At 40.7% G+C, this 72,089-nt stretch overlaps 1 protein-coding gene across 1 annotated transcript; it reads right to left on the bottom strand.

Annotated features, from left to right (window-relative positions):
• Nucleotides 1–47,449: 47,449 nt before the first annotated feature.
• On the bottom strand, nt 47,450–61,915 carry rnd3a (Rho family GTPase 3a). Its single transcript, XM_033616101.2, has 5 exons — nt 61,605–61,915; nt 61,208–61,295; nt 51,734–51,843; nt 50,363–50,497; nt 47,450–50,156 (listed from the first exon to the last, which is right to left on the bottom strand). The coding sequence occupies exons 1-5, from the start codon at nt 61,752–61,754 to the stop codon at nt 49,908–49,910; spliced, it is 732 nt and encodes a 243-aa protein (XP_033471992.1). The 5' UTR covers nt 61,755–61,915; the 3' UTR covers nt 47,450–49,907.
• Nucleotides 61,916–72,089: the final 10,174 nt, after the last annotated feature.

Here is a 72,089-nt window from a genome sequence, read left to right as displayed (position 1 = left end):
GAGTAGTGACAGTCATAATGAACTATCCATATTTAATATGTCAGCAGCTTGTGTGTCAGTCTAGGGCTAAACTGCTGTGACTGTGAGTACGGAGCCTTGATACAGTAGCTGTTCAGCAGTGCTGCACTGACACCCTGAGGCCTCTGTGTCACTCGTCCTGTACAAGACGATGAAGTCATTCATACAGTGGCAGCTATTTCTTGTATGACGTCACTGGTCAAAAAGGATTTTACATTAACCTAACATTTAAAATCTTAAAAATGCAGATGCAAGTTGGAATAATTTAACCAATGTCAATTCACATGTGGCATAAAAAAGATTATATTGTATTCTTGTGGTGCAATAAAGCAGAGCATGCAACAATTTCCCTCTGAACTGATGAAACAAATTCATTTAAAAGCAATGAGCGGCCTTATCAACATTTTACAGAGTCTGCAGAACATTGGCTCAGTGAGATATCATTTTCAGCTTCCTGGGGGAATATGCCACCGTTCATTTAATCTGTGGCTCCCTGCAACACTTCCCTCAAAGAGGCAGAAAACAAAGGAAGCCGAGAGAAAGGAAAACACAACTCATGTTTCATTAAATCAGTAGGAAACCAGAAAGCAATCAATGCAGAACACGACTTCGCCATTTTCCTATTCACTGACTCAGAAATTGAGGGATAGGGATCTTGTAATTTGAAAGTGTCAGATGAATTCTGTTTGAGTGACAGCTGCTGTAGCATGTACATGTATGTGAACCCATACATGCATGTAAAAGTGCACTTGCATCAATATTGTGTCATTACCAATCTCTCTACATTCAAAATGTGTAAACACACTGTGTTATTGATTAAAAGCCACATCGGTGTAAAGAGGCTGTTCTTCTAAGCACCATAATCTATATTTTTTCAACTGGAACTTGACAGAATTAGAAGATAATGAGACATAAGAGATTCTCCCAAAGGTGGCAAAGAGGGAGCTTCAGTATAACATAATAAGAAGAAAAGAACCTGTTCTGCTGTTTTTGCAAATAAGAGACATCAATATTTCATTTCAAACAGCTACTGAATACTTAATATTGAAATTTAAACACCACTGGATTCATAGCGTTGTAATATTTTACTCTAAAAACCATGTATCTGAAGATACCTCTTTGAAATTAAATATGAAATTTATTTATGTGCAATTTCAGAGGCTAAATTTGAAAAAGAATTCAGGTTTCATAACTGAAAAAAATAGATTCAGGTTGCTCAAATTCAGGTCTAAGAATTCAAGTTGAAAAAAATCAAATGTATGTATAGCATATATAGCATTCCTGATATTTCAAAGACATATCTGCTTTGCAGTGTCCACTGACTGTCACAGGATGTGACAGCAGGCTGTAGAGACCACTGTGCTCTGCAGTGACACTTTGTCCACTCGCATCAACAGCATTGTTCCTCACAGCAGCATGTCACTATATTGCCTTTAACCACCTGCTCAGGGGGGAAATAAAGCAGCTATGGCAACACCTGCCCACATCTGACGCCTCCGCAGCCACCCAGTCACTGTTTTTATGGGTCACGAGATGATGGCTGGTCATTTTTGTGATGGCCGGGTACAAAATGCTGGCAGGCTGCTGAGGTGGAGCAGGGGTTTGTTCTAGTAATGCTGCATGTGCAGTTGCAATTAGGAAATGTTTTGAATGCCCATAGCAAGGGAATATTACACAGTAAAGATGCTCTCTTTGAAAAAAGTGTCACTTTTTTGTAGCTATAAAATCCTTGACAAAAGTTACATGTGAAGATCGATGCCACTCTCATGTTTATAAGCTAAATATGAAGCTAGAGTTAGGACAAGATTAGCTTAGTTTAGCATAAAGACTGGAAGCAGGGGGAAACGGCAAGCCTCTGAAGCTTCCTAGTTTACATGTTATATCTCCATACAAAGACTGAAATGTAAAAAGTTGTGGTTTTGTAAGACTTATGTGCACGAACATTCTGCCATAGCTTTAAGTTATTAAGGCTACTCTAATTAAAATTGCTATATCAGCAAAGAGTCAGATGACTATGTGACAGACTGATGGGGTCGCTCATAGTGACAGACTGGATGTCTACTTGTCAGGTGGTTTCATTTCAAAACTGCTGAAAACCAGTGCTTGGGCAGTGACTTCCGCGTCAGACACCAACGAAAAAGCCATCCTTCCACTGCGGCATGATACACAACCTGGCAGTGTCAATGTGTAACGGCTCCAAACAGCATCAGGGGAACGTGTCCGGACAACAACGTAGGTTAAGGGAGTGAGAAGTCTGAGTAGGGTGGTGGATGGGTCCAATAACCACTGACTTTCATGCAGGACAGGAGGCCAGTAGTTGCTTCACGTTTGAATGTAAAACCAAACCCTGTTATATTTTTTCTAAACCTAACCATGTGCTTGGGTTGTCCCAATGTAGTACGTTTACAACGACAACAGGAGGGAGATTGTGTTGGCCAGAGACACAACTCCAAATGAATGCTAATATTGCTCCATGTCTGCTGAATGTGTTAAAAGGCAACTGTTGGCTAAAAGTTTGCCAAATCAACTTTGTAAAATGATTATATGTCAATGTTGCAGCTAACACCTCTTCCTAACATACAGCGAGCCAGTGAAATTTGGCAGTGGGAGCGCGAAAAAGTGTCCGGATAAACTACTAGCGAGAGTAACATATGGAAATAAGCAACGGCTTGCTGTTGCTCTGAAAATAGGTTGGAGGTGCATGAGGCTTCACCAAAATAGATCCGGGGCAAGCAGTTTTCCAAACTAGCGACACGTTGCTTAGCCTGTTTGCTGATGCATGGAGCAGGTTAGGACTTGAACAATCTGGTGGTCACTCACTCACTCGTTCCCTCATTCACCCTCATTCACATCGCGTCCAGTCAGGAAGAGATGTAAGGTTATGTACTGCATTATGGTGTTCCTGTTGTCTTGCCATGAAACTTTTCGACTCTTTGTTGGCTGATAAGCCTCTTGTTTACGTGTGAGGACTGCAGTGTCTGATGGTGATTAAATTACAGCACTTATCTTTTTCATCATCACAGTTAGGGTCCATATTTATCAGAAGATTAAATAAATTTAAATGTGAACTGATCTAGCTGCAGAGATATCAGTTTGCTGTGTTGTCAGACACACACAGAGAATCAGACGCTGGGAGATAAAAGGCGTAAAATGAACTGATTTACTTTGTAATAAACTGTGACATATTGAGAGTGAATCTATCAGGTCAGATTGTATCTGCAGCAACTGTTCAAATCTTTTAAGTTTAATATTTAAACAATTACAGAACAGAACAAAGAACAAACGTGTGTGCATATGTACATCCACAGCTGTCAACTTGGATACCCTGAAACAGAATTTTGTCTGAAGCTCTGTAATTATTTTTAGCCAGACATTGTGCAGTAATGGCATTACATGGTTTCTTTTTAATTGCAGTTTTGTCTATCATTTGGGAATTAAAGCATCAAATAAACTAACTGTTCAGTCATGTGCCCTGAATTTAATTCAACATTGAATAGAAACTATATCTCCCACCCTGTCTTATAAGTTATTAACGAAAATAAAATGCTGCCAATGTTCAGAGGGGGCGTTTCAGTATTCATATGCACACAGAGGAGATTATGTTTTTTTGGAGCACGCTTTTGTTGCTGGAACTAGGACTTGGACCGACACACTCATCACTCTAAATGTTTCAGAAGTTTTGTGTTTACGAACAAAGTTACAAAATCAGACTCCACTGTTAAATCAGCAGTTTTCAGTCGGCTGTAAAATGTCAGAAGACAAATCTAAGCTCTAATAATATCCAAACTATGAAGACTTTTTCATTGCTTTTGTAACATTATTTGGAAATCAAGGACAGTAATGTAGAATAAAGGCAAGAAACAATATACAGAAGTCTCAGAATCATAAAACTCTCAGGCAAACGCTGCCAGAGTAAATCTGATTTAAACTTTTCCATTTGCAGATGTGAGTGTAAACACAGAGTAAGAGCTTTACAGGCAGGTAAAAAGACAGAAACAGGGAAAAGTCTATGGTTACATGCACCAAATAAAAAACATATTCCATATTTGAGAGCTACGTTTCATTGTTGTGTTGATGGCAGAAGGCAGTGGTCGCACAGCTCTCTTCAAAGGCACACTTCGATTAATGTACTTTATTTGCTCGTCAACCTTCAAACCACTTCAGCTTCTGGTTTCTCCCTCAGTTAATATCATGACGACAGGAAAGTGAGCGACTGGGAATTCCACAATTCAGATTCTGCAGTTTCACTCGAGAAAGAAATTCATGAAAATCTCATTTCCAAATCTAATTTGCTTTTATAATGCTCAACTGCCCAGTGATGAGAACAGATTAAATGGACCCAAACCACATGTGCAGCAGTAAAGTACCAGGAGATTAAATTTCCTCTTCAAGTTGCACAGCAGTAAATGACTTTTAAAGCTAGAATGCTTCGTAAATTTAAATTGCCAAAAACACTTCACAACTCATTTTAAAGTTGAAGTATAATTAAAATTCCCTTTTGCCAAGAAACCACTCCTTTTTCCTCTGTATTTTTGACTTGTGCAATTATTTGGCTGATTTTTTTAGTACCAAGAAGAAGAAATTAAGATTAATTCAGGATTGCTTCCCACTTTATCAGTGCTCCAAGGGGCGAACATTTTTAGCTCCAGCTGAACATGTCAGAACTTATATTTGATTGTTGCAGTACATCCACTGACTGCCACTAAATTTTTTCTTAAGTTGTTGTCGTAATTTATTTTGTTTGCGTGTGTTTTGCTGCATGTGTTCTCTGTGCGTGTTCTCTGTGTTTTTCTGTATGCAGATAGGTGTGTGCCATAGCCCGGCGAGGATTGGTGAATTTGATCGGTGCTCATTCCTGATTGGCTGCCGCCAAGGGGGGTCAGGTTTTTAAAGAACAAAGATGGCAGTTGCTGCGAGCTAGCAGGCAGACCTCACCTTCCTCCTCTCCCAACCGGCCACACATATTGTTGTTGCAGTAAATCATTATTGTTAAAGACTGTTAAATCGTAGGAGTGGACCGCCAGTTGTGTTACCAACCCTTTTTCTCCTGTTTATTTAGTTAGGGAGGTAAGCTTTTTGTCATTTGTTTTTTTATTGTTTGGTTAGGTTATTTACTTACTCCCTGGGCAGGATTGTTTTTGTTTGTTATTTTGGCCTTAGTCCACCCTGAAGTTACTATTTCAGTTAATTCTGTTATTTAAATATTGTAAATAAATTCGTACTATTGATCGTTCCATACGTCTTTTTCATTGTGACTACTTGGGACTTGGGGAAGATGGGGGCCTTTCATGTTGTGTCCCAGACACCCCTAGACTGGGCATAACATGAATTGGGGGCTCGTCCGTCTTCTTTTCGCGCTTCGTTTCAGGGTGAGTTTGGTGAGTATTTTTTTTCCTCTGGTTGGCGGTTGTTTTTTGGTGTGGGGGGAATTATGGAGTTTTCTCTGGATGAATTTGCGATCAGCCCTTCTTTGGCAAAACTTGATAAGTGCAAAAAAGCAGATTTGTTAATTGTGGCTAACTTTTATAATGTGCATGTGTCGTACAGTGCCCGGAAAGCAGAGCTCAAACAGATTTTGTGTGATGGGTTGGTGGAGCAGAGTGTGCTACCCAAACTAGCTGCTGAGGCGGCTAAGCCTGTGGGTGACGCGGCGGCTGACGCACAGGTGGCGGGTGTGAAAGCAGCGGAGGCTGCTGGCGTGCGCGCTACTGGTGTGGAGCCTGAGCCGGTCATTGATCCTTCTCTGGGAAATATGACCACAGAGGATCTCCGCTTAGCCCTGCAAATAAAGGAGGTGGAGACCAAAAATAAACAGCTTGAAGTGCAAGCAATGCATCTCCGTATCAGGGCTCTTGAGCTGGAAAGAGGAGCCCCTGTTGTCTCCACCCCAGTGTCTCCTAACCAAAGTTTTGTTTCTGCTCCTGCTTTTGACATTAGTAAGCACATTGCATTAGTCCCTCCATTTCGTGAGTCCGAGGTGGACTCATATTTCAGCGCCTTTGAGCGAATAGCTGCTGCACTTAAGTGGCCCAAGGAGTTCTGGTCACTTTTGCTACAGTGTAAGCTTGCGGGGAAGGCCCAAGAAGTCTGTGCCAGTCTGTCAATTGAGGACAGTCTAGATTATGACATATTGAAAAAGACTGTGTTGCAGGCTTATGAGCTTGTTCCCGAAGCGTACAGACAAAAATTTAGAAACCGTGATAAAACTGCCAACCAGACGTACGTTGAGTTTGCGCGTGACAAGAGTGTTTTGTTTGATAAATGGTGCCAGGCATGTCATGTAAAAACTTTAGCGGAAATGCGAGAGTTAATTCTGCTCGAGGAATTTAAAAAGTGTTTGCCGGAGCGAATTGTTGTTTATTTAAACGAGCAGAAAGTGTCCTCGGTGTCTAACGCAGCCGTGCTGGCTGATGAGTTCATTCTGACTCATAGAAGTGTTTTTTCTGTACCGACACCTCATGCTTCAAATGTAATGCCTGAGTGCTGTAGGTCACCAAAACTGATGCGTAAAAACACATCACCAGCTGCGGGTGAAAGCCGCGAGTGTTTTTATTGCCATGAGCCAGGCCATTTGATCGCTGCCTGTCCGGTTCTCAAAAAAAAGAACACAAAACCGGTAAGACTCCTGCAGGTGTGGGTTTCATAAACACCGTGTCCCCGCCTGACAAACACATGGAGCCTTTACCTGAACCGGAGGTAAACGCGGAGATTGACCCTCGTTTTAAACCTTTCGTGTCTCATGGGTTTGTTTCCTTAACCGGTATGGAAGCGGATAAAGTGCCGGTTACTATTCTGCGAGATACAGCCGCGTATCATTCTTTCATGCTGGCTAATGTGTTGCCACTCTCAGACGTAACTTCGTGTTTTTCTGATTTGGTGGTGTGGGGAATTAAAATGAGTGAACTTAACGCCCCACTCCACAAGATCCATTTGCATTCACCGCTTGTGTCGGGACAGGTGAAAGTTGCCGTGCTCCCACGGTTTCTGATTAGTGGCATTTCGTTTATTTTGGGAAATGACTTGGCCGGAGGAAATGTGTTTCCTCTGCCCGAGGTCGTTAATGATCCCATTGCTGCTGTGTCTGCCTGCTGCTCCCCTTCTGTCTCCTCTGATTTGTCTATGCCAAATGTGTTTCCTGTGTGCGCAATTACGCGCGCACAGGCTCGTAAACTGGGCGAAGCTGTGGATTTGTCTGAGTCGTTTATGGCTACATTAGATGAGGGAGAGCCCTCATATTCAGTGCACCCCACCACTGAGAGTGAAAATGTGATAAAATGTGTCAATGAGTCTGATCTTTTCCCTGCTGATGCTGACCTGAGCTTGAATGTTACACGGGAAATGTTGATTGATGCTCAGAGAAATGACCCATCTCTAACTTTGTGTCTGTCCTCTGTTGTAGCCGCTGAGGAGGACAGAAGACCTGTCGTGTTTTTTCTAGACAATGGTGTTTTGATGAGACGGTGGAGTCCCGACTCCAGTGAGCTAAATGTTGTGAACCAGGTGGTTGTGCCAAGAGACTATAGACCGCAAGTTCTCAGTCTAGCACATGACTCTAGCTTAGCTGGCCACCTTGGTGTTAAAAAAACGTATTATCGTGTGTTGCTCAACTTCTTTTGGCCAGGGTTAAAAACGGCTGTGGCAAAATACTGCCGCACCTGTCACACCTGTCAAGTTGTGGGAAAGCCCAACAAGCCTGTTCCGCCGGCGCCCCTGCATCCGATCCCGGTGCTTGGGGAGCCCTTTGAACAAGTGCTCATTGATTGTGTGGGCCCCCTGCCAAAAACAAAATCTGGCCACCAGTATATTTTGACAGTGATGTGTGCTGCGACGCGGTACCCTGAGGCCATCCCGCTACGCACTCTCAAAGCAAAACCGGTTGTAAAAGCTCTCACTAAGTTTTTTACAACTTTTGGTTTGCCCAAAACTGTTCAGAGTGACCAGGGCATAAATTTCATGTCTAAACTGTTTGCACAGGTAATGAAAGTGTTAAAAGTCGAGCATGTAAAATCAAGTCCTTACCATCCAGAGTCCCAAGGTGCACTTGAGAGGTTCCACCAAACCTTAAAATCCATGTTGCGAAAGTTCTGTCTTGAGTCTAACAGAGAGTGGGATGAGGGCCTCCCTCTTCTGTTATTTGCGGTGCGTGAAACTCCTCAAGAATCGTTAGGTTTCAGTCCCTGTGATTTGGTCTTCGGCCACACTTTGCGCGGTCCTCTTCGTCTTCTCAAAGAAAAATGGTTGTCAGAGTCGCCAAAAATTGAACATAATGTGCTGGATTATGTTAGTTGTTTTCGTGAGCGTCTCCACCATGCCTGTCAATTGGCCCGTGAAAATCTGGCACAAAGCCAAACTAAAATGAAGCGTCGTTATGACAAAAAGTCTGTCCTTAGAGTGTTCCAACCTGGTGAAAAGGTTCTGGTGCTGCTTCCCTTACCTGGATCCAGCTTGCAGTCACAGTTTTTAGGTCCATATACGGTGGAGAGAAAACTCAGTGACACAGATTATGTTGTTCAAACTCCAGATCGGAAAAGAAAATCCAGAGTTTGTCATATTAACATGTTGAAACGTTATTTTTCCAGAGAGAGTGATCCCCAGCTGCCTCCTGTTGCGCCCGTGATGTCCGTGTCTGCTACACCTCCTCAGTACCATCTCTGTGACGACGGGTTGGCAGAGAAAAGCGGTTTGATGCCGCCTGCTCATCTGAGAAATTCAGAGGTACTGGTTTTTTGGTTCATCTGTCTGATTCGGCTCGCGCAGATATTATTTCTCTGATAAATGATAACTTGTTGCTGTTTTCCGACCATCCCTGTCAAACCTCTGTCTTGTTCCACGACATCGATGTGGAGGGCCACAAACCCATTAAGCAGCACGCATACCGTGTAAATCCGACTAAACGGGCCATGATGCAGCTGGAGGTGAGTTATCTTGTTGAGCATGGATTGGCTGTCCCCAGTACCAGTGCGTGGAGCTCTCCGTGTGTTTTGGTCCCAAAACCCGACAATACTCCTCGTTTTTGTAATGATTATAGAAAAGTAAATTCGGTTACCAAACCTGATTCCTTTCCGCTCCCTAGCATGGAGGACTGCATTGATCGAGTGGGCTCCGCTAAATTTGTGACAAAGCTGGACTTGTTAAAAGGTTACTGGCAAGTTCCTTTAACGCCACGAGCCTCTGACATCTCCGCTTTCGTCACACCCGACACTTTCCTCCAGTACACTGTTATGCCATTCGGGCTGCGAAACGCTCCCACCACATTCCAACGTCTCATGCATCGTGTGTTATCTGGTGTTGAAAACTGTGAAGCCTATTTAGATGACGTGGTTGCTTATTCCTCCACCTGGTCAGACCATCTCCACACACTGTCCCTCATTTTCAGCCGTCTCCGCGAGGCCTCTCTCACCCTTAACCTCGCCAAATGTGAGTTTGGCAAGGCTACGGTAACCTATTTAGGTAAACAGGTAGGACAAGGGCATGTGCGCCTGTTAGCCGAGAAAGTGCAGGCGATTATTGATTTTCCAGTCCCACAGTCCAAGAAAGCTTTGCGACGTTTTCTTGGAATGTGTGGTTACTATCGTGGTTTCTGTCAAAACTTTTTTAGATGTGGTGGCTCCTCTCACGGGTCTCGTTAGTCCGCTAAAAAGCTTTGTTTGGTCCCCCGCTTGCCAGGCCGCCTTTGAGTCCGCCAAAGCGCTATTGTGTAGTGCGCCTGTTCTCGCTGCGCCCAGCTTTACGCGCCCCTTTAAGTTGGAGGTAGATGCCAGTGCGTGTGGCGCAGGTGCAGTGCTTCTGCAGGAAGACGATCAGGCTATTGACCACCCTGTCTGTTATTTTTCAAAAAAATTCAACAGGCAGCAGTTAAGCTACAGCACAATCGAAAAGGAAGCTCTCGCCCTCTTGCTTGCCTTACAGTATTTTGAAGTGTATCTCGGTTCAAGTTCACAGCCCATCCAGGTTTTCACTGACCATAATCCACTGGTGTTTCTTGCCCACATGCGCAACTCTAACCAGCGGCTTATGCGTTGGTCTCTTCTGCTGCAGGACTTCGACATCCAGATTTGTCATAAAAAGGGCACAGAAAATGTGACTGCTGATGCTCTCTCCAGAGATTAGTGATTCATATGGAATTAAACATCATAGAGGGATGTTTAAATTCTTGGGTATGGGGGTGTTACGACTGTTGTCGTAATTTATTTTGTTTGTGTGTGTTTTGCTGCATGTGTTCTCTGTGCGTGTTCTCTGTGTTTTTCTGTATGCAAATAGGTGTGTGCCATAGCCCGGCGAGGATTGGTGAATTTGATCGGTGCTCATTCCTGATTGGCTGCCACCAAGGGGGGTCAGGTTTTTAAAGGACAAAGATATACAAATATTGTAAATAAATTCGCACTATTGATCGTTCCATACGTCTTTTTCATTGTGGCTACTTGGGACTTGGGGAAGATGGGGGCCTTTCATGTTGTGTCCCAGACACCCCTAGACTGGGCATAACATTGTGCCCAAAATTGTTTCCTGTTTGCTATAATTCACTATAGTTACTGTCCGCCATTTTATTTGAGTGTGACAATTCTGAGTTTGTAAGTTTAAGGTGCTCACTGCAGAGTAAACTTCTGATTGTCTGTTATATAGGGAGCACTAGCACTGCATGACTGATCGAGGGAGTAGTTACAGAAACAGCCTAAATATTGCTTCACTTCCAGCGGCCACACAGGCACAGTTAACTGGCTAAGGACCAATGTTGTTACTACCCCTCGACTCCGTACATTATTCTGAGTCATAAACGTACAAAGTGCTGAGGTTTCTGGACTTGCCAACCGGACACGCAAAACACAGCTAACGGTATCGAGACCCGTGTAATGCGGTAAGAACACAAGAATGAGTGTGCAGTAGCTTGGCAACGGCACTGTGTGAAAGCAAATTGGAGACAAAGGTTTTTTTATTTTCCTATACTAAACTTTATCATGCCTGTGTCTGTCCTGTGGTGGATTATGTTGCTGGGGTATGGGTCTATAAAGAACAGAAGAGATGTGAGCAAGTCGATCAAAGAGCTATTAGGTATTTTTTAGGAGTTAATAAGTATGCACCTATTCTAGCAATCACTGGAGATATGGGTTGGGAACCTTGCGAAGTTCGATGGGTGGTGTGTATGTGTAGATTATGGAATAGATTTCTCGGTATGAGTGACAGTAGACTGTAAGAAAATGTTATTGTGGGACATGCAGATGGGTGGACCTTGGGCTGAACATATGCACACATTATTTCAGAAGACAGGTTTTGAGGAATCTTATATTCATAGGGAGAAGGTAGAGACTGAAATGATTAAAGAGCTTGTTTTCCAGCAGCTAAAACAGAAGTGGGCTGTTGAGGTTTGGAACAAACCAAAACTTAGAATTTTCTGTTGGATTAAAAATGAGTTTGGTGTAGAGAATTATGTTAAATATAATTTGTCTAAGAGGAGAAGATCATTGTGTGCCCAGTTCAGGTCACGTATTCTTCCTCTGCATATTGAAACAGGACGTTGGGTTGGAACAAATGAGGATGACAGATTTTGTTTTTTATGTGATCTCAATGAAACTGAAAATGAAGTTCATTTTGTTTTGTATTGTCCATATTATCATGATTTAAGAGTGCAGTTATTTAACAAACAAAAAGTAAAGTGGAATTTTGTTATGTGTACTGGAAGTCACATATGAAATGTTTTTCTATGTTTCATTGGTGTCATGTAATCCCATGTGGGATGGGCCACTTGTGGCATGACACGTAAATAAATAAAAATCAATCAATCAATCAATCAATCAATCAATCAGTTAACAACCACTGAATACTACAAATTGAATTTCCTGGTTTGCAGTTTCAAAAGCTGAATTTTAATATATTTTTTCAATGTTCTCGAATTTAAAGCCAAAAATTCAAGTTTCAGAATTTTGAAAAAAATAGATTCAGGTTACTCAAAGGTTGCTCAGATTTGACTGGTCAAATTCAGATCCAATAAAAATCAGACTAAATATCTTAGATGGAAAAACAATATTCTTAAATTCAGCTTTCGAAAATTTGATATTTTAATAAGCAGAACAAATAAATTCAGATACAAAGTTTTTTCAAAGTAAAATAAAAATCAATGGTATGAATTCAGCACTGTTTAAATTTTAAGTTTTCAGTAGTTGTTAAATTTAATTACTTATGTCTCTTATTTGCTGCCATATACTTTGCAGGTGTTGAAGTAACACAAACAGAAAAACTTTAGCAAACTAAGCTAAGTACTACTTAGCTACTTTGCCCAAAAATTTAAAGCTAGTTCCACTTTATCGGTGGATGCTTTCACTTTCCAAGAATAATACAAACTTAGCAACACGTTAGGTCTTCCCAGTGTTTAAGGGGAGAAGCGTCATGCTTGTCTGTTAATTGTCAAAGTCATTGGAAATGCTGACTCATAGGCTTGAGGCTTAGACACTGGTCCCACTCATGTCCAAAAACAATTTTAGTCTCTTTTAAAAACTGGAAAAATATGCACAATAGGACAGTACTTTGCCTTTTAAAAACATATGGGATAATTCAAATATTAGTTCAACTTTACACATACTGTCACAAGGTGAAGCCAAGAACAGTGTATAGAGTGTGTAGCCTCCAATGTTCAGTTGCTTTCCTGTTGCTTCTGGTTAACAAGCAGCATCTGGTTGTTTTTCTGTTGTCTAGACATCTGCAGATCACACTGACCTTCAGCCGCCTCCCTGAGAGCAGCCTTGTAACACCATACTTTGTCTTTTCTGTGTGGATCTACTCTCCTGTTTGTCTGTGGCTCCTTTTTCCTTTAGGACCCGCCGAGCCAATAATGAGTTTGATATTAAAAGCCTGGGCGCTTTTTTATGTGCAAAAAAACATTCACGAGCCTGGAGACAGCAGCCTGCTGCCTCTGCAGAGCTGCAGGAGAACGAGCGCAAGCAGCAGCAGAAAATAATCTCAGTGAGTTTGTTTGACAAAGTTAAAATGTCATAACATTTTAGGAGAAAGCTCTTTAAAGGTCTTGTATGATTAGGTGCCAGCTGATGGGTACATTTCTGTATGCTTTTCCTTTTGCATTTATTTTGAATTCTATCCTACATATATATAATCATGAAGAACTCCAGATGCCAAAACACTAGAGGTGAAAAGCACCAAAACATGTAAATCTGTAAGATGCTTTACTCCCACACAGCACCTGTTCTTTCTGTGACTCAGCCAATCTGCTGGCTCGGTAACATCTTCATGTGTGTCTCCGAGGAGTCACAAAGGTATGCCTGATGCATGCACACATGTTCAACACACAGACCAAGGCAAACCCTCTCTCTGACTTAATGTGATTGGTTTGTCTTGCAGAAGACAAGCCTTACTGACGACTCTTGAGAGATATGCGGCTTGCTTTGGTTAATCCTCTGCCTGGAGCAGAAAAACTTGCTATTTTACTGCTCGAAACTAAAAACAAAACAAAAGAAAAGTGCAAAAAGCCTGCAGCTTCAGTGTGTTTGCTTTTATCATGAAAAGCTGCTGCTGGATTTGTACTGATTGCAGAAACAGAAGAAGTAGCACATTTACTTATTATGGAAAACAACACTGACAAAGAGTAACTAACTTCTTAATTTTGTCCCTTGGTCACATTTAGTTAAAGTTTTTTTTGTGTGTTTGCCTGTCCCTCTTTTCACTGCCAGTCTCTGCCACCATGTGAGCAAAATAATCCCATCAATTCTGCTTCACTTTTCCATTGATGTCGGCATTGGACTTTTGTTTAACTTTCAACTTTCACATGCTCTGAAACTACAAGGGAATAAAAAGGTTTTTTACACTTATGAGTAAGTACCAAAATAAGTGTGTCATGGCTGCAGGCCATACCATTTTCTCCTTATTATTTACAAAAGGAATGGGTACTTTAATGGGACATGCCATCATGGTTTTTGTCTGCACGCCTTGAAATAATTAGATAAAAATCAATTCCAAAAACATATGACATTGCATCATCACAGAACAAAAGCTCCTTGGAGAGAGCAGAAGATAAGATTTAGCAAACCCTCCTCACTGGCCGAGTACATCAATAACAAAACATCACATCACTGTAAATGCTCCATCTGGTGCTAATGGATGGATTATGAGACGATGGCTCCCTGGGCACAGACCCATGTATCACTCTCAGTTATTTGGCCTTTTCCTAAGGTATTTTGCAGGCTAATCATCAGACTAAAGTTCTGCTGCTGGGGAATATCACCTCCTGAACTTGAGTATTTTGTTCATGCTGGAGATGAAGAGACACATCTCTTTGTAGACATAACACATAGATGATAAAGCTTGTAATATCCTACATATTAAATCCTACAAAAAGGCCCACACCAGCATGTGATAGACAATGAATATACTGTTCAAAATATTCAAGCAAAGACAACAGAATTAATTCATAATAAAATACAACAGAAACCAACAAAAAATAAATAAATAAATCCCTGTACGCTTCAGAAGATGTTAGACATTGATGGGTAGGCTATCGTGTGTTTGACAGATGCATAGACAGATGGCAGGACTCCAAGCTCACAACTGAGAAGAATTTTATTATATTGTACTTATTAATGTTTGCATGTGGTTTAAACTCTGCAATAGAATATATATGTATATATATTGGTAAGAGTTAATTGATTATGATCAAATATTGCAAAAATATAAGGCACCCCAATATGTGCCCAGTGGCACCTCCAGGGCCCATGTATCAGGGGGCATTTGCTGGTCCCCCACTGGCCCCTCTTGGTGTTGGAGGCCAATATTACTGTCTTCAAGAGAGTGTGGTAGTAGTATCTTAAGCATCAATTGGTACCAACCATGTCAACACAGCTTTTCAGGAAGGGGGCTGAATACTGCTCCAAATTTAGGCAAAACTTATGAGGGAACGAGCATGGCCATTTTCAAATTTGTCCCTTGACCTCTCACCTCAAGATATCTGAATGAAAATGGGTTCTATGGGTACCCACAAGTCTCCCTAAATTTGAGAAGGTTTGTTCCCATCGCTCCCTGATACAATTGCTGGCTCCCCCACTAAGAGACTCAACTCATACCCACAAGTCTCTCCTGAACTTGGGAAGACTTTATGTCCTAACATGTATGACTAACACATCAAAACAGGATTGTTGTGGAACTCAAAATGTTAAATGTAGGTGTACTGCTTACATCAGTTAATTAGTAATATTAACTGTAAAATGTGATTCCTTAACTCTCAATATTGATTTAGTTTTAAACGTGCCTATATGTTTTCAACAGCATAATCAAATTCCTGAAATTCAGTTATGACTTTTGGTTTTGGTGCCACCCCTATGAAAATTTTCCGGGGGCTGCCACTGATCACGACTGAGGTCAAAGAAAGAATAAAATGAGGGCGTTAAGGGTGAGTTGATTATACACACTTCCTTCTCAGGGCAAGCATGCTGATTTTAGGCGGCCTATCTTATGGTACAAAAAATTTGAGAAAAATGTCCACTTAGACACAGGAATATGTGCAGTATGTACTAGAGTGGAGGTGACGTTGTAAACTGGTTATTTGTGGAAAAGCTTCACAAGAGTCATCTGTCCTCACATGAAGAAAAACAGTTCACTATCTCACATAAACACACACACACAAACACACATACTCACAAACAGTGACATTTCAGGTCCTTCCAGTGACATTGTCTACAATAACCAAAGGGCAAAGTGTGTGCGTGTAACTGTGTGTCCGCGTGCGAGGAGACGAGGACGTCATGTTTACACAATCTGACAAGCAAATCTATGGCGGAGGAAAAATGCTCAGCCACTGGAGTAAAAGTCTGCAGCTTCAGAATTTGAAAAGATAAGTCTTCTATAAAACACATCACAGATATGACATATCTGGGTCCCCACCAGCGTGGAAAAATTGTCTCAGACTCACACAACTGAAGTCACAACAACTCGCTGTCATATTTCTGCTCCATGCCGCCGTCAGTGAGTCAGTTGTGTTCAGGATTTCAGGTTTAAATTAGTCAAGCTGCTCCTGCTGCATCGGATGGATTCACAAATACACATTATGGCTATTTCTAGACATATGCGGTTATGATGCAGAGCATACAGCACACTGCTTTGTATCCAGTTTAAAAACTTTTTTTTAATTTTAGCTTTGTTTAGAAATGTTTACATTTACAACCTCCCCGACTTCAAAAATGCAAAAAGCCAGATCTGTGCTCTGTGCAGTGCTGTGAAGAACACACGCGTTGTCACAGGATCCTGCACGATGTGGAGCAAATGTCCTCACAAGGATGGCATATTTGGGTTATTTGGGGTCTGGATTTGGGCTTAGAGTTGAAGCTCAGATCCAATCTATGATCCAAAGGCCATTTTTAACCCTGTTTTTATTCTGGCGACTGATTTTAAGTCCTTGGACAATAAGAGAAAAACAGAGCAGGTCAGTCATGTTATCATGTATGCATAATAATCAAGGATTTAGATCTCTTACCACCTGATTAAACATCACATAAAAGGAAAAAATAAAAATCTCAACAAACCTAAACATAATCTGGCTAATGAGGGAAATCTAAACAATGTGCCTGTATACCTATAAACCAGGATGTTTTGAATTTAAATCAGTAAGAGCAGGATAGAAATCAGGCAATTGCCAGGATTTTAGAAATAAAAGGTCATGAGTCCCCTTTCCCCCAGAAAATTAAGACACAACATCAAACATTTCTGCAATTATTTATAGTTTTTTTGTTCGGATGTTTTAGGTGTACTTTTCTTTCGATTTTTACTCATGGTCTTTCAAAGATAGCTTTTCATTAGTTAAAACACTTTGAAATAGTTTATTTAGCCTAAAAAGCATGACATTTTTCCCAAGCTTTTAGGTATAAAATATCACAAAATGTTTTCTGCCAAAAAAACAAAAAAACAACAAAAACAAACAACAAATTTTGAGGTATGGTATCATATGGTTTTCACAGAGGATTGATACAGCACAGTGAGGATTTTTATTTATTCATTGGTCTGAATTACAACATTATCTAAAGCCTGATATATTTTATTCCTGTTTTTATTTTATGCCATAGAGCTCCATTGTTGCCTGAAAACATATCAGTGATTACCATGACCGAACACAATATTTACACTGCATACTTTATTTTGACTCGTTTCCGCTCACACCTTTCTTGCTGCTAAATACTGAATAGAAGGCCAAATGTGTATTAATCCACTGTTGAAAGTAGTCCCAAACAAGTTTGCTGTAAAACTACAGGTCCCAGCTGTTTTAGTAAATGACTTAGCCTTTTGTAAAATGTGTGTGACCTGCTTTTAAAGGCTTACATCTTCAGTAGGAACCAATGGGCTTGGCGCTTAGTACTGCAGAAAGAGCACAACCCTATCATGAGAGAAGCATGCCAAAACTGGACCATTCTACAAAAATGGGATGATGTTCAGTGATGTTTTTTTTAACCTCTTATTCAAAAAAAAATTAATTCTCACTTTGAACAATATCTGTTACGACGGTCCAGAAGCACATTTAGATTAGTTCAGTTAAGCTCAGTTTGAGTAATAGATAAGGAATAGAAAATCACCTTGCCCCCACCCAGCTAGGTTTCTCTTTCTTCTCACTTTGATTTAGTTTATTATTTTCATGCCAAATATATTTGTATGTATATTTGTCTGTAACGCATGCTGTGTGTCTAAATAGTGATGCCGTAGTTTTGTCGGTGCTTGTGTAGTTGCAGCCTTCTCTGAGCTGCGTGCGAGCTCTTTGATGTGTGTATGCCTGCGTGAGTGTCTGGACACGTTGGAGTGAGTGAGAGAGTGGAGCCGTGTCTGCTGGTGAAAGCCGTTGTTGCCGTCCGTTGGTCGTTGAAGACGTGAAGAGGATTTTCGGAACTGTTCCTGCCTGGTGTGCAGATCAACGCCGGCTGAGAGTCGCTAGCTAGCTAGAGCTAAGCTAGCTAGCCTTCGTCGCACCACTTTACCGTGGACTACAAACTCTGTAGCTGGCTCCTTTGAGGGACAGTCACACACACCCCCCCATCTTCAGTTTCACCTGCTCCCCCTCTACACCTGGGACTTTCATCTTTCCTGGACATCATCGCTGCACGAGCTCCAACCCCTGGGCATCTGGTACCATAGCATAGGATTAGCATAGGGACTTAGCATAGTTAGCTTAGGCTATTTAGTATAGGGTTTAGTTAGGATAATATTGTGTATTGTATTTCATGTGCGTCTATTCATCTAGCTTCTAATTAAAGGTACAGTTTGTTATTTCTTTATCCCTGTGTCCCTCCCCCAGTTCTTTAGTAGAGTGTCCACCTTTCCAAATTACATATAATATTATACATAGAGGTATGCCGGTGGCTTTACATCGCCGTTTCTAATTGGTTTGTAGGTTTAGCAGTCATAATATTTAGTTTAGTGAGTCAAAGTAAGTGTACAGTCCTTTCAGTTTAATTTAATTTCGTTATTGTAGCATGAGCTGTAACAATATCTGTGCATGTTATACAGTATGGTGGTGATGGCAAATAAACTATAGTTAAGGTATGGTTTGGGCAACTGCGACAATTAAGGCTGGGGAAAACAATGGTTGTGGTCATTAAAAAGGCAAAGGTTAAACTGCGAGGTCCAGAATTCATATGGATGTGAGTTTTTATCTTTCATGAGAACAAATATATATTTGTTTTATAATAAATGAATAAATTCCATCACAACATAGTTTAATTGTGACTTCGATGTTTTTCAACCTGGACCCTATTTTCCCATATTTTCGTGTCTAAGTGGCCGATAGGAACAACAATTTCTGAATTTTTCTATAATGTTCTCAGATCCGTAGAATAATAATTTGAGCCTGTCAATGGCAAAACAAACACTTTCAGTTGACGTATACTGACAGTGCACTAATGTTCTGAGAAGTTGCATTGCAGCCTTTTTGCCCCTCTCACTCAATGCTCTATTTTTAAACCCACCATCAAACTGATTTTAAACACCCTCAAACTGTATTCCCTCCTGTCCTTTTGCTTATTCAACTCTGATATGCACACTTTTCCAACACGTCAGCAAGTTTGCTTGTCGTCGCTCTATCGAGAGTAACTTGAAAGGAGTGACTGACTGCGACTTTGCTCGCTAAGCCTCTGGATAGACTCCCACTGCCATCCTCTGGCTTTCACATCCACACAGAAAGAGGGAGAGCTTCTTCTCCCCCCTCGCCTTAACAGTGTGTAGGAAGAACACACAGGAGATAATAACTAATGTGTCAAACCTGGAGCGAGATCAAAGCAACCCAGCTGACAAAAAAAAACATCTTACCAACACAGCAGCAGTACGTAGGGGGGAGAATTTACATGTTATGCAATGCGATGCAAAGCAAAGTGGCTGTCGTATTAACACCGAAAAAACATCCCCTGAAGTTCTCAATGAAACGTTCCCTTTCACCTCACATTGAACCCGACAACCTTAAAATCCTTTCACAGCAGTCATTCTGCACTGTAGAGAAACAAAGACTGAATCTGTCTGCAACAATACTATGGGATATATTTCCACATGCCACTTGCAGCAGTGCAGGAGTTTGGTGTTAACTGACCATCTGTGTTGTACAGAAGGATCCCTAAAAGCAATTTAATGCTTTTCAGTTTGTTCTCTGCAACTTAAGACTAATTGTGTTTTCATCAGAGGCGAGGGAAGAGCAGGGACACACCTGCAGCGTTTTTTAATTAGTCATTTTTCTGAGGCACTATTAAAGAGACTAATCTATGGAGAGACACGTAAGTCTCTTGATGTTTACCTCCTCTCTCCCACATGGGTTTATATAGAAAATATGGGGACAATAAAGTGTGAAGATAGAGGGATGGAGGACTGACAGCGTGCCAGTTCTTTTTTTCTTTACTTTGGCACACATCACATCGGTCCCACTACATCACAGGAAAGTTTTTGTGTGACAGTTTCAAGCACACCCTTGAAAACTAAAGCAAAGTTGAGTATCTCATGTGCCTTAGCAACTTCCAGCTTTTTTATAAAGTCTCACAACCTTCCTTTTTTCCTATTTCAAATGCATAGACAACAATGTTTTCCTAAACTTCTATAATTTATTATTTATTCTTGTTACTATTCTGTCATGAATTCCTGACAGCGTAGTGACAGTTATCTTTATTTTAGTAGCAGATGTTTGTGTTACTAATGTATATTGTAACCAGTGATGAAATGGCTTTGTAATGCATTACAATAATGTTTAAAGAATTAATTAAATCACAGAAACTAATCTCAGTTACACCTAATTTATTCCAACAGTTTTGGGGTCAACTTTTTGCTTTTGGTCACAGTTGGTAAATTTTCAGTGGCAGACGGAAATTTTCTGAGTGCTACGTTTGCTCTGCAATCACAAGGGCAAAGCTAGCATAATGCCTCCTAACTGTAGCCTATGCTATCCTATCTAGAGTTGAAAATCATTTGGGGTTTTTTTTGGGTACTCGTGCAAAGGCAATACTTTAAAAACTGCACTGGTGCCTAATTGGTGCCTGAATCGATACTTTATAAATAAAAATTGAAAGGAAATGATGGTCAACGACATTACAGAAAAAGCTTTTTTTGTTGCAAAGGCAAATTTGAACATGAAATTTGAACATATAATAACTCTTAACAGTTTAAAGTATACATAAACTATATCAAAAATAAAAAAGCTGACCCAAAAACAATAATCTAACATTAATAATTGTAATAAATAAGGTTGAAAGCAAGAGACAGTAACTTGGCTTAAGTTTTGAGGTGATGTAGCTTTTATTTACTGACAAACAGCCTGAACTAGAGTCGTGTTTTTTCACCAAAAGCAGGCACCGTAATTTATGTTGTGACTTGGTACGGTAGGTACCAGATGCATAGGAACGGCTGCCTGGGTTTTAGTACCCAACCCTAAACATAACACCCCCTGACTCTAGGTAAGGCTAACATACTAGCTAATCATTTTTGCAGTTGAGTAGTTAGTAAATTAATTACTTTATCAATAGATAATAACTGAATACATTTTTTTCAAGTGACCTGCCTGACACTGGTCATTGCATGCAATGATCTTGGAGACAGAAATGCATTCAAGAGTCTAATCAATATCCAATCCAATCAAATTTTGTAATGCTTTCACATGACATGCGTTTAAAAGGTCAACATAAAAAGGCAACAGAACAAGTAATGAAAGGTTTACTTATTGTGAAATAGAAAACAGCAGGCATACTGTTTTTTAAAGATCACAGAAAAGACAGTGGGTGTTAATCAGATGAAATGAAAATGTACACCCTGGGTGTTCACACATGTAGCTTTTTATCTTTGGGCGTTCATAATCAATATTCTTTGATCTGTATGTTTACATTTATGTATAACCTTTCACTCGTCATTCTGTTAGTGCAGTCAGCTCCAAAACAGAATATTGGTACATTTCTTTGTGAGTTATTTTAGTACAGTTTGATCTATTCTTTATGTAAAATGTGACCAACAATTTAAAACCCACACGCAATATCTGCATGAACAAACTGCCATCAATCACACACTAACTATATTCTCAACTAATATTGAGAGTTTGTACCAGCACACTTTCATTTTGTTGTCTCTCACAGAACACTAATTGTAATTTTTTATTGTATAAGATCAACATTAAGGAATCAATGAGTCTCTTTACTTCACAAATAAGTAAAGTTTCCTGAAGAGATCTCTGAGCTTTAATCACAAACCAACTCAGTCGCCAGAAAAAAATATTGGCATTATATGTTTCTGCAAACCACAGGTATGTTGCACTTGCGCATTATCATGTAGTGCATATGTTGAAATCGCATTGAAACTTTACATTTCAACAAGGCTGTAGTTAACATGTGCTTAGGTTAAGGTACAAAAAACACAAGTTTGTGACAGTTCAATACAACAAATAGTTTGGCACAACACAACCTAGCTACTGTAAATAGGTATCTTGGAATTAGATTATGCTGTTTTTTAATCTATCTACCTTGACCTACTTTGAAAATTGAGCCTATTGCAGCATCTCTATGACAAGCCTTAATGTTGTGTGCAGTGCAAAAAAGAATGAGAGCTCTCAGGGTAATAGACTAGAGGGAAGCAGAGGCCCTGGAGAGGCCATTCATAAAAGATCTGCACAAAAACATCAACATACTATATCTCAGACTCAACATGAAATTAAACACTTTAGTGCAATGCATCCATGAAACACAAATCTATATCTAAACATACAATGTCAAAATTCAATATGTAAAAAATAAGTACAATATAAAAAAGTATATTTACAATATCTGGTATTCACAGGAGGCTGAAATGAAGGTCAAACATTCTGAGGTATGTACAAAAGAAATCGTGTGCAATTTGGCAGGTATGTACCATCATTGACTGAGGCTAAGGTAATGGAAAATGCTTAAGAAAGAAAATATTTTATCAACGCCAAAGTAAAGCCCCGGTAGTAACGCGAAGAGGAGTAATTGTTTCAGCAAATCAAAAGGTATTTAATTTGTTTGGGAGTATTCGTATCAGGGATCAAATGTATGTTAAAGGGATGTCAGTTTCCAGGATGTTTAGAGAGACCAGCCCTCTCCTCTCTGTCTCTGTTTCCCCTTTGAACTCAGCCAGTTTTAGTCCCAGCTGAGAGGAAGGAAAGACGAAAGGAGAGAAGAGGAAAGAGGAGAGCGGAGGAGGATGGAGGGATGGTGGGTGGGGGGACACTTCCTGTGAAACCTCCAGCAGTTAAGGATCTGAGAGGAGATGAGCTCAGTTTTCAGAGTGAGCTCCTTCATCCAGCAGACACACACTGATGCAAAGTCCCATTACACAGAAGGTCAAAGTGTAAAAGAACACATCATCCGACTGCAACAGGGGGTCTTAAAGTTATACATTCAGTTTGGAGAAGGTTGGACTGGTAAGTAATGTGAAAAAAGGATGGGCATCAAAATCATCCATGTGTTCAAGGTCATGTACTCTGTGACAACATTTATACACAACAAGCAGGATGAAACCGGAAATATTTTCAATTGTAGTCAAGCCCTCAGGAACAACGCTGAACTTTGAAGCCAATTTGACACAGTGGCTAAACTGTGGAATTACAACTTCCTGGTTCGTCACATGATGCCATGGGGCCCAAATAGACATTTTCCCATGGGCTTACATTGCGAAAGAGACAGCTGTAAATTAGTGGATACATGTTTTTGAGCATCACAAACTCTGCAAAATATCTTGTTTTACAATAAGAATTGTATGATTCAATCATTTTATTCACTTTCAAGTTAGCAGAGGGCTAATCCCGAAAGTTAGCCATCTTAGCCAAGATGATGATGCGCTTGCTCTATGGGCCCATGATACATAAGATTTAGGTAATTTAATACCCTAGAAGCCAAACTTTCTGGCTTCATGCACCACTGAGCAACTTTCATAGGCATAAATGAGGCCCCACCTCAAACACTGTATCCAGTTCTTTTCAGGGTGTTCTCTTGGAGTTTTTGTACCTTAACCTACGGAAAGTAACGCATCACAATTCATATATAACCCACGTAATTATGAAATAGTAATTTGTGTAAAACCCACATAATCAATCGCACTGATGGGAGTAAGGAAGTAGTATTAAGACCGAAAATCAGCTTAAGGAGGGAGGTTATTTTCGAGTATGTCATTACCATGTGTCTTTTCCTAAACCTAATCTATGAAACTTTACTCACCTAGACCAAACCTATGTAGGCCTATGTAACTATGCAATTTTATTTGCCTAAACCTAACCTAGGTAACTTTACCTTATGTATGTAGCCTAACAACAGCATTTATGGGGCACTATTTCATTACATATCATATAGAGTTGAATGTGCAGTTTGTAAAATTTCATACAAAACATTGTATGAGTAAATGTTGTTTTATTCATATATCCACACTTGTATCAGCCCTAATGCCAAATACATAAACCATGCACTGCTCTTCCCTCTCAACAATTTATTATTTGGAATATTTCCAAAACAAGGAGGACATCTCACCTGTCACAAAAAGAATCTTTAAACTTGGTCTGCTTTACTCTACCATTAGGGGATGTTCGGAAATAATGGCAGGATACTCTGTGCCAGGCATCTGACAGACCACCATCTGCAAGAATTCCCAGACTGAATAACATTGCTTGGGGTATTTCATGCCAAAGACATAAAAACACTTAAAGCACGCATCTTCTGCTCCGAGCAAACACTGATGCTCCTTTGCTTCTCTGTTCACAACAGTGAAAACCTGAGAGTAGTAGGGCGGACGGTTCAGACGTCAGGGTCTGGTAATGTGGCATTTTTGTTCCGAGTAAAATTGTGAGTTTAATGGTCCATTTCAACTGTATTCAACAGTACATGTATCATTAGGAATACCACTCTTCCTATCACTTTAGAGGAATAACAATATTAAGATTGATTTACATATAAATTAGCTTATATATAACTTAGCGCACCTGTAGACTGTTGTCTTTGCATGTGATTTCCTTTCATAACCTTTTACGTGCGCCTTCTACCAAGTTAAAGGGACATTTTTAAAAAATATATAATGTCAGCCACATTACAAGACAAGTAAAAAGAATAAATCAGTATTTTGTGGAGATTTTTTGACATTACTTGGTTATCCTCTCAAAGTGTTAGCCACTTTTTAATTCATCTTACATCACTGCTGTACAATGAATTGTTAATGTTATTAACACTTATCTATAACAGTAAATGCTTTTTGGATTATAATATGATGAAGAAATTATTCTTTTCATTAGATAATTTTTTTTCTAGTTAGCAAATATTGATCATATGCTGTAGCAAAAGATAAAGTCAAGAGTCTTGGCAGGATGTGGTCAAACTGCAGTCATCTGAGACAGGAGATGTTGGAGGAAGTAGCTGTATTGATCCGTGTGTGTGTGTGTGTGTGTGTGTGTGTGTGTGTGTGCGCGCGTGTGTGTGGGCATGTGTGTTCATACTGTGAGTGGGACTGAATACAATACTTCAGATAATTCTAATATCCATTTAGATAACATCTCAGCTTTGCTTGGGAAGGAACGGTCTGAACACCAAGGGCGTAACACAAAACTCAGCTATTCATTCACATGAGGATCCTATGTACACAAACCTCTTTTTCCCCCAGCCCTGTGCTGCTGCTTAATACATATAAATATAATAATGTAAATATTAAGTTTGCTGTTCGCACATTTCAGTTTGGGAGAATTTAAGTAAGTTTAAAAGGTTTACCCAACATACCAGCCCGTTCTCACTCCCAACTTGTCAAATACCGCTGCTTTGTCGGTGATTTCAGTGTCAGATACCGACGTACAGAGGCACCTGTCATGGTGGTGTAACAGGCAGCGTGTTTATTTTTTTAATTCATTATTAAATAGAATCCAAGAATCAAAACCAGTCCTGCAGCTTTTGTGATTTATATCTGTTTGATTTGATGCATTAGAGAACATGTCACACACATCACTGTTTTCAGAGTGGACTCACGGATCAATGATGAATGTGAGATGATTTTTTTTTTTTAATCCAATCCACAAGGTCACGTATCAGTGCTCCCCATGTACCAAATGCTTTACATGGATCAATGCAAAGCCAACATGGATGACTGCCGGGGTTACATGGTCTCCTTTGATCCATTATTAATAATGCTGAGGTACTGCTTTTTGGTGTGTTTTGAGTGAGAGAGAGAGAGAGAGAGAGATTCCTCAGAGGAATATTATGTGCACACAGCATATATTACTGGCACTAGCTACGAGAAAAATTGTCCTTGGCAAATTTCCTGGAAAAAGTTTTTAGTGTCATCATTTTGGCTTGTTATTAATGTAGTTGTTGATTAATGTTGCAGCCGTTAAAGTCATCATCAATATCACTGTTACAATCATTCTCCTCATCTCAAACCAGGAGGAAAACTCTGTCCTTTTGTGTCATCATGATCAAGCTCACACAGTTAAAGAAATATCTAAGAAAAAAAATCATTTTTTAAAAACTCATATTAAGGGAGTCATTTTGAGTTTACTGCTATTACACTTATGCTTTTGGTCCAGCTCCCCTCTTCAGAATCAGTCTAAATTGTATTGCACAGAGCCCATTATCTGCCAACTCTCTTTAAAATACAAGCCTTGACATCCACATTGAGTCAAATAAAAACTCCTTTTATGCTCACTCACACAAAAAAAAAACAAATTGCGGTTAAAATAGGCCTATGACACAAGTGTGACTCCCAGATCAAAAATGTTTCAAGTCTTTTACATAGATGTAAGAAGTCAGTGACATTAAAAAGAAACCTTGACCAGTTTATGCTTGTGTTTGAAGCAGGTAAAAAGCAGGTGAATCAATTTACTGGGTAAACAATAGCCAAGGATTAGCTCCGTGCCTGCAGATGCCTGACTCATGACTCTTGTTATGCTTTGGTAGACTAGTACAGAAAAATAATTCAAACATGGTGAAATCAAAGCTTTCCATCCTGGGGCTGTGCACAGTTCTGGATACTAACAGTGGAAGATTAACCATTGAAATTCGTTGGAATATTTGATACAATGGGTCTTTAATTTCTAACGGGAGCTGGACAAAAGCAGTTTCTCATTTTTAGCCCATGACCTTCACTTGGCTGTCTGAAATGACAACTATCACTGGCAGATATTATCAGCTGCATCTAGCTATCTGGCTAATTAGCGCTAACTCCCAGAGTTGGCTAAAAATTCTGTCTACACTGCAATTTAATTCATGTTTCCAGTGAGCTAACTCGTCTGAAAACAAATTAGTTAGTCAGCCCTAATGTAGTGCAGTATTATGATTAAAAAAGTAACTGTACCTGCTTAATTTTGTGAATGTTAGAGGCTATGTCCAGTATCGAGTTTGGCTTTTGCTGGAGTGGCCCTAAACCAAATAGTCTAAGGAGCAAGACATAGGGCTAACGTTAGCTTGAACTATAATAATAGCACGCGTATGTCACCTAGCTGCGGAATACCAGGCTCCCAGGAAAACTGCTCAGCGGCTATTTGTGGCTTTGCAGCGAAAAAATCTCCTGCAGCCCAAAAAGAATTTTCCCAGACATCGGTAAAACTGTTGATAGCACACCTCGAACTGCAAGCAAGGTCAATTTCTATTATGTATTTTTGAGTCATGGAGGTTTAATATTTATAAAATTTTCCCTAAGCTGCAAACCGCAAATGTAAACCTGAAAGCTAGAAACTTTTTGTTGGCATGTGCACGAGACGGGCAACTCCATTTGAATGAATAGGCGCCATCTTAGCATACTGTATTATTATTATTATAAATCTATAGGGACTACTATGCAGTCGATCTGAGAGTCCTGAGCAGGGCTTTCTCAAATAGCCTACCTCCACCAATTAATGTACAATAAGTAGTTAACTCATGATATGTTGCTTGGCTTTGGAAGCTACATTAGGTTACTACTGTAGGTAGTAAGCTGGATAGCTGGACATGCTAAAATTTGCAAACCAACAGTTTCATCTGTTTCATACACTTTTGCTTTTGAGGGGTTTTGTCATTGAAAAACAAAACCACACTCCAAAGTATTGAATTTAGAAATAAGTACTGCCAGTGCTTATTAGCTTAGAAAATCTGTGATACTTGAACGGAAAAGGGGGAATTTAGATGTAAAACACAAGAAAATGCTTTTCTCACACTAGGTTCAGTAAATGACACCATTCACCCTGGAACACAAGGTAACAACACAAAAAGGCATTTTTCATTTAATAGGACCATTAAGGGATCTCTTAAGGGACCTCTTTGAACGTCTGACATTAAAGCAGTGCAAGGCAATTTCACATACTGGCAGCTGCAAATGGAAGCAAGAGTGCTTGAAATGTAATGAGTTTAGACGCCAGAAATCCAACAATGTGACTTCAGTAAACTGCAATTGGTGCGCTCATGTTAACCAATACAGTACCAGATCACACTCAAGGACAACTGAGGTCCAATGTTGGTCTGGCTTTCTCAGCGTGAAGAGACTTTACTTCCCGTAGGCTTCATTCAACTTTCACCAAACAACTTTGTTTAGATTCTTGATGATGTTCAAGACAATTTTGCACTTCTGTGGACCCCAGTGGCAGCCATAAGAACCCCTTTGAATGTCTGGAGTTTCATCACCAAGAAATCATGTAACATTAAGTCAGCAATCTTATATGAGACACCCAAATTTCTCCACTGTGGCCTGGGGGAGTGAAGACTGCATGTGGATCGGCCTTTGTTGGATGATTTTTGGATGGAGGGAATGTTTTACAGTATTTCATTTTTAAGGGTTCCTTTGTTGCTTCTGCTGGGTGGAGTCCCACCATTGTCCATATCCCATATCTATTTAAAAAGATGACCTGTGCATGGTCTTTCAGGTGTTTTTAAGATACCTGATTAGATGATGCAGGATGTTATAAAACGCCTTCGGGATTTTTTGTTGGGTTATTTCTTAATTTTCCAGATGGCGGGGAAATCCCTAGAGTTTGCCTTGAAATATGCAGAATGACAGCAGAGGTACAGTATTCCCCTTGTTTAATTGAGTTTCAGTTTTTGGGCCCCCACCTCGCAGGGACTTTGAGTCATCCATAACCTCGCCGAGGTTTAATTGCTTTTGGCTGTCGAGCACCTCGGGGAGAGAAGCAGCAGCTGTACAGGATTCCTGCGTTAGGAGGTACTCAGCCACACTTTCACTGAACTAAAAGGCTTTATTACACTCCTCATGCAGAGAATAAGTAGATTTTCAAAATAAAGTGCGCCACAGATACACCTCTAGTAACTCGTTATTCATGTAACAGTGTCAAATGTGTTAATTTCTTCCAATTAAAGAGTGCTGTCAAACCCTGCCTCTCCATCTGTTCTCTACTGTTTGCAACAAGAAATTAACAAGACAATTATATTACATTTGCAGCCCACATAATCCGTCATGACTACATAGAAAAGCTACGTGCCTTATGTTGGCTTATAAAGTCTGAGCAAATGTCATCTTACTCACAAATTCACTTTCTTCTCCGATGAATGCTGCTTGAAAAAAAGAAGCAGCTGCACTCCTTTGTGTGCCAATCTTTAAAGAAGAGCCTTGAATTAATTTTCAATGGCTAGTCTACTCTTTTCTGTACGATGGCGTCAACAGAGATATCTCCTCAAATTCACAAAGGGCAGCTTTCTTATTTCACCTTGATTTGAGTGAGCACAGTCATTAAAAACTTTGCAAAAAGCAAAGGTGCACTCTGGTTTCCTCTTAGCTCAGCAAGCTGCAGGCTGCTCTCTGGTAGCATACATGTGAATGTTTCTAATAAGGTTTCTAATAATAGTGTTGCTGTTGCTTCTTCCATCTGTGATCCATCCTCAATCTTTGGCTTTGCTCACAGATGACTGATATGTGAAGAGTCAGTAGGCTGCACACAGCTGATAAGCCAAGTCTCCACAACCCTATGGACTAACCTCTAATCTCCACACAGTTTGATTCCAGAGGTTTCTGTGTGCAAGCTGTGTGTATGTGTGTGTATGTGTGTGTTTCTTGGGCCACCTAACCTTGGCTGTTTCATTTTGAAAGGCTGAACAGATGTTATCTCGCTAGCTTAAAGTGGAAGAGTATAGACAGGGCTACTGGGTGTATACTTGGACCATTCAAACCGTTATATTTTTACTGCAAGACTTCAGGTAGAATCCCTAGTGCAACTGATTAGTAGCATTTGCTTTGCCACTATTGGTGGAACAGATGAATGCATTTATTGTAAGTAGTTTATCTCAAACTACTGTTGTAGTACATGAGATTGGTCTTGGTCTCGACCACTTTTTGAGGGTCTTGGTCTCATCTCAGACTCAACTGCATATTTAGTCGGTCTTGTCTCAGACAAAGAGGACTCAGGATTTTATTTCAGAACCAGTCATGACCACAATTCCAGGGAGATTACTAAATTTCCTATGCGAGTGCTGACTAAAGATGGTTACAATGATTTCAGCGTCTCAGTGTTAGTTGGTATTTGTTTGGTCATAGGAAAAAAAGAAAACTTCCCACACATAAAAGTTACCTCTGTAATGCCTTTTTATAATTTTATCAAGACATTTCTCTTTACATGGTAATAAAAGAGGTGCTGAACTAATTCACTTGTTTTCCGTCTGGTGGTTTTATGGGAATGTGGATCTTTTTTTCCATGTTCTACATTTTATCGTAATTGTGTCATGCATTGTGGGACTCGCACTGGTCTGGGCTTGGTCTTGACTTGGTCTTAACCCCTCAGAGTCTAGGTCTGTCTCCATCTCAATACACGCCTGTCATAACTTGGTCTCAACTTAGGTGGTCTTGACTACAACACACTTGAAAAAGTGGTGGGTATACCCTGTAGACCTGCGTATACCCTCCATTACACTGGTAGGTATAATGTTTGCAATGATCAATTCTATTTACCACTGTAAAGGCAATCATCTGCAGCAGCTCAGATACACAGTAAAGGGGAAAAACACTGTTGATCATAAAACTAAAAACATCCAAGGCTGTGACCTTCGAAACTGAGTTGGAAAATAGACGTTAATATATAACAAATACGACAAACAATCTGAAAAGGATAGTATGAAGTATGAAAATTAAGTATGAAAAAATTGAAGTATGTAAGTATGAAAGAATAAAGAATAAAAGGCTGTTCTCATACTATTTGTATGTTTCGCCATAAAATGTAATGCACTAAAATTTGTTCATATCCCAAGTAATAATGAGCCAGTAATTTGTGCATTACATGTATTATGGGAGGCTGTGATGATATGATGAATGCACTGACAGGATCAAGGAAGGAAGTGGTCCCGAGCGGTCCAGTTAGGAGACAGGTTGGGGTGTTCGGAACTGTCTAAACTGGGGTCTAAATTGGCTGTAGGTGTAACTGTGAGTGTGAATGGTTGTCCGCCTCTATGTGTCAGCCCTGTGATAGTCTAGACCTACCCAGGGTCAACTCCGCCTCTAGCTGGGATAGGTACCAGCCCCCTCACCTGTGACCCTTAAGAGGACAAGCAGTTATGGAAAATAAATGAATGTACTGCATTTCTGTAGAATATCATATGAACCATAGTATAAGGGTACATTGAAAAAGGCAGACAGAGAGGGGATAAAGGACTTAAGATTAGTTTTACGGCCTGGTAGAGCGTAGCAAAGTCCTGAAGGCAGCAATGAGAATTCAGCACCAAAGATGTGCTCAAGTAGCTTTAATATACTTATTGATTTCCACATGATTTGTCACAAAAAGAAAAACTCACATCCCTCTGATCTTAGTAATACTGCTGATGCTGTTTCTGTTCTGTTGCCGGACACTGTACCAAAGTACTTAAAAGAGCTGACAATTACCACTCGCTTGTCATGTATGATGCACAGAAAAAAGTGTTACCATGGAAATAAAATCATTTAAAGACTGACACCTGATTGGTCCATATCTGACCTTGGCAGGAGGTTGATCGGCTTAGTAAACAGTATGCTAATGATGCTGCATCTCCAACCGCTGCTCCATCAGCACATGAGGAATCCCAGAGGAGTTCTCCTCCCCTCTTCCTCCCCGCTGAGACACCAGTCACCCACAGTTTATAGGCGTGTGGGGATGCTTCTACCTTCCATTTGCATTTCTATCTGTAATCAACTATCAGAGTATTTGTGTGTGTATTTTTAAAGTCAGACATGTGTGGGGCTTGGACTGCAATATCCCCCCCTCCCTCATACAAAAACAATTTGAGAGACTCTCTGCTGAGCTAATGCATCTGAATACATTACAGTCCATTAACAAACAGCCGCTGCAGGGATGTAATTGTGATTTAATAGCCTGAGACAGGAGAGGTACCAACTGGGTAAGACAAGTTTGATTAAAAAGATGATCATTAAGTGTGAATCATCTTTGAAATGTGCATAGATACTAAGTTAAGAAGATATTTGGCTTTGGCTCAAGCTTTTTCTGTCTTATTTATACATCACAACAAATTTTCTAACTCAGATGTTTCTCTAATCTCATAAAAGCATGATTTCCTAATTTATTTCTGAACACAGCTCACACTTGAGTTGACAATGAGCCTGTTTGCATGGGACTTGAGGCGACATTTTCATTCTGCCGCGAGAAAAACTCGTCATCGCTTCAATTCATACTGACAAAACGAGATCTTAAGACATTCACAGCTCACCAGAACAAAACAATGTCCAGGAGTGAAAATAAGATTTAGAAGCAAATTGAGTTACAGTTCAGCAAAACAAACACACAGTGGGGTTTCAGCAGCGCACCAGGAGTGGCTGACAACTGATAAGCGTCTTTGGCTCTATGTAGCATCAGTGACGCAGTAGGGGGTTTGGGTGGGGGGTGTTGATGGGTGGTGGGCATGCCAGGGACCCATCCGGAGCTGATTCATGCTAATCGGGGCAGGTGGGAGTCCTGGGTGCTTTTTTGTTAGTGGTGAAGTAAACACACTCAGCAGGAGGGGGGTGTCACTCTCTCTGTCTCTCTCACACCACACACGCAAACACACACAAAGTGATTTTGTGATGCTCCAGTTTCTCTAATCTATAGGGGGTCCTCAGCTCATGGAGATACTGTAAATTAACTAATAAATAAACAAACACACACTCAAAGGCCTTAATGCTTCACTGAGAACGGCTGGAATTTGGATTACTTGTGACCCAAGTGTGTATGGGCCAAAGCCACGTCTGGGGCTGCTAGACAGGAAGTGGTCATGGCTGAGGTTAACGAGGTTAAAGCCCAGAGGAGGGGCTTCTTGAAAAGATAGAGAGAAGAGACAGTGTAAATGGCTTTTCTGTCTGAATCATAAAAAACATATTTGTCTAGGAAATGAAAAGGAAAAAACTGCTGTGCAATTATATACCTGAGTGAATCCTGTTTACATTATTTCATTCCAATTAAAAGCAGCAATGATTTCAAAGGGAAGCTTTGATGCTTTTCCATATTCGTGTCTCATATATGGTGTTAGAATGAAGGAGGTTTATATCAAACATGGTTTCACATAATGAGGTAAATGTATGAAGAATAAATCCCTGTGCTAAGAAAATCATATTTTCTACCACTCTGAACACTGCATTTTTAACTTTTTCCACTCCGGCTTGTGGACAATGTCATAGTGTGCTGGATTTCTTTACATGGTAATCTGCTGCAGGCAAACCACTGCAAGTGTTTACATCACGTAGTCTATGCATCTAAATTAAGATATATGCTTACCTCAACATGGAAACACGCAAACATTGTTGCATATGTAAATTTCTCCCCAATTTTGGATCATATTCCTGCTGGGACATGTCCGGCTGTGTCACAATCATACAACGGTTCCTACAAATTTGTGCCCCATGAATGACGTTACGTCCTTAATGTGAAGTTACATAATCAAGATAAAGTTACTGTGGTCAGGTTTAGGAAAAAAGACATGGTGAGGCATACCCTCAAATGTCTCCAAGTTCACACGGATCCAAATACCAGTCTCCTGGGGAAAGTCCTGTGCTTTGTGATCCATCCACCAAACCTGCCTCCTTTCGCTCAGGAGCACTTCCTTTTTCAATCCTGTCAGCGCACTGGTGATGGGATAGCAGCCATCCAAAATACGTTGGTTATGTTTGAATGACTGGCTCTTTTTTACGTGGGATATAAATAAATTTTGGTGCATTACTTTTCGTAGGAAAACGTATAAACAGTGCATTGATTGATGATTTTTCATGGTAAAAAGTGCCACTACTCTTAATTAGTCATTCCCTGGCTGCAAGTGTACTGCTAACATACATGTAGCTACATGCTAATATCAGGGAAACATGTGATCTTGGTTGCCGCTGTTTCAAATTCCTCCCTGGTTTTGAACAATATGCCTGCTGGAACACGTCCACTTGTGTTTAGAAGGCTTAATTTTTGATTTTATGCGGCAAAAAGTTTGCTCTGCCAGTGGTTTTGTAAGATTACCTTGATAAGATAAAATGTTTTCTTCATTATCAAAACCTTAAACCAGCATCAGAAATGTATCAGAGGGAATGCAAGCATCTCAGACTAACCAATTACAGTTCCTGTTATCTCTTAGTAGCAAATTAGAGGCCAAGTTGAAGTAAGATGAAGATACAGGACTCCTGTGGTAAAATAGGATGTAGTCTTCTTGGTTATTTTGCATGTTATGGCAGAAGAATACAAAAACAAATACTCATGTGTTCCCAGTGGATCATTAGCTCCAGCCCACAGTACTATACATGATGCTGACTGATATTATTACTGTAATGATGATAAATTTAGAGTTTAGGCAGGCAATAGGGAATAGGGACTCTCTCCTGACAACATGCTCAGACATGTGTTGAGTTTGGCCCCTGACCAAAAAGGCCAAGCCGGGGAGCAGATGGCAAAGAGAGGAGAGATGTAGGAGGTCAGTGGTCTGGATGTAGCCCACACTGAGGATCAGACATATGGCAAACCAGACTGGAGAGGAGAGGATGTTGGGAAATGATGAGGGAATCCAGTTCTCCAGAATACACAAATCTATTGTACAGGAAGTTAAGTTTAAATGTCAAATTATGTTTGAGCTTTTTAGCCGAAGCTAAATTCTAGAGAAAATCCACAAGGCACTAGTTAGCTCACGAGCAAACTGAGACCAATAAAACATGAGTCAGGAATTTTTGTGGTGATTTGGAAGCCTCTCTGCAGCTCACCACAGAAATATTTCAGAAAGAAGCATGAAAAGATTGTTCCCATAGTCCTCTCTGAACACAACCCCTGATGGAGGGCAGTGTGAAAGTATCATTAAAATACAAAATGATTAGTGGATTGCATGAGTGCTGAAGTGAAAAGTGGCACTTATTAATAAAAAGTCTTTACTAATTAACAAAAATGACACACTATCCGGTAATGCTCTTGGCTGAAAAGAGATTTTCATTGTGTCTGATTTTAAGTGTTAAATAATAAATCTCACCTTTGCTCACTTCAGTATGCTGTACTCAGGGGTTTTGCTGCTACTGTCTGTTTTAGCCTGGTGTGACCAGTGGCTTTTGGTGACTAATGTTACAAAAGTTATATACACTCTCTTTAAAGTCTTAAACAATAAATAAGGATGTGTTGAGAGTGTCTATAGGAAACCGGGATACCTTGACACATTTATACATATACGTATATACGTATATACATATATATATATATATATATATATATATATATATATATATGAATTAAATTTGCCAAAATGTTGACAATGCATGCGTCTATAGCCAAGCAAACCCACACTGTGAGCAAATGAGGCACATTTTTAAAAACAATATAATTTTTAGTCAATTCCCAAAGAAAAATGTTCTTATTTTTGCTTCATAAACTAAAGGTGAAGCATTATCTGAAAGCTCATACAAAGGCTCCACAGTGTTATTTTGCCTAGCTGTGTCAGCATTTTAGATTAAGCCACGTTTCCCATGTTGCGCCAGTTCATTCATAATGAACTAAAGGCTTGTCATTAAGCTCAAGCCGTCTGCACGCCTCAGAGCCAAAGGGAACACGTTCTTCTCTTCATCCTCTTTTCTCAAGACCTTCAGCCCAAGTCCCAACTCCAACACAAGCTTATTCTGTAAAAAAAAAAAAAAAAACGCCCATTGTTTTGCTTTCAGCCTGTCTCTATTTTACAGCTGTGCATGACTGATTGTCTGAGGCAGGAGGATCGGGGGGAAACAATGCACCACCAGTTTAGACCTATTGATCTACACGCTCCCAGTCTGTGTCCGTCCCAGCTGGTCCTGCAGGAAAATGGGAAACTGTGGGGGGGGTTGAGGATAGCGGCTGCTCTCACACATACACACACCAACAACTTTGGGAAGCCTGCATTTACATTCAGAGAACTTAAAGAGTGTGTGAGGATATTCTGTGGGTGAGCAGCGATGACGCCTGCTTTATTGAGCTGTTGCGTGAAACATAACAGCCCACTTCCGCCTCAGCCTTGACTTCACTCGATTCTATGCAGGCAGTCGATTGCACATGAAAAGCAATATGTTTGTGATAGATGATCAGTCCTCTCAATCGAGTTGTTGCTTTTGCCATAACAGTTCATCCAAGCAATTTTATTTCTTCATCAAGATAAAAAAAAGAGCTTCTTTGCTGCAACAAAAATGGTTAAGAATAGTGTGTATCTCCCTCTAAGCCTGTTACTGCAGACAGATTAAGTAATTTATTCTGTTTTGCACTAGAGAGAGGGGAAGTGATATTTGGCTTAATATTAAAACTATTTATCAAAACTGTACATGCGGGAAATCCTGAGTGATAGTATAAAATGGTCCTCAGATAGTTTGTCCTTCATGAATCTAAGTCAAATAGGCAATCAAAAGCTCTTTTTTCCACAGTGTGATCCGCTTATTTGTACGAAATTAAGAAAAATGTCCAATGAGGAATGGCATCTTGTGAAAACTCTGACACCTCCCAGCTCCATTTCAAAGCACACAGTTTGTCACCTGTCAGATAAATGGACTGGAAGGCAGGTGTAAACAAAAGAATATGATGACGAGACGCTCTAATTCTCTTTTCTTCAAACAATTTTTGTCTTTTGGGACTGAGCTGCCAAAGGCTACAATGGAGCTCAACCTTTTCATGTGCCAGATAGGAGTGGCTTCTTGTCACATTTCTCTCACATAAATGCCACCACTGTATGAGTGTGTGAGTCATGTCTGTGTAAGTCTATTTGTCAGAGAGTTTTAAACAACATTCAGAGTTTTCAGCCTTGCCAGCAGCCCTGTGAGATAGTACTGAGGAGGAGTGGTGCTTTGAGTTTAATGTTAATATCGGCATGCTAAGATGCTCACAGTGACAATGGTAACATGCTGATGTTTAGCAGGTATTTGTTCACCACCTTAATTTAGCATGTTAGCATGCTAACATCTGAGATAGCTGAGATGGGTGGTAATGTCATGGTCAGCATGACAGTAAGCCTGATGATGGCACTAGATTGAAAATTAAGGAATCTCTAAATTCAGCCTGTGAGGAACACAAATGTCTTAACCAAACATTATGGCAATCTATCCAATAGTTGTCAACATGTTTCACTTAAACCCAAAAATACCAACCTTATGGTGATGCTGGAGGTGGTGTTAGAGGATCACCAAAGTCAGTGGGATTCATCATCTGGGAACCATGAATATCATGAAAATTTAGAGCTGCTGGTAGCGCTAAAAGAAAAACCAGTGGATTACCAAATCATGAGGATTCATCCTCTGGGCACCATTAATTCCTGTACCAAACTTCATGGCAATCCATCAAATACTTGTTGAGACATTTAACTAAAAAACAAATATGTCAACCACAGAGCAGCCTCCAGGGCTGAAAAATGAAGCCAACAACTAAATGCCAAAAACAGCAGAACCTCTAATGGCGACTTGAGACTGCCTCCAAAAGCAAGTCAGTCCCCACTGACACTAATGTTAAAATGCCCAACTTTACAGCAGACATACACATGATTACAGCCTGGTCTCTACAGCTAATTTACCCATTTCTGACAGCGGTACGGTGTGAATTTTTTTAACACCTGTTTAAAGGCGTAGCTCTTTAACACCTACGGGTGCGCCCGCAATCCCATTTGCTTATATCTTTTTAAATGCCGGTAGAATTGCAACCAAATAAGATAGAGCAATAATCCTTATTGCATATAAAACCGGAGGAGTTACACTAACATATCATTTATTCATCATGTCCCAGAGCACTGTTTCCTTGCACTAATGGGTTCGTAGAAATCCAGTAAAAAGCGCACATAACAAAAACATTATAATCCACACCACGGGTATTCACAGCACTTCCTACGTATATGAATATGCGTCATCACATTGTGAGCATGAACTGACTTTCTTGTGTGTATTTAGAAAAATATGTGTTAAAAAAAAGAGCTTTTCATATTTTTTTAGCAATTTATTTCATTAGTTTGGGCATAAGTCCATTGTTAAAATTTGGGATATAAAGGTTGTATTGATGTATGGCATATTAAACTACTCCAAATATGGCACAACAGCATGTAAAAATATGAAGATTTGCTCTGGCAGACTTGTTCTATGGTAGGTCATAAAGGGTTAAAGTTAAGCATAATTGAGGTAGTGTCCGCTTTAAGTGACAGGCTGCCAGCAAGGCATCACCAGAGTCTATGCATCAGATCACCCCTCACTGCTTCACAGTTTCACCCTCCCGCCCAAATATGGCCAACTCTGGTCCCAAAAAAAACAAGATGCCAAACTCAAGACTTAAAAATGGGAGTCCACTAACCAGTGTCTATAATGTCAACCTTATGGTGGTGGAAGAAAAAGTCAGAATATCAGTAGGATTCATCCTCGTGAGCCCATGAATGTTTGTACCAAATTCCATGGCAATCCATACAATAGTTGTTGAGATATTTCGGTGTGGACGTGCTACACCAACCAACATCGTCGTACCTACAGCCACAACACTAGCATGGCTCAAAAATATACTCAGTGTATCCGAACAGCTGCAAACCATAAGAACACTACCTCGGGGGAAACAGCGGAAATCACTCACAGCACATCTGCAATCAATGGATTAGCTCACTTCACCTCCCTACTTATACACAATGGCTGGGTAAAATGAGGCGTTGTGGGACACATACAGTACATGACAGGGTGGACTGCAGAATTGCCAAAGACTGATTTTCTGCCAGCTCAGCCCACCAATAGGGAGTGTTTAAGACCAGAGCTGTGCTCAGGCGCTCTGCTTTAGTGGGATTCCTTACTTATTACAGTATCTGGGTCAGGCTAAATACCATTACAGTCTGGACCCGGCTGCAGAATTAAGGTTAAATTGCCACAGAGATGTTGTGTTTTTTTGTGAGGGTCAGTGTCAGTCTGCAATCACAGTGAGTCGGCGATAAACAACTTCTAGTGTTGTAGAAGTTGCTTGGTGATAAAAGTGCTGTAATTCGGTTTGTGTGGTTTCCCTCCTCTCCACCCTGCCTCATTCTACCTTGCTGAGTTATGTCCTACATTTCCCAAATGCATTTCAACAAGCCTCAGAGAACCTGCCTGGACATCACCACTCAAATATGTGTGCATGTACGAGAGAGTGTATGGAAAAGAACAGCAATGGAGGCAATAATGTAAGGCGGTGTTTTTTTTCCATTGGAGAATAAAGCAAGTTGTGTCCCTCACTCAAATGCTCAACATGTCAGACATACTATGTTCTGATTTATGAGGCTTTACTCTGGGTGGAGAAAGTGCTATTTGATCTACATCTTGCACAGCAGACTACTCCCTTGAGTGTCTGGTGAAAATAGAAGCAAAGCCAACTCTAGAAAGAAGCCCTTGCTGTTTAATACAGTAAAGGACTGACCCCGAAACTCGAAAACAGCTGTTGTTTTGCTGAAAATTGCTCTCCTAACTCCATTTTGCAGGAAATATCGTGATGTCACTGTTATCCTAATGAATGCCGGAACAACACTAGACAGCACTAGGGAATGTCAACATTTTTTTGGAAATATGCTTTTCGTTTTCCAAGTGAGAGTTACATGAGAGGATGGATATTGTTCTCATGTCTGTACACTAAATATAAAGCTACAGTTAGTTTAGCTTAGCTTAGCTTAGCATTAAGAGGTGTTTTGTGAGTTTTGGAGGTGCTGGTAGGCACCAGAAGGTCACCAGAAGAAAAGGTTGGCGTTGTATGTCTCTGCAAACCACAAGTACATTACCAGTGGTGTAGTGGAGAGTATACGCAGGTTAACGTGGTATACCTATCTCTTTTTTGGCCATTTACAGTATGCCCATCTATCAGTCAAAAAGCCACTGGAATACCTAGTAGAGGATACCCGCCTCCTCCTTGGTAATCTACCCATCTACCTACATGCGGTAGTACACCCACCTCATCAACTACCACTACTAGGGGTGCACGATAACTATCGGGCCGATAGTTATCGGGCCGATAACAGGAATTATTACTTCATTCCAATATCATGACGAATAGCACCGATAACATATATAATTTTGTCAGCACAGCAGTGCCCCGCTCCCACTATGAGACCTGAATGGCCTGCAGTGAATGCTGCGTTCAAGTGACATCGGCATAATCAGAAAAACTCTTTCTGACTGGGAAAATTCAAGAATACTCCCTCATGTCGGAAAACAACTCGTTAACTCGGTAATTTCACACAGACGCGCACTCTCTCTCTCTCTCTCTCTCTCTCTCTCTCTCTCTCTCTCTCTCTCACACACACACACACACACACACACACACACAGACGCGCACACTCTCTCTCACACTTTGCACGGTATACTGGTACCAACGGTAGACCGCGGCACTAAAACTCCATAGTACATATGATACCATATTGTTGGAGTACTACGTACCTCAGGTACCACTGCTGTGGGATAAGTTCAAAGTCCAGTCGCAAGAGGGTGAGTGTCCATGCGCCGTCCAATAACGGCACGTGCTGTCCAATAACAGCGAATCCTGCCAGTTGTGGGTTGAATGGGGGTCACAGACACAGACAGGAATACGTATTCCTGTCAAATACGGCGGCCATAGTGCTCCGCGGCGCAACATAACGGCTTACCGGCGACGGATAAGCCCGGCTCCAGGTCCAATAATGTCCTTTTGTTGGCGTCATGACTGCTCAGAAGTACCTGAACAGCTGAGCCCCAGCAGCACACAGGTATGTGGCGTGTCAGAGGAGAAACGGCCCGATCACATTACTCTTTGTGTCAGTAACGGCCCACAAACCTCACCGCACTTAGGAACTGTTCTTTACTTATGAAGGGACCGTCAGGGGAGGAGGGTGGCTGGTTGATTTTTATTTTATTTTTTTATTTTATTTTGATCCCCCCTATGTTAATCACTTATTGATGCTGTTTTTGAAGTATGAATAAGTCAATAAGTAATTTATTCCTTTGAAAAGTGATTTATCTTCTTATAAATGACAAAAGGCACCTCTGCCTCATTTTTGCTGTGGTATAGTGATACTACTCAGAACTGTGATACTTTCATTGGTATCGTACCGTGGGTCCCAATTTTGGTACCGTGACAACACTATCTCACACACACACACAGACGCACTCTCTCTCTCTCTCTCTCTCTCTCTCTCTCCCCTAATATGAGATAAAAGAACAACTGAACCCCATTTACCTTAGTGAAAAGGTATTCATTTGAATGGAACCATAAGCCAAAATTCTTTAAACTTATTTTTTTGTTACTATGGAATGCACTTCTTCAGTTTGTTTACATAGACAAGTCTAACTTGTTCAGTGCAATCATTTTCTATATATATTTATTTTTTTGAACTTCTGGAATGAACTTTTTCAGTTTGTAATCCCGATGCATGTATTTGCATCAGTTCAAGGGGCCTTTATTTTTATATCAGTAAGTAATGCACCTTATTTAAATTGATGTTCATTTGAGATATCATATAGTTTTTTTGTTTGATATCTTTTCAAAAATGTTTGAGATGCTAGCCAATAGATTTTCATTGGAAAAAATAAGTATCTCTTCATTTAAAGAGTCAAAACTGTTTTGGTTTTGTTCATAGTATTGATGACATGATCTTAGGTATATATATATATATACTGTATATGTGTGTGTGTTATCGGTTATCAGTTATCGGTATCGGCCTTTAGGAGCTGAAAGTTATCGGTTATCGGTATCGATTTAAAAGAAAAGTTATCGTGCATCCCTAACCACTACACAATGTATGTTACATTTACACATTTCATATATAGGCTATCATATCAACAATAACGTAACATATGAGCTGACTTTGTCATTGGGAGGTGGAGGAGATGGTGTGTCAGCTAGGCGAGATGCCTGCCAAGCTGCAGACCACTGTTCGAGACCAACACACAACAAAACCACATGTGATTTAGCAAGTCATTGCTGTTTTTCCAGCAGCATTTAAGGCACCCAAGGTGAGTGTTCTGTTGCGACCTGTCACTATTTTTCCAGTGGGGATCGTGCCCCCAAAACTGGGTATTTAAGCTAAAACATGATCTTATCCTAACAAAGAATCAATTCGTTTTGTGCCTAAACCTAACCATTAACTACAGCGTGTTAAAGTGTCACATTTTAACATGTCTGCTACATAGCAACATGTAAATGTAACACATCTGTGGTTTGCAGAAACATACAATACCAACATGCTATAGGCTTGAGGTCAAATCTACAACAGATTTTTATTGGGGCTGTTACTCTACTCTACACATATAATAGCTGCAGTATGTCAGCAGAAATATAAGAAATGAGTCTCAAGACTTTACAAATGGGACTTTAATCAAATATAAATGCATGTTACTTGAAGAAAGTCCTTCCCTCCATGCAGCCATAAGGAGCACAGTTGTGCATCGTTCATCTCTGACATTTATTTTTCACCTGACAGCCCTGTTTTCCTGCCCCTGACAACCTAATACATCTCAGACCTTATATACACTATGTGATGAAGTCATTGTGTGATATATAGGCTTGCTGTGTGAGGAAAAGCAGTTTGCATGCTCGGCAGCTCCGGGGAATTTACCACGGGCAGTACGACATTGTCTGCTTCCAGCGATACTGTAGCTTTTCAAGTAGACGAGACGATGTAGTCTGACTCACAGAGAGCTTTTTGTTCCATTCAGCTGCTACAAAACCTGCTTTTCACTGAGATGTCAAGACAGTCAAGGACTCAAGTCCAACTTGTTTTTCTGAAAGGAAAGACTGTTGTCATATTTTAGAGCTGATGTGAATGGTAACTGCTGTGTAAATACTAAACTATTTTAACCCATTTAGAATGGCATCTGCAGCAATCACTGGTTTATATAATATATTTAGTAAGCTTGCAAAAAAGATGGTAAAGTTCAACTTTATTTCTTTAATATATTCTATATACTAAGTATACTAATATCAATGTACTAATGGTTTGTAAGTGTACTACTTCAATACATGAGACTAAATTGGCCCAATTGCTCACTCACTTGCTAGCACTTCATTTTATTGCAGGTGACTGTTCCATTGCATCCACTGAAATTCTGACAGCAGCATGCACGATGTGAGACGCATCATAAGACAAGAATGCAACAAGGAAAACTCCACCAAGCCACTGCAAGACAACCATATGAAAAGAACATTTTCCCCATTTAGTTGAAAACAACATTTCTTGGTTGAGTGTGTGGCTCCTCTGCCTCAGGATAGCCATTTAACAAGGTAGAAATTTTAAATGGACTTGCACAGCGCCTTTATTGTCTTCTGACCACTCACAAAGTGCTTTACACGACACATCACATTCATTCACTGGTGACCGAGGTTACCATACAAGGTGCCACCTGCAACTCAATTTGAACATTCACACACAATTTGGGGTTCAGTATCTTGCTCAAGGACACTTTGATATGTGGACAGGGGGAACCATGGACTGATGACCTGCTTTACCTCCTGAGCCACAAAAAGTTTGTGGGCTGCCAGGGACCAACTTTAGAGAAGTTTTTGAAATAAAACCACCACGTTAGCTATTTTCTTGCTTGAAAAAATATAAGTACCCTACTCCTAGCTTGGATGAAGCTAGTACAGTACTCTCACTATGCAAAATGTGCATTAAATTACCACCTCAAATAACAAAGAAGTCCTATCAACCGTTTCTGCACCCCCCCTAAGCTTTATGGTTAGCATTGCCCTCAAAACTTCTAAAATATAATTTATCATCAACACCTGATAGTGTAGTGCTTTCTGCACATTTTTCAATAGGTAGCTAATTTCGTGAAACCTTCTACTTTTGTGGTTTTACTGAATAAACCTCAAAACTTTTTGTTTAACTCTGAAAACTGTGCCAAACACGTAATGACCTTGTGGGCTTAGACACACTCACACACACCAGCAACCAGAAAGAAAATAAGCTAATGCTTTTAAATTATTTATTTTAAAATCTTTATGCATTTTATTAATATTATATTTCTAAATCTTCATTTATTTATTTATTTATTTATTATTATTTTTAATCTTTAAATCTTTAATTTTTTCTAAATGCTTAAATTTTTCTCATGGGGGGCCTCCATACTGAGAGGTGTGTCCGGTCTGCCCGCGGGGACGTCGTCCTGGAGATCCCTCAGGTCCGGAGGACTGGGGGGCTCTGCACCATGTGTGGAGTCTACCTCGGTCTGTCTGGGTTGGAGTGGTCTCCGTGGCGGCGCTCCCTGTGGCCGTAGGCTGTGACACCTCTCAGTATGGATGAGCTCCCCATAGGTGGTTCTTTCCTCACCTGGTTCCTCAGTGCCCAGCCATGTTACTATATTGACTATATTGACTGTGTGTGTGTGTGTGTGTGTGTGTGTGTTTATATGTGGGGGTGGGAGGGGCGGGTTTTCAATATGTATGTAGTATTTTTGTTGTATGTTTTTGTTCTGTGAAGCACTTTGTGCTGCATCTTTAATGTATGAAAAGTGCTATACAAATAAAGTTTGATTTGAAAAATTAACCCCCTATTGCAGGCCTGGTCAACTCTACACATAATGGTGGCCAAAAACAGTGCCACGTCGCTTTAACCAAGCAAAAACAAATGATGTTGAGTACTTACAATAGAAGTGTTCGAGTCCTTTGTGTCCACCTCCAAGTGTGCCAGAATAGACTTGCAGACTGATGACTGACTGTGGCCACTGGAAGGGCTACCAGGCTTTATCCTGGTCACCTGAAGCCAGAGAGCGTGTCCCTTGTTGCCAGAGGAGCTACCAGGCTTCATCCTGGTTACCTGGAGTGCTATCTGGTTAGCTGAGTGTGTCCCTTGATGCCAGAGGAGCTACCAGGCTTCATCCTGGTTACCTGAAGCGCTATTTGTGCAGTTCAGAAGGTCCAGTGTGGGCAGCTATGTTAGTTAGCTCGAGAGGCTAAACACAATATATGCTACTGCGTTGCTGGTTACTGAGCGACTCACAGCACACAGTTCCGGTTCTTTACTGGTCTGCAGTCTTGATACACTCTAGCTGCTATAGTGTTACACGTTGAAAATACAGTTCACACCAAATTCTCAGTCTTTTCTTACTGTTTTTTTTTCCTGAGCTTAATGCCGCTGCCGTTTGATCGTTCCTTCGCTTACCCGCGCGCGCTTCAGTCAAGTTCCCACCAACCAATCACATTACAGGAAAAACGGAACGACTCTTAAACAACCTATTACATACAATTAAAAAATATAAGTTTAGGTTGCACTCTGATTACTCAGCATTCTCACCAACCACACTTTTTAAAGCTGCAGAATATGTTTATATGTTGAACTGAGCCAACCAACCACAAATAACACATTTATTGTGTCCAGGAAAAATATACAATTAGTGATCTACAAAATAACTTGATATAAATATACTTAGGGGCAAATTAAAGTGTCCTATGGAGATAGATAGATAGATAGATAGATAGATAGATAGATAGAAGTCAAATATGTGTTTGTTGGTGGTGCTAAAGCGAAGGGTCATGAAGTCACAGAATTAGCCTGGACCAGCGGCAATGCAGCTGACCAAAAATCAATGTTAATTCAATACTGTCATTTCAACATTGCAAAAGCAAAGAATATTAGCATTGATTCAATAACATTTAACATGGTATATCTTAACATTGATGAGTCACCTTGCTATCTGGGATCTTTCTGTATAAGGCCTGAATACTTAAATATACCTCGCTTAAACATGTCTAAAAAGTTTAAGTACAAGTATAAGCCAAATAGACTTTTTTGTATAGTTGTACAGTATAAGTCAAATATTCATAAGTACACTCATGGTAAGTATATCTCTGATAAGTACATAAAAAGTAAACTGAAAGCATACTCTCTTATTTTTTAATTTAAAAGAAGTATACTCAAAGTATACTTGAATAAACTTCTTTTGGAAGAGGAGCCCCGTTCTTAATGCTAATGTTATGCTATGACAATGCTTCCATATAAACCTTAGCCTTGAAGAACTGAAAAAAACAGGCTTGTGTGTTAAATCATAAACAATGAAATAAAGCTAATTCAAACAGGGCTCAACAGAGGACTTAGATTATGGCTGACATCACTAGTGCTCATTCCCTAATTCCCCAATTTTCCCACCAGCTCATCAATAAACCCTCCTGTCACAAACTCACTTCATCTGTATTTAACCAATAAACCACCCCAAACAGTCTTGATGAGGGCAAATGTAAACTTGGAACAACTGACTATATTTATGGTTTCTAAGAGATTTGACCCCAGGCATGTTTGAGTAGTGCACATGCAAAAAGCTTTTGTTAGAGAGAGCAAACAAAGGCTAAAGCCACCATCATATTTCAACCGCATGTCTTTGTCTGAGTGTTACAGATCAGGAAACCATCAGGCCTTGAAATAGGCTGCACCTGTGCAGTAATGCCAACACATCACAGGTGTGTCCTTTGTCCTAATGAGTCACATTGAAGGATGAAGGAAAACAAAATATTACTCAGCCTTCAGCACATATCACCTTTACCAACTTAATTCAGAGTGAATATAGATTTAATACCCTTTTGTGCATTGAATGTGAAGTTGTCAACTGATGATAAAATATCTATTTATTATATTCAGACTATTTTTGTTTCAGTATTTTTAAATGAGAAACTTCTTTTAACTTTTACTTTGTCTTTTCAACGGCTGAATCGAAAATATACCCTGAAACAGTCCACTGGCTTCATAGTACATTTTATGCCCAATTTTAGGCAGTGTTCAAGATCACATACTAACATACTATTCATGCTAGGTATGACACAAAATTGAGTTATAGTGCAACCACGCTGCATAGTATGTGGACTTTGCATACATGAGGAATGTCCGAATATAGACTTCTGCGTCTGAGACATAACCTTACTGGACATACCGAACTGCCCCACAATGCTGTGCCTCCCTTTAGAGTGCACGGCCTTTGAGATTTTGAGTATACTTCAGTGAACAGTCTGTTGGCAATGGCAAACTTAATTGTTCATTTAGTATGCAGTATGCAGTACAGAAAGACGTAGTAGGAAGTTCATTAGTATGCAATTGTGAACACAGCCCTGGTCTCAGAAAGCAGACACCTGTGTAATATTGCTATGATTGAAAAGCTCTTTGTATTAACACACAGATGTGGCTGGAATTAAGTTGTTTGCACCACAGGTGCTGAAGTACACATCTTTGGTTTTGGTTTTTGATTATCCTTGAGCTGTTTTTTACCTGCCTGTGTTTACACAAGATCTCTTTGGTTTACATTTAATACAATCTGTATGCACACACCAGTTGATGTAAAGAGTGTGTGGAAGAAATATCAATTCAAGCTGTTGCTTTCCATATGAATTCAACTTATAGATGTAAAAGAAAGAGAACATCCTTGAAAGCAGCCTGACCTTGAGTAGAAATTACTGCCGTTACCTCAGCTCAGGGGAAAGTGTGAAATCTGGTGAAAACCCAATGACGCAATGGACGGAAAATACAATTGTTGCCAACATCAACACAATCGATTTGCTTCAAATGGAAGACAGGCTTGTTTCCAATGAGTGGGAGCTCTCGTAAAGCAATGGCAGCACTATGGTTTACAGTTTCACATCATGTTTCCTCTCAATGAACAGAAAACGCACTTCTTCAATTCCATTTGCATTTATTCTAAAGGGAAAATATATAATTCAATAAATATTGCGGCAACAACATTGGCAAAGACATTTGAAGGTGACATCAACATTCAAGAAAACATGATAAATGTACACGGGGAAGAGACAACAGATTAGAAAATCAAGAAATGAGTTGGGCCACTGAGCTGCCAAATGTGACAGCACTGGCATTTGAACAAACTAATTGGGAAGTTAGTTTAAAAGTGCATCAATACCTTTGATATTTAAACAGCTCCTTAATTGCACTGTTAGAGGGAAAACACAATTTTACACTGTAAACAACACTGTCTCTCAAGACTTCAGAAAAGTCTAATTTTCAAATTAACGCCCATTTGTTGTTTACATTATGACATATCTCAAATGAAGGGCTGTGAAACCCAAACACTGAATAACATGTCAAACCATGTGGGAAAAATAAAATCATACAGTTTAAGTAAAGGCCCGGTCACACCAGAAAGTGAAAGTTACTTCTGCTAGGTTAACGTATCCTCATGCAACTGTTCATGATTCATTCAATATTCAACAAATTATCAACCCTGGAATGGTGTAGTCATCATCACGTTACGTATTTAATGTAAAGATATGTACTTAACTTAAAGTTGTGCAATTCAGGTTTAGGAAAGTTAAGTCACGTAACTCGGGTTTCGGAAAAGAAACATGGTTGACGATACACCTTAAAATAATTCAAAGTTCAGTTGGTCTCACACAGGACACAAATACTGGTCTCCTGGGGTAAAGCCCTGTGTTGTTTGACCAGTTCATCACCCCGACCTTCCATCTACACGTACCTTGTCTCTTTATACTACTTCCTTCTTCACTCCCATCAGTTCATTGGTCACATGATCGCAGCCTTTCTGATTATTTGGGTTATATATGAGTTACTAGTTCATGGTTTTATACGAAATTCGGTGCATTACTTTTCATAGGTATATGTACGAACAGTGCATGAGTACGCCCATCAGCTAATGCTAGTAGGACATTCTGTTTACTCCACTCCCTGCCAAGTAGCGCTGATAATTACTTTCATTAGCAATTAATCTGCTGATTGTTTTCTCAGTTGGTCACATAGTCTGTAAAATGTTAAAACGCATTGAGAAATGGCTGAAACAATGAATTCATTATCCAAATAGTTGTTGCCGTGACCGGGCCTTTATCAGAGTTTTACCCAACAGCAGAGTCTGAACACTTCAGGGAAATGCAAAGCAGAGTGCCGATGTTTTTCAGAGCCTAATAAACAAGCTTTAATTGTTGCTTACATTTCCACTCCCTCCCTAAAGTGCAGTGGGAAAATGACTCATAGCTCTAACTGGCTGTCTGCCTGCTAAGACCTTCTCATTTTACATAATTAGTCATATTTTCACTTGATATGTGTTGGTCAACTTAAGCTCCTCAGCCCATTAAGGGTCCATTATGTGTTTTAAAATGTGTTATGCAAGTTATTTGTGTTTTCTCGTTTTAAAAGTGTCACTAATTGAAGGGCCGACTTGCATTTGTTTATCACATGGACTTGAGGAATTGTTTGTCAAATCGTGACGGGTACAGCTTTGAGCTATTTCGCTTATGGCTCCCCAGTATAATACAGAGGGGACCATAAACATGTCAGTGTGGAGAACAGTTTGGATAATCTGTCTTTAGAGAGTCTTTATGTACCTATAGCTGTTGACATGAAATAAATGGGCACAGACTGGCTGACTGCTACAAGCTGTTTGTGGTTGAGACTGATCAGGATGAAGCTAAAATAAAACAATGATGCAGTTGCACACCAATGACTTCACATTATACTGACAACATATCAGAGACAGGGGACAAACAGCGTCAGGTTTTTTTTGTGCGGGACTGAGAAATTCCTCTTCTAATGTCCTCTGCACACAGACTAACAGTTACACGAGCAGGAGTGAGAGTGAATCAGTTCCAAACTACAGTGACGAGTTGTATAAGCCCTCCGAGCAACAAGTCTTTGATCCAGCACAAACAACAGCAGCTCCTCTTTTTTTCCCCAGGCAGCAAGACCCCCTTTGCCGGCTTTGGCTCTCATTCAAAAGATCACACGCTTTTAAACATTTCCGTTACAAATGAGCATCTCCTAATGACATCACTCTTCCTGCTTATTTCCTGTTGGTGTGGAAAGCCTCGACCACATCCGCTCCATCCTCCCAAAGGAAGCAGGTCACTTCCCTGAGCAGGTAGCTCGCTGACAGATAGCTTCCTCGTCTGGTGGGGCAGGGGGCCACATGGATTGGGACGCTACTACGCATTGAGTTTTCACTGGTGCAGAGTATTCCAGTAACATGTACATGAATTGAAGCTTATAAAACCCCTTTCCAGACACATAAGGGGTCTTTAGCATGCAGGAAAGAGCATTGCCCCATAGCTTCCTGCTTGCACTGTGCTCTGTCCTCAGTCTCAGCCTAATCCCCCTCAGTTTCATCAGTCACATGACCGAGCAACTTTTGGCTTTGTCCTTCCGGAGGTCCGAGGCCACGGCCGCCAGGTCAGGCCTACCAGGCATGTGTGAAATCCTCTTGTTCCCGCGAGTGGCCTTACTGCGCTTAACGTTTTTGTTGTTCTTGTTGATGCAAGCCAGCGTAGCCACGTGGAAAATGTCTCTGACGCTGTTCTCCGACTGCTGAGCCGAGCACTCGATGTAGGGTGCCGAGATCTGCTTGGCCATGCTGGAACCCTGAGGAGGAAGAGGTCAAATATGGTCACTACCGGAAGTTAAAGCTTGCAGGTCAGGTTAACATATTTTTAAGTACTCGCGTCAACAATGACGACAGGATTTTCTCTCTTAGGGATCGGCTGTGGCTTTAAGTGGAGTTCAGTGAGCAATTATTCATGAATGAAGTTTCTTTTAAATATGTGCCGTTTAAAGTTGACAGTGCGTACCTGGTCATAAGAGACTGGTGTCTGTCGGTGGTTGGAAAGCTCCACCAACGTGCTCAGGTCAGTGCGGAGGTCTGACTTGCATCCAACCAGCAGCATCTTAGTATTGGGACAAAACTCCTGGATCTCTCCTTTCCACTGTGAAAAAAGAAGGCAAAAGCTCGCATCATGAAATATTCAGAGAGAAAACAGTGTTTTCCTCTTAATTCATTCAACAGCAGTGGAAAAAATTGGAAATTATCTACCACCGCTGCTCGAGCAGAAGATCAATATTTAGCTCCATTTTCCCAACAGACCACATATGAATATAAACCAAGCAAAGCCTAATGTTTAAAATGAGTATTTAACTGCAAGGAAAGTGTTCAAATACGTGTTAAAATATGCATGCTGGGGAGAAAAACCTGACACAACATCCCAAGAGTTCCACCCCCCAGTCACCCATCCTTTTAAGTCCAAAGGTTAAAGCTGCCACTTCCTGCAGCCCCTCACGCTTTCAACCCTGGAAAGGAACTACAAATAATCCCCATGTTTCCTCCCTGACAACAATAAATGCTCTGTGATCGATGGTATTTCTCCAGGGACTTTAATCTGGGGCTCATGTGCCTCAGGGCTGGCTGGCTGGCTGGCTGGCTGGTCAGGGGATCAAGTTCATCGACATCCAAAGAGGAAGTTGTTTTGTACAATGTGTCTGTCACTTTCTGTCTGCACAAACAGCACTGGACTAAGAGCCAATGAGACCAATGCTAATCTTAATCGAGACGCTCACTGTGTGAAACAACATGACTGATGAAACAGTAAGGACACACAGAAAACTAGTTCATGTCGTAAATTTTATGGACAGCTAAAAAAACCCATGAAAACAGTTAGTTCCTTACACAAGAAGAGCACATGACAGGTTCATTTTACTGTCAACAAACAATACATTTTTGCAACCTTTTTCTGAGTAACATCAAAGCCTTCCACCAGTCAGATGACCCTTTATGTTGAGTACACACATGTGGGAATCAGCCAGTGCGACCACAGTCAGATGTTAACCACCAGCAGCTCCATGTGAGTAACCGGTGGCTTCATCTCAGTTGAAAATTCAGTCAGAGGAGAGCTTTACTTCCTTCTTCCAGCTGCTCCGGGGATTTAACCCAGCAACCCTCCAGTCACACTACAACTTTACATCCTCACATCACAAGATCTGACGTGACTGAATCTACAGAAGAGTCTCTTGACTGCAGACACGGCTTTTGTCAGCGGATCAAACAAAATCAAAGACTTTACAGTGGAGGAATGATTTAGAGTTAAGAGGCTGAAAGACTTCCGCTAAGCTTATCAAAGGCTTGATGATCGCTTCCTGAATGAATGCTGGAGTAAAGAGCAACAAACCTTTTTAAGCACGCTGTCGAGTGTTTCAGGGCGGCTGATGTCAAAACAGATGAGGACGGCGTCAGAGTCTGGGTAGGAGAGAGGCCGCACGTTGTCGTAGTATGGAGATCCTGAAACAGAGGAAAGCAAGAGACTGTAACAGTGTTCACATATATATCAGATCAAATTTGTCTTTGAAGCTGTTGGGCAAGGACATGGACACACAAATGTACATACACCCAGCTTTACCCTGGTACATAGGCCTACACCAGAAAATTGGACAACTCACAATGCTGAATAAGACTTCAAATCTCTGTTGGTAGAAAGAACATTTTTCCTGGGAGGCCTTCAGCTTTTTACTGAAGGAAATACCTGCAGTGAAGTGAGGGGCAGCTACTAAAATGTACAGAAAACCACAAACACATTCTCTACTATGCATGAACACGGCCAAATCATTGCTTTAACTCTAAAGCATTTCCGACAGTTATTCTCATATGACATGATTGCAGCACTGCCATAATCCATAGCAACCAAGCGAGAAAAACAAATAATGCAGAATCAGTAAAAAAAATGTGCTGACTACGACAAGATCACTTGTTGAAGAAATTCTCCCCCGGAGAAACGGAGAACTTCAGAGCGAGGAATACTCCAAATTAAAACCATGTGTGAGGGCGACGCCCATCTCTCCGGCAGACTGAAACATCTCCGGAGAGGAAGGGGGGGGGGGGAGGGTGGCGTCATGTCAAGGTGAGTCAAGATCACATGACGAGAGAGCGCTGACCACACACAACAGGCTGCCAAGAATGTGGAGAATTTTGTTTTTGGTAACTGAAGGTTCCCTTGGGAGGTCCTTTCTAAACACTGCTATGGAGAAAAGCCAGGAATGCACACACACACACACCAAACACAAAGTCGGGGATCTAGTGTTTCTAATCTAAACAGTCTGGATGGGAGACGACACCGTTTATACAATCCGTCCTTCCTTCCAGGCCTGGGCCTCACACAACAAAGCATGACACTAGCTGATGTGTGCACAATAAATGTACCGCCGCTGCATACAGAAATCTGAACCATATCTATGTCCACAATCATACATTGCCAGTGTTTGAGCCAGGGTCGTCTGGGAGGAGGTCGAATGGGCCGATGAGATCACTGCTCCATCCAATGGGGAAAATAAACAGTACTGTAAAAACTGTACATCCTCTGAGTGCAACACAGTAATATTCATAACATAAGAATTAATATTAGACATAACCTCTTTGCTAAACCAGAGCTATGCCTCTGGCAAATATTTTAATCAATATTGTGCCTAAGGTCAGCAATTCATCTGGAGGTAGAAACCAAACCACTTAACTGAGCTCATCTCTAGTCATAACAGCTAAATAACTGTGCTAAAATTATACTTTCATTACTCCAATTATTACATTAAAAGTGGGATTATATTTAGTGATGACTGCTGGTAAGTCATATTGTTGAAGTGTTGCTCACGTATTAACGTGGTTGTGTGACGGGCTTGTGTGTCAACTGCTTGCCACAAGGCACCTCAACTGAACGTCATCTTAAGTTTGTATTTGGTCAACAAATAAATGAGCTTTAACATCACACCACTTTAACATCACATTTCACCACCCTATTGCATTTCCATGTGCACCACAATGCACAGAATGCTAGCATACTGTCAGCTAGCTAAGCTAATTAACAGTACCACAGCGTCAGGCATCAGTTTGTAGCTTCATGTCACCAGCTTCCATTGAAAATGGAACTGTAACTTGTTGCTGTGTCACCCTTAATGTGAACACAGCATAAGTGATCCTGTCGAGCAGCTACCTGTCTCCTTTCGCTGCTGAGCTAGCAGCTACGTTAGCTTCAGTTAGCTAACACTGGCTAATGCTAGCTAACGCTACATGTCATAGACTCATAGACTGGCAGGACTTGCTGTTGCTCAGCTCTCAGTTTAGGTGAATAAAAAGTGTTGTGATGCACTTAAAAGTATACAAGGTACTCTAACTAATATTTACTATCCGTTAGCATTAGCTGTCGGCCATTACTCGGCTGCTACCTACTTACAACCAGGACCCCAGGATGTGCACCAGGCTTTGAGGCCAATTTTTGTAGTGACCAAACAAAATGGCTTGTTTCACTATCAGGATTTGATTCATGCGGTCCGATAACATTTGCAAAGTCTAGAAGAGCCATAATATTAAATAATTTTATCCCCATTCAAGTTAGTAGAGCGCTAAACAGGAAGTTAGCAGAAGTTAGCCACTCTGCTACACTTGGTAGAGCTCTGCCACCAAAAGTCTCTTGTGTGTTTGCCCTATGGGTGTGGAAGTATTGCCAATAATCCCTGGATCGTCCAAGTAATTTTATACATAGCAATACAACCATTTTGGCTTAATGCACCACTGAGCAACTCCCATAGGAATGAACAAGGTCTCGCCTTCAAAGCAGTATCCAGGTCTCTTTATACATCCATGGCATGAAGCTGGAAAATGACATTCAGACCAATCACTCTTTTGGACAGCAAAAAGATACACTCCTTCGAAACATCCAAACATCAAAAACAGCACAGGGTAATGTTCCTTTCTATCAAACCATATTTGGCTAAGACACTGATTTGCAAGGTGTCTTTACAAGCTAACAGGCAATGGTTTAATTTTGTAGTTTGGCCGACTCACTAACAGCTTGTAAAATGCAATTAGGAGAAGCCTACTAGCAGCATTGATCCTACCCTTAATTTTATAAGGGACTTTTGAGCGCAGGAAGATTGTGGTAACGGGTCATTGTCGCAATAGCATGCTCTGGCTCCAACCCTAAATTCCACAGTATCGTTTTCCCGAATGTTGATTCACACAGGCCAACCAGGATGCAGCACATTTCTGCGTCTTTATGCCGTTTGCTGTTTCAAAAAACAGAAAGTCAGTGAGGTATGGATGCCAGGAAGTACACAGAATAAATTATTGTGATGTCTTAATCTTAACATAATGTGTTTCAGATGGGGACAGGCTTTTTGTTTCCCAACGACTCTCTGCTTTCCCACTCGCTCCCTGAGGATCTTTTGGAAAGCCGTCTGATAGGTGACACCACCTAAACAAAAAGGCCCGACTCTCAGCTCCTGTCGTCGGCACAGCACAGGAAGTACAAGGTGAAGGAGGAATGTGGGATCCCCCGCAAGAATTTATTCCCCATTTTTCACGGCTGTCTCAAAATCAATCACGACCGCATTGCATTGTTGGAAGGTTTTTTCCTTTTTTTCCAGCACTCGCTGCCTGGAACCAATCACTGGAAAAATAAGACCCTGCGACTGAAAGGGTAAGCTGTAGAGTCAGTTGACATTTTACAATGAATTGATTGTCTTGACCAACCCAGTGAGGAGAAACACACATATCTGAGTTGCTGGGTGCAGTGTGTGTGGTCCTGTTTTCACATATTCCTGTGAATTTACCTGGAGATTAAAGTATTTATAGCTGCAAATCCTCCAAGTGCATCTTTGCAAAGCATTTCAAGCTGCACAACACCAACAGGAAACTTTCACAGAGGATCAAAATTTGCATTTGGCGTGCTGATGTGTGTGCGTGGGCCTGTTAATGGCTTTCAGGAGACTTTTAATAGGAGACATTTTCTTTCTTGTCTGCTGTTTATAGCAGAGTCGTAACTGCATTAGGCCTGCGTCTGCAACTGTACTCTGCTCTGCGGTCATCTTCCTGCCAACCGGAAAGATAAGAGGAAATCCCACAGCTAGCACACACATATACATATACACACACACACACACACACACACACACACACACACACACACACACACAAGACCTGGTGACTGTCATCTAATTAGCTCCTGTCATTGTTCTCCCACAGGATCTCTAAATCTGGAAGGAAGACACACACCCCGTCCTCCCCTGTCCGTCCTTTAAACACACACTGACAAACACTCTCCAGCCCCCTCGCCTTCTCTTCAATATATTCTCTCTTGCGTCTTCCTCACAGCAAACAAATGCATGGAGACATGAGGATACAGTAAACTGCGAGACAATACCAAACCCCCACTGTGGCTCTGATGAAAAACCAAAATGAGTTTCCATGACTGCACAGAAAACTCTTCCCAAATGTAAAAATATTCTTCCTCACTGGTTTGTTAATGTGCTTTTTCAGGCTGGTTTCCACAACAGCTGGGATGAAAAGCACCACTTAATGCAGTAAATACACATGAAAAAGTTGGAAAATACATTCTGCTCTATTCATGTAACGTGACTCAATATACAAATTCCCAGATGTTCTCTGACTTCCACCGAAAAGGAGAAAGAATCTGATATTTCCTGATGTTGCCTGTCTGGGCTACAGTTCTAAAATAGCCCATAATGTTCAAGACATCCTACTTACTGTAGAAGGCATTCACACAAATGGCTTACAGATATGGTAATGTATTTTATCGCACACCAAACGCAGAGAGTCCTGAGGTAAGCCAGCTGCGGCTGACAGTCTGGAGGTATGGCAACAGGTCTGCAGGCCTGCTGATTTACTGCATAGCTAACATAGCTGAGCAGAACCGAGCTGAGGGGCGGTGAGAGCATGTGTGTGTGTGTGTGTGTGTGTGTGTGTGTGTGTGTGTGTGTGTGTGTGTGTGTGTGGAGAGGCGTTGAGCCTTCAGGGACACCTGTGAAAACAACAAACAACGACGGGCACGTCCAGCCATCCCACTCCATAGAGCTTAAATACCAGCCAGACACATTTAACACAAACAGTGAAGAAGGCAAAGAGCAATTTAAACTGCAGTAACCTGAACCAATATCGGCTGTAGTTGCTGTGGTTACCAAGGTATCTGCTGCTGCAAACACTGCCATCCTGCTATGTAAAGTTTGAAAAGGTTTTGTGCTACTATGGCTTGAATACAGTACATGACACAATGATGTGATGTGGTATGTTACAATACAATATATTACAATGTCATATGATGTTTAACCACAATATTTTTTGATATGTGTCATGATGCAATGTTTTAAAAACAATACAATGCTGTCATATGTTCCATATCTTGTCAAAGTATATATATAAAGAAATATCACAGCCTAGTGTATACATTTGTTTTGTCCTCAGTTATGATCCAGAACTTCGAGACAAACATTTATCTCTCAGATCTCACCTCATGTGATCCAACTAAATGAAAAAGCCCTGACATCCAGATGTGAATGCACCTTAAACACTGTAAAAGAGGTGTTGTTAGTGACACTTGAGGCCACATTCACAACAAGGTGTTACTCAAGTACAACTCCATTCAAACAGGAACGGCGGGGCACAGTGAGCCAAGAGTGCAAGGTGTTCAGTGTCAAGACGGGACACAGATTTTAATGTCAGGTGTCAGGTCCTTCCCCGACATTAGCAGACAGGAAGTCCATTAATCTCTCCCAGGATTCCACTGTCCTTCAGTTCATGCACTGTATCACCACCGAGGCTCTCTCGCCAGTCGGCAAATTCCAGTGTGATTCAATTTCCCCTTGGAAACGAGGTAGGGCTTTAGAGAGCCACGCCACTTCTCTTTCACTCCGCTAAGGATCTGGGCCTGCTGGTACAATAGGGGTCTTTGTAGAGGAGGAAGTAGAAACCTTTAGTCTGAGGAATGCCAGACATGCGGCTCCAATTCGCTGAGCCTAGAAATGTGATCCCAAGCAACAATGGCTGCCGACACAAGAATGGAGGGAGCACAGTGTGTGTGAGGGGCAGAGGAGCTTACTGAGTGCATGAAAAAGTCCCATAGTTCAGCTGTCCAGTATTACAGGGGAACATGCAGCATGCTCTAGAAGCCACAGAAGGAAATGATAATCTGGGCGGCTCTATGCACTATCATTATGCATCTTCCTTTAAGAACTTTATCTGACTTTCTTCCTGTTTTCAAAGTGGGTCATCTTTTAATGTGCCGAGTCGGCAGCTGTTCAAATCTGCACTAAACAAAAAACAACTTTCCCTGAAGGTTCCCCGGGATAAATATTATCAAATGAGATCCATGGGGTCTCACACATGGGTTTCTCTGGGAGTCCTTGATGTAAAAATGCCTGAGACTTCCTGTGTTTTTCCTGATAAGATTATATTGAAGCTTTTATTTGTCCTAGCTTTGGGAAAAAGCCTAAAAAAGTTGGAACAAACACCTCGTGCTAAGCTGTTTCGTGCAGTCCACTCCAACGTGAGTACATTATGAATATTTAACCAGAGAAAAGGTGACAAATCTGATTGAACCAATCTTCCACGAGCCTGGGATTAGCGCTGAAACGATAAGTTGATTGACAGAAAATTTAAGAACAGCAGTTTTAGTTTCAAATTAAAACGTTGTTTGCTGTTTTTCACCGTCACCTTACTCAAAGTGTCATTTCCAGAGACTAGCTTGAGAACAAAGCGGAACAGCTTAAGAGCCAGCTACATTTCTCAGGAGTTAGTGGACAACAAACCAGAGTGTCTACTGGACTTTCATTTATCATGTGGCCAGAAACATGACCCTACGTTAATGCTAGTGCCATATCCGCTGGATGTGTAAACAAGCAACTGTTGCTAACACTTTAGCCACAACTCTGTCAGTGTTGTGTTCACAGCTTGCTGTACTGTTCACATGTTGCTAAATCATACATTTATGCAGGTTTAAGAATCACTACTTGTGAAAAAAATACCAAACATTTGTTGGTTCCAGCTTCTCAAAAAAAGGGGAAATCGTATTTGACTGTAAATTAAAGTGTCCCATATTATGCTCATTTTCAGGTTCATATTTTGGGTTTCTAATGGGGCATTATTTTGTTCTTTAATGTTTAACAGTAGTTTTTCCCATACTGTCTGCCAAATATATCTGTTTTCACTGTCTGGAACGCTCCGTTAAAGCGCCTGTCTCTTTAAGCCCCATCCAGTCTATATGGTATAGTTGTGACATCACAACTTCACGGAAGTCCTGCCGGCTCGTTTAAAGGCACTGTTTCTGAATATGAACTGCGCTGTGCATTTCTTTGTTGATTTAGCGTTATGATACTTTCACATTACTCACTTGCACCTTCTTTATAATAAAAAAGACAAGGAAACCTGACTTTTTACAATATAAGATATTTAAATATCTTTGGGTTGGATAAGCAAATCAAAGATATCATAGTAAGTGTTGTCCTTCCTTGGTTTTATAGGCTGCATTACAGTAAAGTGATGTAATTTTCTGAACTTATCAGACTGTTTTAGCTCTTTTTTACTTGCCTTTAGTCATTACATACACATTATTCATGATTATAACAAATCTCACTGTGTAAGTATTTTGTGGAAGCACCGATAGTCAGCCCTATAGTATTGTCGCAGAATTTATAGAGGTTATTTGGTCATAAATATTGTGATGTTTGATTTTCTCCTTATCCCCCAACTCTATTTTTTGGGTTAGGCAAGCAATTATAAGATATCACCTTGGGCTCTGGGAAAATGCGATAAACTTTTTTTCCCGACATGTTAATACTGACAGAAGTCGTTAGCCGCAGCCCTGCCTGAGATTACCTGCTTATAGGTTTTTAGATGGATTTTTGCTCTTGTCAACTGAGGAAAATGAGGAGAGGCCTGAGGCACACTGAGCCACAGGGGTTGTTCTGTTTACCTTCCCTGTCTTCATATCCTCCTGTTTGACTCTCACACAAACACCTTTTGCAGCTCATTTAGACATGCAGGCAGACAGCATAAACCGCTTCCTCTACCGCTGAAAGACGTGCGAAGCATCAAAGGCCCCATCGGGCCCCACCCTGAGGCCGGGGAAGCGAAGCCAGCACCAACAAGCAGGGTGGCGGACAAATGGGAGGCAATACAACTGGCAGGCATTTACCTTAATGACCTGGATTACTCCTATCACCCTCCCTTTTAAACACACATACACGCCAACCATCTCATTAGACCACTCATCACTGCAGAACAAAGACCACCACAGTGTGTGTGTAGGTGTTCTGAGGGAGGGGGGTTGAAGTGTTTGTCTCTGCGTCCTGGTCTTTGTCCTAGTGCATGCTGGGGTCACACACACACACACACACACAGCCCTCCCGAGCACACCTCAGGAGATAAGGGATCGATTGGATTGGCCATGGCCGATGGGTGTCTCTACAAAGGGACCAGCCAAGCCGAAGGCTGTATCAATCAGTCACTGGGTGTTGGTGCATGCTGGGTGGGGGTGAGGATTGAAGGGGGTGGGGGTCTGGCTCCACCTCAGACCCACTGATCTAATAGGAACGGCGTCCCCCCCTTGCTGTTTTATGAAGCAGAGAGAAGAAGAAAAATGGCTCCAGGCGGCCGGCCAACACAGCGCAATAAAACAAAATTCTCACTCTGGCCGACTTTCATTTCTTCGCCTTTCCACTTTCACAGTACACACATACTGTGGGGGTGAAAGAATTTGAAATTTGACCTCTTTGCTTGTCTTGCTTGTAGCATTACTGCGCCTGGAGATGAGGGTTATTAACTCTCAAGTATAAAACATAGCAAAAAACTAACTTCATGCTGCTCAAAGAAGGTCCAGCTGTTCTCACAACTGTGTGAAATCCAAATCTGAAAATTGACTCTGTAGTTTTACTTCATTACACGCCGATCTTTGATTTAAAGTTTGACAAAGTTACTTAAACATTGCTCAGGAATTCCAGGCCAGAGACCCGCAACAGCTGGCTGTCTGCTTGTCCCCGCCCATCACCCACACACACACACCACATGCTCACACACACGCAACATACGCCTCACTCACGCCTGACTGCTGTGCTATTCACTGCTTGGGCATTGATGGATGGGAAAGTGGGTTTGTTTACACACACACACACACATTTAAGCACACAGTCAGGGGACGCAGCAGCTGGCTTGGACCCTGAACACCAAGTCCAACCAAAGAGCGATAAAAGCTGGGGAGCCAGTAAACGTGTTGCACAACAAAACTTTCCCGAAAAACCCACAGTGGGAAGAATTTCAAAGTGTGTTCTCCAGATGTATGAATACACGCTCTATTCAGCCTATCATTATCTTTCCTTTCCTGTTTCTGCTTTTACTTTCCTCCGCTGGGGAGGATTCATAAATCAAATCCAGCACTTTGATGCATTTTTGTGTTAACCCTGAACTATTACACTTAACATTTTTATGTAGGTAAAAGGTGAGCCATTTCCTAATCTGAGGGGAAACATGTCTGGCTTGTAGGAACAGCAACTCCAGACTATGAGGAAGGATTAACCCGGCTTTATTGATTAAAATGGGTCACAGATTAATTTCATTATTCAAAAATGCAAGCCTGGGCCTCTTTGTATCACGTGATTTGGACATTTTTAGGGAATTTCCTCAGCATCAACACTGATTAACGATAGATATGGCTCAATTTCATCACCCCTGACCAGCGAGGGAGCATGTCCACAGGGGTCACAGAGGGTTTGAGTGTGACCTGTATGCATGGACATGTCCGGACATTTCACCACAACTGACAAAGACAGCCAACATGAGGCTGCCAAGATAAGATGATGGAGGGCATAATTACCTGAGGTGTCCCACAAGCTGAGCTCAATCCTCTGTGTGTCGATTTCAAAACTGGCTGTGTAGTTTTCAAACACTGTGGGGACATAGCTCTGCAGGACACATGGATAAAATAAGAGTTAGTATCTTAAACCTTGATTAAAATGGACAAAATGAGATAAATAATACTACATTATTACCATTACAACACCATTCAACTGGTATTATAATACTGCAGCAGTGCATTTCAGCTACAACACATACATGCATCATACATGTCCTTCATTATTATTGGAGCATCAACCCATCTGACACATCCACCTCCACACATGGACGAGGTGTTTGCCCATCATATCACTGAGTATTAATAAATCCAGGTTAATTAGCATCATGCTCAGTCTGCAGTGTTTGCAGGGTCTCACCTCAGGGAAACAGTCCTTGGCGAACACGTGAAGCAGGGCAGTCTTCCCGCACTGGCTGTCTCCCACCACCACTATCTTACACTTCACACTCTGACTGGGATCCATGCCGGATTTCAGAGATAGTTTCTGACACGAGCGTCTCTCCTTCATTGATTTCAGCCGGAATATTAAATGTAAAAGTCCAATCCTGTGTGTGTGTGTGTGTGTGTCTATGTGTGTGTGAGTCGTCGAGATGTAAAAGCGACAGAAGCGTCTCCCTGCTTGCTTGCCTGCCTCCCCCGGTGTCTCCGCCTGCTTTGAGCCGGTAAATGCCATTTGCCTGTATTTATAACGTGGCAGGAGCCAATGGCAGCAGCTCTCCTCCTGTCGGGATGAGGCACGTCCCTCCCGCGAGCCTCCACACAGCAGCCTGCTGCTGGGCCTGTGCTCCATCATGGCGCCCCCTATGGACCACACTCCGACCACAATTTATAGATTAAATATGTGAGAAACAATTAACATTATAATATGCAGACAAGAGTACATTGTTACTTCAGCTTTTTAGGTTGATGTGGAAAAAAATGAATTAAAGGTACAATTGCTTCAATTTTGGAAAAACCCATATCTTGTTTTTAGAAAAGGACAGGAAGTCAAAAAATGAATAAATCTTAATTTAGTTATACACCTGCTTACAAATCAAAAGATAGAAATAATCAAAGAATTTAAATTCTGTTTGTAATATTTAGTTTAAGGCCTGAAGCTGAGCTAAAGTAGCATGATATTCAGAATAAACTTGGCCTGTAAAAAATATATTATTTTACTCATTTAAAGGTCCAGTGTGTAGGATTTAATGACATCTAGAGGTGAGGCAGCAGAACTGCAATGCAAAAAAGCCAATGGTCTGATCTAGAGTCAGTGTTTTGTTGTTGTTTTTTTACTGATCTGAGCAAGCCCACAATAGCAGTACCAGGCTAAGAAGCCAATTTTACATAGTGGCCAAAAGTGGAACTACATTGTGCGGGTTAGTGATGTCCGATACATCACGTAATGTCGTAGGGCCTAAAAAGAGTTTTTCCCATTGGGATTAAAAGCATTCACTGCGATAACATTTCAAAAGTCTAAAAGAGCTGCAAGAATAACACATTTTATCCCGAGTCAAGTTAGTAGAGGGCTAAACTGGAGGCCATTTGGCTGGCGGAAGTTAGTCGCTCTGTCGCTGTAAGTTTCTAGTGTGCATGCTCTGTGGGCCCCACAATGCAGAGGATCAAGGTCATTTCACACCGTGGAGATCAATCTCTTTTGGCTTCACTTTAATAGAAATAAACATGGCTATATCCAGTTCTCTTTATGGTTCTTGGCTACTGTAGAAACAACATAGTGGACTCCATGATTCCATATGTAGATATAAACGTCTCATTCTAAGGTAACAAAAACACAATGACTTCAGTTTTCAGGTGATTATAAACTAATGAAATCATAATGATGAATATTATATAACATTTCTGTCAATAGATGCCCCTATATCCTACATACTGGACCTTCAAAATAATTAAAAACAAATATTCATGATAAGATAGGATAGGTAGGATAGTTCTCTTGTGGTGATACCTAAACTCCAAATGAATCTCCACCTGGGGCATTGAGATAAAGCATATGTACTGTGTAGAGATTGTGAAGGTATGTCACGGTGGGTGGGATTGGGGTACCATATTTGAGGTACGCACTGTTATCTCTATCACCAAAGTCAGTCCAGAAACAAGATAGTGTGCAATGTCCCGGTTTGTGAGTGAAGGTAGTGCGTCAGGGTTTGTAATCCAGTTTGGGGGCTGCCTAGTCATATGGACTTATGTTGTTGATCGTGATTAGTTTGTCCATCACAAACTAATCACTAATTTGTGCATCACATTCAAATACTTTGTGTTTTTCCAGTAAATGCACAATGTTTTTTAATTGAGCCATCTTTCCCCATCTTACATAGATATATAGTACAAAATTAGACTAACACTAAACAACGATTATGAAATAATAAAATAAAACTCAAAGAATGGAGTTGGAATATGGTTTTTAATTACTGATGTAAAGCTTGTTTATTGAGGATTGCTGATTACAAAAGTCTTAACTTTAAATGAATTTAAAGCATTTAAGCCCCGTCGGGAAGAATAATTTACTCATGAATATATTCCCTGCATTGCTCATCTACACTTGAAACAATACAGTGATTGTGGCAGTTTAAATTAAAATTTTGCTATAAAAATGTTTCTGCTGGGCTGTAGCTCAATAAAGGGCCCATCGAGGCTCCTGTTATTCACAGAGAGTGCAATTTAATCCCAAGGTGACGCAGCAACATACCTTGTTATCATCATTCTTTATGTTTTATACACATCTCACTCGATCCTTATAGAGAATGAGCCCTCGGGCTGCACTGTGAGCAGGCATTGACTGAGTCAGGTTTTTCTTGAGGAGTAATCTAATTTGGAAAAAACCAATAAACCCAGTGAACCCAGTGAACCCAGGACCAAGCACTGCTTAATTCCAGTGAGCAGCTTTGGTAGTTTCTCCTCATTATCAGTGAATAATACACATACTTATTGTGACATACGCAGCCAGAGAGACACATTAGCTTTCATGCACATCCTTACGAGAAGACACAGAGAAATGGGTAAAATGAAAACTAGATTTCCCCATGGGCTCCATAATGCACCACATTCACATATTTCTGTCTTTTTCAGAGTGCGAACAGACACCCTTCTGGTCTCAAGGCCTCGTCTCTCAGCCTTCAGGCTACTCTCCCAACACAGCATCGCCGCTAATTTTACAAAAATGGAAAAACAGCAGCGTTCTGCATCAGCTCTCCCCTCTGTGACGGAGTGATTGGACTCTCTGTGTTGCTGGCAGCGTTTTTTTTTTCTCTACGGTGAGACAGCTCCACCCTGCAGGCTGTGTGGTGGGAGTCCCGTCTGTTGTGTGGGAGCTCTGCCTCCAGGACACAACACTGCCAGGAGAAAAGGGACGGGGGGATTTTACACACTATAGCTCTGCTATTTGGCTGCCATGTCTGTACCATACGCATTTCACCTCATTCAAATTCTGGCTGAATCGGTGATTATGGAGATTTTACCTGCATGGGCTGCAAAGCAGTCACTTTGTGATTTTTTTCTTTGTGTATTCGTTCAATTTTTAAAAACATATGCTCCCTAGCTAATCCGTAATCCTTCCTGTGATCTTTGTCATTTCTTTATGTCCAAATAAATGCAGCCTGCTGAGACCAAAAGGGCCAGTGCAGAGGAGACAGTGAGCAAAACCACATTATCTGAGGTGTTTACACACTCTGCCCCTGTGCCCTTCTCTCCTTTTTTTTCCAGGCTGACTGCCTTTGTGTGTGTGTGAGTGAGTGTGTGCTGCATTCTGCTATAGCCTGCAGCGTTGCCAGTCTCACTTGGGTGCAGCCACACATTTAGGCCAAAGTGAGAGTGTGCAGAAACATCTTAAAGGAAAAAGTCACCAGTTTATATATGAGATATCATCAGTCTGTAATGCAGTTAGTTATTTTATGTGTTTAATATTTTTTGTTTCTTAAACCCACCATGTCTAAAGCTGAGTTTATACTTCTGTGTTGTATTGACACCGTACCCATGGCGTAGATTCTGTGTAGTAGCCTGACGTGTACCTCCCAAAAATGTTACTACATCTTGCAGCAATGCAGACCTTCTATTCATTTCTGTAAACTGAAAACCATTTCCCTCAGCAGAAACAAAGCTTTTATTAACTTTAATTTCACAGATAAGGAACAATAAATTATGAAGACAATAGAGCCTCCACAAAATAACATTTTAAGCCTTGTGTGTGATTTATCCTGGCTTCATATGTGTACAGGAAAAGTTTGCTAGCTGCTAGGCTAATTTATGCAACTGAAATGTCATAGGCTTGTGGTAATATTTATGCTATATAATGTTGTATTTGTGAGGAAAATGTGTCTAATATAAGACAATTGTTTTATCCGTGAACCTTGTGAGTAACAATGGAGCCGAATTTCCTTATGTTACCTTTGTTAAATGTTGCTTCTGTTCCTGGCTTCATATGAGTAGAAGGAAAGTCTGCTAGCCACAATGATAATTTATGTAATGTAAAATGTCATAGGCTTGTGCTAATAATGTTAGCATGTTGTATTTGTAGGGAAAATGTGTCCAGCAAAAGACAAATATTTTTCTCTATGAAGCTTATGAGTCATAATGGAACTGACTTTTGTAACGTTACCTTTGTTAAATGTTGCTGTTGTTTCCAGCTTCATATGAGTAGAGGAAAAGTGTGCTAGCCACTGCGCTAACTTATGCAATGTAAAATGCTATAGGCTCATGCTAATAATGTTAGCATGTTGTATTTGTTTTGAAAACCTGTCTAGCAAAAGACAAGTGTTTCATTTGTGAACGTTGTGAATTATAATGAAGATGAATTTTGTACTTTTGTTTAATTTTGTCGCTCTTAAGCCATGTTTTGTGTGTGTTTCAGGTCTTTTAGTTGAATCAATCAAAGTTTATAGCAACAGCTCAACACGGGCATAGAAATCTCACCACCAACGAGTGTTTTGAAGGTGTAGTTTGAGGTGTAGCAGAGAAACACAGACACACCACTGCACAAATATAAATGTTTATAAATCAGCCTTTAGTCTTCATCTCTTTTGTTACGTCCTACATTTCTCTAAATGCCTTGCAGCAAACAAAGACAGGGTATACAGTTGCCTGAGCATTTTAGATCTGAGGAAAGACTCATTCTAGTAAAGAAAACTCTAAACTCGACATGCCATGCAATGCATTCTGGTCTATTGAACCTTATGTCAATATAGAAACAGGTTCCCGGCCCCCTACATCTACAGCATGATTGATGTTTCAGATGGACCCAGATGAACATACGGTGTGGTTGACACTGAAGTGGATCTTTGTGTTAATGGAACTGACAGACAAGTGCTGTCTCCCAAATACTGTACATGGTTCCCAGAATAGAAATGAGGGTACCACCTGTTTCGAGTCACATGGCGCTGTCAACATCCTGTACGTCTTGTAAATTTCCATGACAGCATGCAAACAACAACTCATAATCACAGTACATTTCCCCACAATCTGTACATATTTATACACATCATTTTTTATATCTTTAGTGGCTTTTAATAGAGGAAATCGAAGCAGACTCATGTTTTGTCTGCAAGAGTCTTATTTTGGGAATAATGTGGGTTAACAGGACATGTAGCCCAGCATCAGCTGGGTTACAGAGACGGTCTTTAGGGATCCTTGACAGAAACGTCAATAAGCTCAAATACTGCAGCTGTCCTTTGGGAACCCTTTCACCACGTATACCTGCCATCCCCGATGCCTGTCACACACAATAGAATAATGCAGAGATGCCCTTGGACAGATTTTGCTCTGTAAATGCATGTAAAACTGTATATATGATGCAAGCAGATGAAGGCAAATAAAAATTGAGTCCTTGGATGAATGATGTACATTTTAATTAATACACTGTAGTTAATTAGATTTAAGGGCGTACACACTGAGCGAGATGAATACTGGATGACCTTGGTCTGCATTCCTGTAATGCTTTATTACACAACTAGGTCAGCACACGTCTACCTTGCAGTATTTTTAAGCAGTTCAACATGTTGGCAAGGTAAATGTTGGAAACATGACATCAGATCAGCTGCAGATATTTTTAAAGCCCCAAATCATTTGAATTATTCATACTGAAAGTACCTCATAGCTGCAATATTGTACTTTCCGATGATACACTCACATCTGTGTGTGTTTTGTATGGCAAGCACCCATTGCTTTCTGTGATATCCAGCTCAGTTCAGGTCTGGGTCACGCACCAGTGCACATAATTCTTCCTGTGCGCGAGAGCTTCCTGGAGAACCGATTTGAAAGGGATTTGTCATGTTGTTGCTATGATTTCCCAAAATGTTAGGCAATCACAGGTACAGTAACCATTTGAAAATGACAATTAAAAAAATCAGTTTCTCCAGACTGGTCACAGGATGATAAAGAATGAGTAACAAATGATACCATTTGAAGGGAATCTGTTGTGGTTTGGTTTTAGCCAGTGGGCCAGCAGTGCTGGAGGTGTGCGAGGAGTCTAGGTCATTGGGCCGCGCTCCCTCTGCCCCGACAGCAAGCTGCCCCACAGTTATCTCTGTCGACGTGCATTCAATCAGCGGAGCGCTGACATTTACTGCTGGGGCAAACACAGCACACATTCACTCGTTTTCCGTTTGAGAGGGATTTCCTCGACGGTTAGTCACTGTGACTGGGAAATTAAGGGCACATTCAAAGCAGTTCAGGGAGAAATAGCAATGGACTTTTCTTTTGTTCAGCATTGACAAACAAGTGCACACACCATACGGGAGAATCGTTGTATATTTAAATATATAAATGATTAACTTCAGATCACTTTCAGACGACATTACATTGACATTACCTTTAAATCATCCTTTAACTGCACCATCCACTGCTTTGTGTTAAAGACCAGAATAAATTCTTCAAAGTGCCTCTGTTAGATAAAATATGTTCTGTTAAACACAAGATGTCAGAGAGTTGTTTGACCTCTCCCAGTATTCTGGCTAACTGCCTCTGCCCTCAGCTCTCAGCCTTGATCTCTGGCTGACAGCAGCAGGGGGCTGCAGTCTGAAAGTGCTCCTGTTTCAGAACAAGGAGGGATGTTATTTCACACCAGCTGAGCTAGTGAGTGACCCTTAATGACATGTGTGAGTGCGTGTATGTTGTCTGTTTGTGTTCACACACAAAGTCATTTTCCTAATTTGCATGGAGGATAAATGCTCAAAGCAGTGACATCACTGGAGTTACTGCAACTCCACCATGGTGACATCACTGAAGAAACATAACGGTAAAAACAGGATGGTGTCATCTGAAATATGTAATAACAAATCTGTGTCAGGTGACTCTTTGCTAAATCCCATCCCCCATACAGAAGTTGTTGTCAAACTTTCTCTTCTAGCACAGCACATATGCACCTTACAACAATAAAGGAGGCAGATTAACCACTTGAAATTTCTACTCAATAACAGGTCCCTGATTTAAGACATTTCATCTCATTTCTAGCTGACGGCCGACAATTTTGCTGGCTGAATATACTGATTTTATTTGCTTTAGCTAGCTAATCAAGTTAACGTTAGCTCCGTTACTCATTCTACTGCTGTCTCCAGCTAATTATAAAAAAGGATTATTTAATATGCACTTTATGGCTACTTACTTATAAAATGATTAGGCTTACGTAGAGCTTTGATTCTCTGCTTGTACCTGATTGGGCCCGACCTGACTCTCTGGGTTTGGGCCAGGCCAGGCTGTAATTTCTCAACATTTCCCCAGACTTGAATCATGTCAGGTTTGTACTAATTTCCCAATTTGTATATGAATTAACGAACAGTAAAGCTCAGGCCCAAAACAGAGTTGGACAGAAATTATATTGGTTCGGATAGAGTCAGGCTTGATTATTTTGGGCCCAAACAAAGCTCCATGTTCCAGAGAAATGGCAGCACAGTCACCCACTGATGATCCACAGAAGAAATGTAAAGAAACATTGTCCTTGTGTTACAGTGTCGAACTAGTTTGACCTGGTATTAAAGGTATCATGAAGAAAAATCTATCTAACATAACCCTGTTAGCTAACATACTTGAGCAAGACAGAGGTTAAATTAATAATTGATCGTATTTCTAGTTTTTATTATAATTTTTTTTAAATAAGACTTTATTCAGATTTCTCAATATATAGAATACGCCTTTATTCCCCACATCAATAAGACACAACTTTAACAACAAAACAAAACAAGACAGGAAGATAAAACAACAAACAAACCACAGTATCTTCACATCTGATCAACTTAAATGAAACCTTTTTAAATATAAGCACACACATGCATCATATAAAACTCTGTGAATACTGCTAATCTTAATGAGCATTTATTGTTCTTATTTAAATGAAGCTTTAGCAATACAGTCAGGGCCTATTGATCAATTAATTATCATGTCCTGTGATAATAATAATACCAAACCACAAGGAAAATACATATCAGAAAACACAATACACTCAATGCTTGTAATATTTTTCAAGTTGAATTGATTTATCTTTTTAAAACAATTATCTGTTCCTTGCTCAAATAATTGTAATACATTTCTTTTTTCCAGCGTACAAGCGTAGGAGTGTGTGTGGGTTTCCAGTAAGTGTCTTAAATACAAATGATAAAAAAAGAATCCAACTCCCTGGATACCTCTCTGTATCCTGTCATAAATCTTGAAACATACAAATCTTATCAACTCTTCTACAATCCCAAAAAACTCCCATAACTCCACATTAAAAACAGCTCCTCAATATATTTACGTCACATTTATCAACTTTATCTCTTAGATTCATTTTATATCTCACATTAAATTCCATCATTCTTCTGATAGCTTTAAATCATGGTTCCAGAAATGTGTTATGAATTACAACAGGGATGTTTCAGTTTTTGACATTAACAAGAGAAAAGCCTTAAAGTATGAGAGCTAATTAATTCCTTGTACTTTTGCCCTTGTGTTTTGTTTTTGGAGAGGCAAAAAAAAGAAAGAAAAGTCTAAACTATTTATATACGAGTACACACTTTAACATCTGAAGAAATCCAAAGCTTGACAGGCCTGCTGTGCCTAGTACGATCCTACTGTAACTTCTATTAAATGATTCTTTTCATCACATCAGTAAACTTTCCGGTGTGTTGTCGCTACAGTGTTGTTGTGACCTCACTGTTGTTTCTGAGAAATCACAGTGGAGAAATAGCTATATTTAGAGCCGACGTCACTGTTTGTGAAGTTGCTCAAAATACCTCATTGCTGAAATCACTGTAGTGACATCACTGGACTGCATGTGATTTCATCCATTGTGACAGCTTTAGTTTATTTTGATCAGATATAATATAAACTGAATGTGGATTGGAACATCATGAACATCACTGAACACTACTGGGAATATTTCCAAAATTCCTTTTAGCATTAAAGATGTCTTGAGAAATATCTCTTCCTGTTTCCAGAAACCCTCTCAGTTCATTCTGTTCTGTCATTTTTGGCCCAAGCTTTCCTTTCAGAGGTGAAATTAACATCAAACCCTGGTTTTACATATCGATGATTTGTTAATTTTCCAGTGTAAACTCTGTTGTGGCTGCTTATCTAAGGTTAGTCTGTTGAAACCTCTCACGGGGAGAGCACAGTTTTACCAAATACTGTATGAGTCACCTGCTATCAGTCAGCATTACATCAGATAAAACCTCAGCATGGAGCACCAGAGCCAAAAAGTCTCATTATTTAGCAGGTAAAAGTCGACATAATGACATTCTGGGTTTTCTAGTGCATGAAACAATGGCAACTGACTGGAACCCCCTAATGAATCCTAATAAGCTTCAGCTCCTTTCCTCCCCCCTTGGCTTACTAACACATGACATTTTGTTTTAATAAACCATTAGCTTAATATCCTCCGCTGAATGTACTGTAGGGCAGCAAGGGCGCGGCACACACACTGTGACGGGAACACACACAGACGTACACAGACAGAGGAGAGAGGCAATGGCGCATTAGACAAGAGTACAGTATGTCTGCAGAGTGTCTCCCGTCAGTCATTAGGTCTGTTCAGGCATGGATACACACTGATGTAATGAGGCACAGTGAATGTGTTCAGTCTGTGTGTGTGTTTAATAGATTGAAGGATGAATCATTCCAGGGATGACCTGATTCTTTAGGGAAGTTTGGGTTTGTGTGTGTGTGCGTGTTTGGGGGTTAATGGCGCATGAAATGATGTCTTCATTAGCATCTCCTCAAGATAAACCACATGATGGGACAATAATCATATCTGTCAGCTACATGACAGGAACAAAGGATACTGTGAGCCTAATTGTAAAATCATTTATTTTTTAAAATCATTAAACTTTTTGTATCTGTTTTTAAATACCTGTAAAAAAATGTTACCCACCTGCTGTGTGGCTTTATAACACAGATGTTTAAAGAGAACTGGATACAGCATTGGAGGCAAGGCCCTGTTCATTCTTATGAAAGTTGCTCAGTGAAGCATGAAGCCAAAGAAGTTCAACTTCCTGGCTATAAAATTACCCACATTGTCTGCATCGTGGAACCCACAGACCAAGTGCACGAGAGACAGTGCCAAATTCCAATGCCCCATTAGTCCAAGAAAAGTCTCATTTTTCAGACCCCATTTTCAGAGTCCTGCACCGTTGTTTGAAAATCCACACCCACCCATACGCCACACCTATCTACACACCACAAAAGTCCCAGGACCCCAGCTGCACCCATGGTTACACACACAGGCTACAGTTACTAACATTAAGCTGGGTTCTCTGTTCTTGAATTTCAAATCCAGCAGAGGAGACATCTCTCAATACTGGGGTGGCATAAACATTCCATGCAACCACTGCCACATTTTAGCATGCTCCTTCCACCACCATAAAACCTCCTAAGGATACTCCTT

This window comes from Epinephelus lanceolatus, chromosome 24 (assembly GCF_041903045.1).
Source record: "Epinephelus lanceolatus isolate andai-2023 chromosome 24, ASM4190304v1, whole genome shotgun sequence".
Lineage (NCBI taxonomy): Eukaryota > Metazoa > Chordata > Actinopteri > Perciformes > Serranidae > Epinephelus > Epinephelus lanceolatus.
This window is presented reverse-complemented; position numbering and strand designations above follow the sequence as displayed.

Coding starts and splice junctions, on each gene's coding strand:
- rnd3a (XM_033616101.2), bottom strand. CDS start 61,754: ATGAAGGAGAGACGCTCGTGTCAGAAACTATCTCTGAAATCCGGCATG. Junction 61,296..61,604: donor CCAAGGACTGTTTCCCTGAG/GTGAGACCCTGC, acceptor TGTGTCCTGCAG/AGCTATGTCCCCACAGTGTT. Junction 50,498..51,733: donor TCGACAGCGTGCTTAAAAAG/GTTTGTTGCTCT, acceptor CTTTTTTCACAG/TGGAAAGGAGAGATCCAGGA.